Consider the following 70638-nt stretch of genomic DNA (forward strand, 5'->3'; position numbering starts at 1 on the left):
TATGCGCCAACTTGAGGGGGAGTGTTGGCGTGAGTCATACTTACCTTATTTATGTGGATATTCTGTAATATTCTGTGATCTGTAATATCTGTAGTATTATTTGATTTACTACTTACCTTAGAAATAGTACTTGTCTTATTAAGCACAATTGTAATTTGTATATAATTCCTTCTTGTAAGGTGAATGAATGAAGAATTATTCAGCCAAAATTGTCTCTTGTTTCTTGTTATATTTTGACTCAAACGACCCGCCACCAATATTTTTTAGTGGACTCCAGCACCACTGATCCTCCATCGATCTGCACCATACAATGCAAATCCCCTCTCAAAATCCTTCCCTCTCCTCAAAGAGAAACCATCCCTTCCACTAGTGAAGATGAAAACGAGGAGGAGCCCTAAACCAAAACTCAATTTGTCCATAGAAATAGATCAGATGCAAGAGAGTGAAGAGACGCAAAACCGAGGTAGGCATGCCAACAACTCTAGCAGAGCACTACTAGGATTTTTTTTTTTTTTTGAATAACTATTGTACGCGTATGATTATTGTTGGAACTCAAATTTTTAGAAGATACAAAATATAAAAGGAAATAGAGCAGAAATTATTGAAAACTATTATAATTGTAATTGTACACTTGAAATGGAGTAAGGCCTCTCTGTTTATTTAATCATCTAGATATATTTATTCATAATTAAGGTTAGTCATCACTCGTGAAACATGATATTTCCCAGTTGTACTGGTTTTTCTTATTACAAGTGGCCCTTGATTGACATCATTATTACTCCGAGACACTATGAGAGCAGCCTTCAAACCCTGCATGTAATAAAATGTTGAAACAATTAAACTTTCTACCAATTACTTTAATGTTCTATTTAGTTATGGAGGCTGATAGAGTTCAAATCGTTAAACTTGTTAGTTTTCATACACAATCGCGATCGACAAGCTTAATTTGCTATAAAACAAAAGTACAAACTGGTAATAGGTACTTACTGAGTATACTCAATGTTGATTTTTCCAGCATCAGGATTCGCAATGGCAGAAAATGCTTCTTTGGAGAGATCTATAGTTCCATGGCATCCAGGAGGACAATAATCGACAATCTTTACGACAACGCTGTTACCCTTGCAAGGTTGTGGTACACCTTGGTTAGTGCCTCCAATGCATTTCACTCTATACTTTCTTCCACAAGCCGCTCTGTTTCCCCAAATGACATCGCTTGCTGCAGCTATCATCACCCCATCGTTCTGGTATCCATAGCATGACGAAGCTGGACAGATATGAAAATATTCATTTGTCAGTTACAATATTGCCTCGATTGCTAGATTAGTAAGTTATAATTTGTTTTTTGTGTTGTTCACATATTGATTTGCGTATGGAAAAATTCGTATACTTACGAACATAGGGAGGTGTATAGAAGGTGGCAGTTCCCTGGGCAGCAAACGTGACTGAGGGAAGACATATAACCACAGCCACCATCACCACCATGAGAACACGGATTTTGAATCCCATTCTTTCCATAACTGATGGCTAGTAACTTATACTGAAGCAGTACTATGTGGAAGAAAAAGCTTCAATCTCTGTGGAAAAAATTTAAGCGCCTTCCTTCATCTAATATAGGAAAACAAGAAAGTTGACCACGTCATGTTACCTGCGTCATTTTACCGATTTTCTGACTAAATCAACAGTATGGTCCATAGCCTTCATTTTCTTATGTAGAACAATTGCCCAGAATATGCCTTCTCTTCTATGTTTTGGTGGAGGAAACTAAAAAGTCTTTACATATAGTACGTTGTTTGATAATTGCATGCACAAAAGTCTTAAGTCTAATATGTATAGAGGGTTGGCAACAAACCCACTAGACTGTGGCCAAAAAGAAAAAAAGAAAAAAATTAGATTCATCAAGATCATTTCTCAAATATAATGTTAACTATTGATTTAGCCATAAAGCGTGGTATTACTATGTAATTTGAATCATCTACATGCTCTAGATCTTTTTTCTACTTTCATACTTTCCAGAAGGAAGCAAATTCATACACATCAAAGAAAAAGAAAATCCGAAATTCTTGAGTGAAATGATCACTTTCGTCATCATTTTAGGGACTGATAAAAAAAATACTGTTGTCTATTTGTCATTCATTTGTTGGATGACATTTATAGTTAAGTAAATCAGTAGAATTAATACTTTGTGAACCAAAAAAAAAAACTATTTGATCCATCTAGTACGCACATTTTGTGATTACCATCTAGTACGTACATTTATGATTATTGCATACCCAAAAGTCTAGTCTAAAGAGGGTTGGCAGCGGACCCACTAGACTGGTCGATCCACATTTCTTAGATACTAGCATGCATGCCCGCGCGTTGCTGCGGGTTTTGGAACCGACTGTGCAAGTTTTGAAAGATCAAAAATTCAGTTCATATATATAAAACAACTGTTGTTAAAACAGCTTGTCAAAAATATATAGATTCATGCTCCATATTAGGAGCTAACATTACCATTAGTATAGCTGATCTGGTAATCTTCAAATATATATTACAACTGCTGTTAAAACAGCTTCTCCAAAATACAGTGTTCTACTTATAGGCTAACATAGTGATTATATCAAAAGTGACATCAGTTGTCGAGAGGTTGTTAGCCTAGTGATGATTAGCTGTGGAGGTTGTCCAAAAAGTTGCTGCCTCCATTTCTATTTACACAAAAAAGTGACATGATATTTCAGTCCATTTTTTCTTTGTTCATAGTGTCTGTGGATGATGTTGCTGATTCAGTGCTGTCACGCCCCGAATTTTGAATAATAAATTCAAATCCGAAACATGAATTAAACCACTTAATTAAATAAACGTTCTGAATTTTTTTCTCAATATAATCTCACCACAAGGTACACAAACTCCAAATCTCGAAACCTCGAGTTCATTATTACAATTCACTCTCACAAGCAATATTGTAAAGCTCTAAATGAGCATAACACACCTCACAACTTACAATTGCTGTAAAACTCTAACAATTGCTCTAACCGCACGATCACCGTCCTGGTTCTCCCGTCCTGTAGGATTACCCGCTACACAATTTGAATAGTGTACCGGGAGTTGCAACAACACAAAACCCGGTAAGCTTTTGACAGCTAGTATGAGTAAACAAGAAAGAACTGTTGATTTATTAAATTACAAAACCACCACAAACCCACGTTACTTTCTCACTCTCATATATATATATAGACACTTATGAGTTACTCTCAATTTAGCTCATAAGATCACTCACTCTCATATATATATATAGACACTTATGAGTTACTCTCGATTTAGCTCATAAGATCCCTCACTCTCATATATATATATAGACACTTATGAGTTACTCTCAAATTCGCTCATAAGATTTCCCAACATTTGGTAGACAGACTCATATATATATATATAGACCCTTATGAGTTACTCTCAATTTCCCTCATAAGGTTACCATATATATATTGACACTTATGAGTTACTCTCAATTTCACTCATAAGGTCACTCCACATTTGGCAGACAGACTAGAGCTCTAACTGAACGTAACCACTCGTCCGGCCACAGACGTGATTACGATTTAATACTATTAATAACCACCAGCCCGGTACGAGAGCGTGATTCACTAATAGATGCCATGGTCACCTCGTGACCTAGTGATCTCCACAGATCACAACAATTTATTGTTCCTCAACAATAAAACTCGACACCTCTCACAATATATTGTTTCTCAACAATAAACTCAATACCTCTCACAATATATTGTTTCTCAACAATAAACTCAACACAACTCCAACAATACATATTATTTCACGTAATAATATATATACAGACATTCACACAGGAATGTCTAGTAATACCAACAATAGTTCGTATGATTGCAACAAAATAAGCAATTAATTGTATTGGGTTCGTAATATGAACCACGTGAGGTTTACTCACCTCGATAATCCCGCTGCGTCTTAAATTCAGCTCAAAATACGATCCACAATCGTCCACCAACTCAAACCGTCAATCACCTAGTCAGATACGATCTTAACTTAGCAATCATTCATAACCCACACATATACGGAAATCCAACGGTCGGATTCTAATTTAATGATGATCCAACGGTCAGATCGAATTTATACGATGATCCAACGGTCGGATCTGAATTTAATGATGATCCAACGGTCGGATCCTCACGGATCGCCTTTAGGATCATCCTCCAAAATTATCACGAAGACTCAGATCTTCTTGAATCACTCTAACAAACATCTCCATAAAATTATATGAAAATCCGACGGTCAGATTCTCACGAATCGCCTTCCGAATCACTATTTCTCAATTATACGAAGATCCAACGGTCGGATCTTCGCCGGTGACCTCACAAAGTCACCGGGACAGTCATACGATCAACATATCCAAAATTGAAGCAAAACCGATGGTCAGATCTTCACAGATCGTAAACCGAAGATAAACGTAAAAACGTTAAATAGTAACGTCAAAACGAAAATCCACTATTTATCAACTTTTTCTAACATGACCATGTTATATATCAAAACGCTCGTATGGATGCATAGATCATCGCCTAGATAATGAAAACTCGAAATATGGTCTGATGCGCCGCCACAAGCGGTGGTCAGTGGGCGGTCAACGCGGCGGTCAACGCCAGTCAACCACCTCAGATGGCAAAGTGACCAACTACAAACTGGTTCAAAATGAAAGGGTGGTCGACTTTCATACCTGGAGCTAAGCCTGGTTCGGCCTAGATCGTCCTAGATCAAGCGTTGAAGTTGGATTAATCTCGTGCGTCTGATCAGATTCCAGATTGAATCAGGGACGTCGAAATCTTCAACTCGTGATCTTTCACTCCACACTCCAAATCGTCAAGCAAGGCCTATATGGGGATGATCAGGGGGAGGAGGAGATCACGAAAATGGGAACGATCGGCCCATGCAACGCCGGAAAAATGGAATTCCGGTCGGGTCGGATTCCTCTTGGCTGGCTTCTTCGATCTCCATCTGGGGGCAGCGGCGGGGCAAGGCGACACCGGAGGGAGGCCGGGCTTGGAGCGGCGATCACCATGGTGTCCGGGTCGTGGCCGGAGGACGCCGGAGGAGGAAGGAAAATCCGGGTCGGGTCGGCTAAGACCCGTTGGGTCTGACGGTCGAAAGAAGAGAGAGAACGGAGAGAGCTGGGGGACTGTTCAGCAAAAATGAAAATGTTTCGTCCTTAAATGAAAAATCAGATATTTTTCCTATTTATAGAAAATTCCCAATTTTCAAATATTCATAACTTAATCATACGAACTCCGAATATTGCGTTCTACATGTCCACGAACTCGTATCGACGAGCTCTACAACTTTCATGAAGGAAGTTTTCCCAAATTTTGAACGTATAAAAAGTCAACTTTGTTGACCCCCTAAAAACGTTCGTTTTCGAAAATAAAACCGTTCGAACTAATTCCACAACTTCTCCAAGCTTCGTACTCGCTCCTACTATCGTGAAATCATTTCTAAAAATCCACGGAATTTAATTTGGATTTTCCAGGGTATTACAGTCTACCCTCCTTAAAGAAATTTCGTCCCGAAATTTGAGCGTAAGTCAATTCCTCTCGATTAAGGTTGACCTAACCATAGAATCTCCATCTTTTCCAAATCTGTAGTAATCTACAGAGCCTCAACCCTTTGTATAAAAATACATTCCTATGGCCACTAAATCCTTTCATCACAAACGTAAACGCACAACACAACTGTTCAACATCAATCCACATCAATTACACAAAATCATCACATGGATCATCTCATAGATCCTCACATAGATCTTCACATAGATCATCACATAGATCTTCACATAGATCATCACTCTGTACTGGCATACAAGCACAGTAAACACTCTCACAAAGTGTTTCGCTACTCAATTAGCATCACGGTAAATCTCCATAGTAAAACTTAAGATGCATCACTCAAAACAAATCATCCCCAAAAGCACGCCAATAAATTATGTCATCCAATGATGATGACTTGGGCTTGCTCAATCCTTGGGTTAAGCACTAGGGTTGGCCAATTGGGCCTGAAGAAATCGGACCATCCACATTTCGAACCGGCCCAAACCACTTTGGGTTTAACATTTGGGCCTACTATTCGGGCCGAACAATTGGGCTTACCATTTGGGCCTACCATTTGGGCCTACCATTCGGGCTTACTATTTGGGCTTACTATTTGGGCTTACTATTTGGGCCTACCAATCGGCCCACCAACTTCCAGCTCGGCTACGGTATGAAATTGTACATACCGTATATACGTATGCATACCGTACAGATCGTATATACGTATGCATACCGTACAACTGTATATTCGTATGCATACCGTACAGACCGTATATACGTATGTATACCGTATATACGTCGTATATCAAGCATATACGAGATCCAAAAATATTTGTAAGAGGTAAGGTTCGAACTCCCGACCTCAAACACGAAGGTTTTGCTCCCAACCACTGAAGCAAGAGCTGCCTTCATTAATATATGCTCACGTGTTATATTTATTATGTCATAAGCGACATAAATAAAATAACGGGGGAGGCAAGGTTCGAAACCTTAACCTGCTGCACAAGGGCTTTGCCCACCAACCACTGGAGCACAAGCTGTGCTTAATATAATGTGTACAAATGTTTTACTTATTATGTCATAAGCGAACATAATAAAAATAAACGAGAGGCAAGGTTCGAACCTCTGACCTCTTGTACATGAGCCTTGCTCTTCAACCACTAGAGCACCAGCTGCTCTCGTTACTATCCATGCAACTTCTTTTATTTATTCTATCATAAGCGATAGAATAACAACAAACTGTCGGTACACTCCACGTGCCACGACACGTCTCTTCCGTGATTTACGGAAAGCAAATCACTTTCGGCTAAAGCTGTCTGCCACAGCGTCTCGAGGTTCGGCCTGTCCCCTTACACGCTCAACACGCGCCAACAGCTTTTCCGGGTTTCGGGGCGACTTTAATCCAACGCGTGGATTCAAATTCTGAGATCGTTCATCCAACGGTGGAGATCTGCTCACCTTGTTCTATAAATAGGTGCATTCTGGAGAAAAACTGTTCACTCCAAAAGAAAAGAAATTTTTCTTCCGAGCTCAAGTCTTTCTCTCTCAACTCTTCAGCCTTTCTCTTCTCAAATCCTTTCTTCATCAATTTCAATCCTTCTCTTCTGATCTTCTCTCCCATCTAGTTGATTCAATCCCATCTTTCCTCTGAACTTTCAGATCTTCAATATTTTCCTCCAAATCTTCAATCCTTCTTTCTCAGATCTTTTCTTCCATTTGAAGATTCGATCTCATCTTTCCTCTGAGAATCTCAGATCTCCAATCACCAGTTCAACAACTCCAATCCTTCTAACAAAATCTCCCTCAAACACTAAACCATGTATTCCTCGATTTCCACATCCTCTCACCCCATGACCCAAGAGCCACGAACTCTGCAACTAATGGAGCTCCAAACCCCGCAACAAATGGAACCACAACAACAGCAACCAACAGAGGAGGGAGGAAACACCCAAGCAGCTGGAAGTAGTGCCAACATGGATTTCTGGCGAAGCCGTACCAGGTGGATTCCTACTCCAGAACAAATAAGAATCCTCAAGGATCTTTACTATGTCAAGGGATTTAAGTGCCCAACTACAGAGCAGATTCACGAGATCTGTCTCCAGCTGAACCAGTATGGGTATGTTGAGGGTAAGAACATTTACTTTTGGTTCCAGAACGTCAGGGCTCGAGAGAAGCAGATGAATAGGTGTAATCAGGCTGCTCCAGTGCCCATGAGAACTAGTTCTCTTGGTACTGGTAGATCCATTGATCTCAATTTTGGGTCCACTGGTTCTACTGGTGCTGGTGGATCCATCGACATCAATTTTGGGCCAGCTGGTGGATCCATTGACATCAATTTTGGGTCCACTAGTTCTACTGATGATGGTAGATCCATTGATCTCAACTTTGGTTCCACCTATTCTACTGGTAATGAAGGATTTACTTAAATTTTGTTTCGTATTCTTCCTCACACTTCAACACTAATACCAGTACAACTCTTTTGGCACAACAGGAGGACAAACATCCCTGCAACAACGAGGAGGAGATCACCAGGAGGTTCAAACTCTTCCTCTGTTCCCCGTGCACGGCGAGGACGTCTTTGGTAACCTGAAGGCTACTTCCGAGGAAGGTAGCGCTTTTGGTTACTATTCTGGTGGCTCAGGCGGTTACCACAGTGGCTCAAACGTTTCTCTTGAGCTCAGCCTAAATCCATCCGGAGCTGCTGACTAGGCTTAGTATAGCATAGTCCTCGTTTTTTTTTTTTTTTTTTTTTTTGTAATATAAAATCAATAAGATGGTGTGCATGTTTTCTTTTCTTTTTGTTTAACCAACAACAACACCAAGGATCGAACCTTGGTCACCCAATACTATTTTCAAAACCATAAACAACTCTACTGCACACATCTTTCATAATGATGCAATAAAAACAATCACTCAAAAAGAATCCAACAATCAAATAAGTCGCATCGAGGTCTAGCTAGTATCCTCTGAGTCAAACCAAACACAAACAATTTCGTCGTTAGAATTAGGGTTTAATAAAGCTAAACACATCCTGAGTTAGCTAGGAAAAACCCACATCCTTAGAGTTACCCATACAAATCTTATAAAATCTCAACCATTTCCTCTATTAATTGCTCCATTAAACTTACCACAATTCATACCCTATGAATTTACGATTTAGAAACCGAATCAAACTCCATATCACATAGTAATTCACTTGAACCACTATGGATATACCTAACAAAGTCACTAAAATCAATATCCGAAATTGCGTTTAACTATATCACCTAAGATCAATCACCAAAGGCACACACTCTCATCCAACATCCTTCACAAGAACTGATTCTAACTTTCCCAATTAATTACACCAAAATCAACTCCATTTCAAAACTTTAAGTGTCCCGCCTACTTAAACTTAAAACACAAACAACCTCAAATTCACTTCAGTCCAACTCCATACTACGATCCAAAACTTAAGAAAACTAGTTCACAAAATCAATTTCCTTCACTTAAATAAAACTATGTCCACAAGTCATAGTCAGGTCAACAGACCAAGGTGTCCAAATGGAGAATTTCCAATCCAGTTGTCTTTGTGAAACGCAAAATATCAATCAAAAATGATGCTCGCAACATCAACCACGTATATAAAACACGTTCCTCGAACTCGATTCAATTTTAGAATCACTAAAATTACTACTAGTCCCACTTCAATAACCCTTATGATTATAGGTACTTGTAGATAACTTAAATATATAGTCGTTCGTCTCAATCACTCAAACACAAGATCAAACTCCGTTCTCGCACCTCAAACTCTGCTCAACAACTTACAAACACATGGAAGAATTAACCACAATAATTCCTTCCCTAACCGCAACACTACTCACAACTCCACATGAGTCAAGAATCTATTCAAAAACATTAGTATATCCAACTTAAAAAGGCAAAATTACTATCGATTAATACTCGTATCCACATTACAGACGAGCATAGGTCCACACCATGCCTTCAACCAAACACTTCAACAATCAAAAGAACCTCATTTCCATAAAACAATCCTCGTTGACTTAACAGAGTTGAATCAAGAGGTTTCTATTCCTCAAGGATTGTAACTCGCGGCCACTGAACTTATTCCAATACGAACCTACAAGACAACTGTAAGGTTCTAAGTACAACCCCTTCGAATCTCCATCACCTAAGGAGTATAGTATGCTTGGCTAATACATGTATAACACCTAAAACACAGTATAAGTCAAATACAAATTCATATTAACCAAGTCAATACTATAGGGAAGGTATTCACGTTCCTAAAACGACCTAGCGGCCTAAACAACTCCCAACACTCACGCATACCCAATGACTTAGCCAATACCGAAGAGCACACGATGGGGATCCGCTGCAGACGGGCCATCACTCGGAAGGTATTGACACATCACCAAATATGCACCTTACGCTCTGATACCAAACTGTCACGCCCCGAATTTTGAATAATAAATTCAAATCCGAAACATGAATTAAACCACTTAATTAAATAAACGTTCTGAATTTTTTTCTCAATATAATCTCACCACAAGGTACACAAACTCCAAATCTCGAAACCTCGAGTTCATTATTACAATTCACTCTCACAAGCAATATTGTAAAGCTCTAAATGAGCATAACACACCTCACAACTTACAATTGCTGTAAAACTCTAACAATTGCTCTAACCGCACGATCACCGTCCTGGTTCTCCCGTCCTGTAGGATTACCCGCTACACAATTTGAATAGTGTACCGGGAGTTGCAACAACACAAAACCCGGTAAGCTTTTGACAGCTAGTATGAGTAAACAAGAAAGAACTGTTGATTTATTAAATTACAAAACCACCACAAACCCACGTTACTTTATCACTCTCATATATATATATAGACACTTATGAGTTACTCTCAATTTAGCTCATAAGATCACTCACTCTCATATATATATATAGACACTTATGAGTTACTCTCGATTTAGCTCATAAGATCCCTCACTCTCATATATATATATAGACACTTATGAGTTACTCTCAAATTCGCTCATAAGATTTCCCAACATTTGGTAGACAGACTCATATATATATATATAGACCCTTATGAGTTACTCTCAATTTCCCTCATAAGGTTACCATATATATATTGACACTTATGAGTTACTCTCAATTTCACTCATAAGGTCACTCCACATTTGGCAGACAGACTAGAGCTCTAACTGAACGTAACCACTCGTCCGGCCACAGACGTGATTACGATTTAATACTATTAATAACCACCAGCCCGGTACGAGAGCGTGATTCACTAATAGATGCCATGGTCACCTCGTGACCTAGTGATCTCCACAGATCACAACAATTTATTGTTCCTCAACAATAAAACTCGACACCTCTCACAATATATTGTTTCTCAACAATAAACTCAATACCTCTCACAATATATTGTTTCTCAACAATAAACTCAACACAACTCCAACAATACATATTATTTCACGTAATAATATATATACAGACATTCACACAGGAATGTCTAGTAATACCAACAATAGTTCGTATGATTGCAACAAAATAAGCAATTAATTGTATTGGGTTCGTAATATGAACCACGTGAGGTTTACTCACCTCGATAATCCGCTGCGTCTTAAATTCAGCTCAAAATACGATCCACAATCGTCCACCAACTCAAACCGTCAATCACCTAGTCAGATACGATCTTAACTTAGCAATCATTCATAACCCACACATATACGGAAATCCAACGGTCGGATTCTAATTTAATGATGATCCAACGGTCAGATCGAATTTATACGATGATCCAACGGTCGGATCTGAATTTAATGATGATCCAACGGTCGGATCCTCACGGATCGCCTTTAGGATCATCCTCCAAAATTATCACGAAGACTCAGATCTTCTTGAATCACTCTAACAAACATCTCCATAAAATTATATGAAAATCCGACGGTCAGATTCTCACGAATCGCCTTCCGAATCACTATTTCTCAATTATACGAAGATCCAACGGTCGGATCTTCGCCGGTGACCTCACAAAGTCACCGGGACAGTCATACGATCAACATATCCAAAATTGAAGCAAAACCGATGGTCAGATCTTCACAGATCGTAAACCGAAGATAAACGTAAAAACGTTAAATAGTAACGTCAAAACGAAAATCCACTATTTATCAACTTTTTCTAACATGACCATGTTATATATCAAAACGCTCGTATGGATGCATAGATCATCGCCTAGATAATGAAAACTCGAAATATGGTCTGATGCGCCGCCACAAGCGGTGGTCAGTGGGCGGTCAACGCGGCGGTCAACGCCAGTCAACCACCTCAGATGGCAAAGTGACCAACTACAAACTGGTTCAAAATGAAAGGGTGGTCGACTTTCATACCTGGAGCTAAGCCTGGTTCGGCCTAGATCGTCCTAGATCAAGCGTTGAAGTTGGATTAATCTCGTGCGTCTGATCAGATTCCAGATTGAATCAGGGACGTCGAAATCTTCAACTCGTGATCTTTCACTCCACACTCCAAATCGTCAAGCAAGGCCTATATGGGGATGATCAGGGGGAGGAGGAGATCACGAAAATGGGAACGATCGGCCCATGCAACGCCGGAAAAATGGAATTCCGGTCGGGTCGGATTCCTCTTGGCTGGCTTCTTCGATCTCCATCTGGGGGCAGCGGCGGGGCAAGGCGACACCGGAGGGAGGCCGGGCTTGGAGCGGCGATCACCATGGTGTCCGGGTCGTGGCCGGAGGACGCCGGAGGAGGAAGGAAAATCCGGGTCGGGTCGGCTAAGACCCGTTGGGTCTGACGGTCGAAAGAAGAGAGAGAACGGAGAGAGCTGGGGGACTGTTCAGCAAAAATGAAAATGTTTCGTCCTTAAATGAAAAATCAGATATTTTTCCTATTTATAGAAAATTCCCAATTTTCAAATATTCATAACTTAATCATACGAACTCCGAATATTGCGTTCTACATGTCCACGAACTCGTATCGACGAGCTCTACAACTTTCATGAAGGAAGTTTTCCCAAATTTTGAACGTATAAAAAGTCAACTTTGTTGACCCCCTAAAAACGTTCGTTTTCGAAAATAAAACCGTTCGAACTAATTCCACAACTTCTCCAAGCTTCGTACTCGCTCCTACTATCGTGAAATCATTTCTAAAAATCCACGGAATTTAATTTGGATTTTCCAGGGTATTACAAGTGCTTCCTTCCCTGTTATTGTAAAAGTAATAAGTTATAGAAGAAGTTAAAGAAGTGATAGGTAAACAAATAAAATGACGTGCAAGCATGTAGTTGTTACCTGCGGGGTCTTTTGTCTGGATTGGTAGCAAATAGTTGTCTTCTTCCTTTCTCGACAGATCTTTTTTTGTCATACAGTGGATGAGCTGGTGTGCTGGCACTTGGTTGATTCTTTGTGCTTGGAAAGATACCTTTCACTATGAAGTCATTTGCTTCATTGTTTTGGATTTGGAAAATGTGAATTTGCCCTTTTGTTTGCAATATTTCCTGTGGCAATGTTTCCTGTGGACCATAAGGGTACTTGTCTATCTATGAGGTCTCTGCAAGTTATTCCAAACAATTGTTCAGCTGGTTTTCCTCTAAGCTTGACTGTGGCTTCACTGTTTGGATCTTCAATGGTGGCATAGACTCTATAACTGTAAAAGTATGCATCATTATTAGTAAGGAATATATTTGGTTACTAATTTTGGGAGCAGCTTTATGTTTGCATTGTGTTTTCTTCATTCCTACAGCTGAAGATATATATAAAACAACTGCTGTTAAAACAGCTTCTCAAAAATATTTAGATTGATGCTCCATATCAGGAGCTAACATTACCATTAATATAGAATCATGCTCCATACCAGTGATTTAAGAAGTTAAAGGTTAGTGTAAGAGTTGGTGCAAATGTAAAAATTGGAAGGAAGGAGAATAAGTGCATGTCAAACCATGATATATCACCAAACTTGATGCCAACCTATAATATATATACTGGTGAGAATTGCAAACCTTAGCAGGAAAAACATGAACTTGATTGCAGAAAGTGAAACAAACATAGTAATAGCAAAATCCAATATCAAAATGAAGCTAAAGACCCAACATTTCCATAAAAATTTGGGAAAAATGAAAAAGGTTATTGAGACCAATAATCTTAAAAACCAAATAATCCAATTCTTCTATATCTAATTCTAGTAGATTAAGAAATGAATTTGGTGCAAGAAATCATTTTCGTGCTAGTAGGTGTAATTGTTGAGGTTGGTTTCAACTTTCATTCATCAAGTGGTAAAGCAAATGGATAAAGTAAGTAGAATAACATATCTATTTTATTGTCACTTTACTGCAATAGTATACATTTTCATGAATGGTTAACAAAAAAGTGGATATTAGAAATTTGAATTTTACCATGGAAGAGGTATTTGCATGCTGCGGTCTAGACAGACTCGCAGGTCTTCACCCTCAGTTTATATTTGAATTCATAGTCGCAGGTATTTGAATTTTGATGAGGAAACAGAGCCTCATTTACAATCATGGCAGAATGTCCTTGATCATTTGTAATTTGTCTGTCACGGTAGTCAAATATATTGACATTTTGATCACTGCTGCACAAACTTTGGTTATGTTCGATCAACATAGGCTGAGATGCTGTAAATACAATTTGAATAATATTAATTATTTTAAATCTATAAATAGAAAACAGATTTCACAAAAATTACTCAATTGCATCATCATTATAAACCTGAAAATATAGAGTTACCTTCTTTCAACCTTCTTGATTTTCTTTGACAACCTGTGTATATATCAGAAACAATAGCAAAACTTTGATCATTAGTCAATAATAGGAAGAAAACTTGCTACACAATTTCAATGCTTACTTATAACATTTTAACTAACCTGCATATTCATAACGAAAAAACATATATATATATATATATATATATAAAACAGGAAACTAACTAATTGTATATTGGAAAACTGAAGACAAAAGCAGAAAATCAGTAACACAAACTAAAAGAGAAGACACAAATCTCACTAAAAAGGTGTTTCTAATTTCACCAATTTGTACAAATGGAACAAAACGACAATTATCAAGAACAATTCAATATCATTGTACTTACCCATCGAAGTTGTATTGTCAATATTTGAATTTTGATGAGGAAACAGAGCCTCATTTACAATCATGGCAGAATGTCCTTGATCATTTGTAATTTGTCTGTCACAGTAGCCAAATATATTGACATTTTGATCACTGCTGCACAAACTTTGGTTCTGTTCGATCAACATAGGCTGAGATGCTGTAAATACAATTTGAATAATATTAATTATTTTAAATCTATAAATAGAAAACAGATTTCACAAAAATTACTCATTTGCATCATCATTATAAACTTGAAAACATAGAGTTACCTTCTTTCAACCTTCTTGATTTTCTTTGACAACCTGTGTATATATCAGAAACAATAATAAAACTTTGATCATTAGTCAATAATAGGAAAAAAAAAAATGAAAACACTTATAAAACATTGTGGAAAAGGAATATCTCTGACACACTCTGGGAAACTCATATTCTATTCTTTCAACTATGAACTAAGGAAGATGATGATCAACTCTATTTTCATTCAATTCCTAATTGAAAAAAAAAAATCAACTACCATTATTACTATGATGTCTTAATTAAAAAGTTAAGCTTCATTATGTAACAAAACTTAATTGGTTAATCAAACACAATATAATAATATCAAATGGAATGTAAACATATTAATGCATGAACTCTGGTAAAGAAATAAATATAGAATGAAGGATGAAATGCAGTGTAAGTAGTTAATTTGACAGCTCAACAAAAAGCAAGAACAATCAAAACACCGATCTTCAAATGAATATTAGCAGATGCATATTTATCTATGCCTCTGTATTGACAACTTTACAATTGAGACGCAAAATTAACCAAATTTTAACACTACGAACACTGTCATGACTAAAATTCATATCAACCAAATTCTAAATTTGGAGGGTGAAGGTATTGCAACAACTAAAGAAATTTTTAACTCACAAAATTTCAAAGCCATAGTTATTAAATAAAATAATGTAGTCTGCAATTTCTTTTCTCCCAATCCATAAAAACTCAAATTTCTTACTAATACGTTGTTACTTACCTTGTTTCCACTTTCTTGATATAATCTGAGAATGTGTGTCCATATCAATTCTCTCTGCCTGTCTTTGAGTATCTTGATCTTCTGTATTATCATCTCGTAGAAGTCTCATAATCTTTGTCTTTCCAGTTTTTGCTGCCATTACTGTATTCAAAATGAAGAGCAAAATGAGATATAAGCTACAGAACTAAAGCAAAAGCTTGGAATAGAATTGACATGCTCTGTGTGATACTGATTCAATATACTGCAATGCAAAATACGAAATACTAAATTAGAGATATTAATTCACAACTCATATGCTCTATTTTGGTTCCAAGAACAGCAAAAGTAGCACAAATAGGAAATAAGAACTCAAACAACTTTGGAAACTCATTGATATTATTCTAGAGCGCTGCTCCTCTATTTGGTTTAAAGCATTTTAAAACACTACCTAAATTTGTCTGAGTTAGCCGTTAGTAGAACACAAAGTTTATGTCAATTGTTGGCTACATGAAGTGACAGAATGAAACCTGTAACTCATAGAAGTAAAAATATAAGCTGATGAATAAAACAAACACAGCTTACACTCTGTTTCAGCAAGTGACAGAATGTTGGCTACATGGTTTAAAGCATTTTAAAACACTACCTAAATTTGTCTGAGTTAGCCGTTAGTAGAACACAAAGTTTATGTCAATTGTTGGCTACATGAAGTGACAGAATGAAACCTGTAACTCATAGAAGTAAAAATATAAGCTGATGAATAAAACAAACACAGCTTACACTCTGTTTCAGCAAGTGACAGAATGTTGGCTACATGGTTTAAAGCATTTTAAAACACTACCTAAATTTGTCTGAGTTAGCCGTTAGTAGAACACAAAGTTTATGTCAATTGTTGGCTACATGAAGTGACAGAATGAAACCTGTAACTCATAGAAGTAAAAATATAAGCTGATGAATAAAACAAACACAGCTTACACTCTGTTTCAGCAAGTGTAGTTTTTAGATGAGCATCACTTTCAGTTTTTCTATAGTTTTTAGATATCCAAAATACTGGATTTATAAGTATTTATGACCACTCTATTAACAGACCTCTAGGTTTGAGACAGATGAAAGTAGACTTATTCAACTTGAAAGTTTTAGGTAAACTTACTTTGCTTATTCAACTTATGAATCTGCTCCTCCAAGATCTCGGGATTCTTCTTCAAAATCCCCACTTCCCTCACCTTCTTTCTTTCTTCTTGTTCTGTTAAGTATAAATGACATAAACTGAGAAGCGTATAATAAAAACCTAACAATCAAGAACACCAGAAAAGCATTGTAAATGCTCAACGTTTATAATCTAAAACTTTGCTTGAAAAATTGAGAAAGTATAAATTTGAAGAACTGAAAACAATCTATGAACTAAACTATACATCGATAGAAACCAAGTGCCTAAAGTTTACATCAATGTGAAAAAATAAAAATAAAAATAAAAACATTGGAAGAATACCTTCCACAGAATCTCAGATTACAAACAAAACAAAAAAAAGCAAAAAAAAAAACCAACAAATCAGATCCAATACCTTCCACTTCGTTTCTTTCAAGCAAAGAAAAGCTCCTCTCTTCTTCCTTCTCCTTCTTTCAAGTAAGAAAGATTCCTGTCCTCTCTGTTTGACAAATAACAAAACTTCAAGTACAAATAAAAAAAACTTTATAAACCTTAGATCCATAATTAAACCTCAAAATCTCAAGATTATGAACAAATCGAAATAAACCCATCAAAACAATCAATGCCAATCAATAACAAACCCATATAAACTTTCCGACAAAAACCAAAAAAAAAAAATCATAACAATAATAAAATCTCACCCAAAGTCGTATTCTTTGTAGAGCCTCCAAAGAATATCTCTATCCACAAAAAAATATGATGCAGGTCAATTCTTCTTCCATTTCCTCCACAATCACTCTGCCTCTCCTGCCCCAAATCAATTAGTAGATTGCAGAGATCCAACATGCAGAATCAAATCCAATAGCTTACTGCGAAAAGAAACCAAATAACTTCATCACCGTCCTAATCGAACTGAAACACATAAGAGATTTGAACTGATAACTAAAGCCATAAAAAACAAACCTTCACAATCAGAAATTTTCGCACCCGCCCCTCAGTGTCTAGGAAATTTTACCACTCTCTTTCGCTGCAAATTCCTCTCCCATTTCCCATACAATCACCCTCCTTCTCCTCGCCTAAATCAGTCACACACCCAAAAATCTGTCACAAAAACCCAACAAATAAGTTCTGAATCGAAGAGAAATGGACAGAAATACGACATGCAGAACTCATCACCCAACAACTTCATACCTCCAGATGCGCAAAGCCCAGGCAAGAACGAAGAGAGAGAGAGAGAGGAAAGCAAAGAAACGAAAGGAGATCAGGCGGAGGCTAAAGAAGGCTTTTATCCCTAGGGCTGAAACGAAGGGCAAAACAGTCATTTGACAACGTCAGCTCGGCTCGAGCCGGCACTGTTACTAAGCCGATGAACAGTGAACTCAGAATTAGAAGATATTAAATATGCTAGAACTATCCATGCACCCGTGGAGTTGAGGTTACAAAGAGAATGCGGGAGGTTTCTTTTTTTTTTTTCTTTTTTTTTTGGGCAAATTTCATACTTCTCTTACGATTTAATTTTGCATCCCACACTTTAGTGAATCTTCATCCTACAAGAGACTCATTAGAGCCACATTTTTAATTTATAAAATAATTAACGGAAAAACTAATGATTGGACATGATTGATTAAATTTTAGAATACATGGATGCGTGTGATAAAATTATAAATGTAGGGGGTACACACAATTAGGGATGGCAAAAATCCCCAGCGGGGCGGAGCTCCATTGGATACCCGCCCCTAATGGGGGGTGAATTCGGGGACAAATGAGGAATGGGGATGGGGATCTCCAATCCCCGCTATCTAAGATTGGGGATGGGGCGGGGATGGTATTGTGATCCCCATCCCCAAACCTACCCCAATAATATATACATATATTTAACTTATATATATTTTAATTTATTTTTTTGTAATATAAATCACAAATATATATATTTACTACTTTACTTTAATGGCTACATTTTTACTTTAATGATGTTTTGACTTTTGCACTCACTTAATTATGATTTATGAATTTAATCATGTTTTAAATTTATTTGTTGTAGATTTTGATTTTAAAAAATGTAATATGAGAAAAAATTATTTTATTTATTAAATTCTTATTGGGGATTTGGGGCAAGTTTGGAGGCTTAGTCCCCAGTGGGGACGGGGTCGGGGAATCCCCAATATATTTTTATTGGGGATTGGAGAGGGGATGGGGTAGAGAATGACCCCGGGGATGGGGATGATATTGTGATCCCCATCCCCAACCCGCCCCATTGCCATCCCTACACACAATTGATTTAAGATGTAAACGTGAGGAAGGTAAAATGAATTAGCCCTAAAATAAACGAAAACATGACCCAACACCTGTGATCCATATATAGATGGACAATTATATTCACCTTTTAAATTATTGGGAGAGTTTAGAGTTTTAGGAGAGTGAGTTCAAATTTTTGGACTTTTATTCTAAATGACAATTTTCTTTTCAAAAAAAAATTCTAAATGACAATTTTTCAATTTTAATTATGCTCCGAGAGGAAGTCATAGTAACTAAACACTTTCCATGTAATTGCTTTTGAGTATTTCACGCTACTGCAAAATTTTTCTTTACTATAAAATTTCCTCTCAATTTTGATTTCCAAAATCATTCTACAAGACATAAATCTTAGCACTAACGAGGCTACCATCGCCACAAGCTTATGCAACTACTAACAACCCAACTATTCAAAAACCATTTAAGATCATTATATTAAACATCGATCTAGGAACGGGGATAGGAAACAAACTAATTCGTTATTAAAATTTCAGTTTCAATCAGAAGAGCGCTGGAAGGCATTTGCGATGGGGTAGAGAATGACCCCGGGGATGGGGATGATATTGTGATCCCCATCCCCAACCCGCCCCATTGCCATCCCTACACACAATTGATTTAAGATGTAAACGTGAGGAAGGTAAAATGAATTAGCCCTAAAATAAACGCAAACATGACCCAACACCTGTGATCCATATATAGATGGACAATTATATTCACCTTTTAAATTATTGGGAGAGTTTAGAGTTTTAGGAGAGTGAGTTCAAATTTTTGGACTTTTATTCTAAATGACAATTTTCTTTTCAAAAAAAAATTCTAAATGACAATTTTTCAATTTTAATTATGCTCCGAGAGGAAGTCATAGTAACTAAACACTTTCCATGTAATTGCTTTTGAGTATTTCACGCTACTGCAAAATTTTTCTTTACTATAAAATTTCCTCTCAATTTTGATTTCCAAAATCATTCTACAAGACATAAATCTTAGCACTAACGAGGCTACCATCGCCACAAGCTTATGCAACTACTAACAACCCAACTATTCAAAAACCATTTAAGATCATTATATTAAACATCGATCTAGGAACGGGGATAGGAAACAAACTAATTCGTTATTAAAATTTCAGTTTCAATCAGAAGAGCGCTGGAAGGCATTTGTTTGTTCAGGACCTAATCTAAAACTCAAAGTCCCGTTGTACAAGTCGAAGTTGAATTAGCATTGTAGTGTTATATTCTAATTCAATCTGATGCAAATCTATTATGAGGTCACCACTCTCTTGCATATAGTTCAAACTTCTTTTATTGTTATGAACTCAACTTGGTAAAATTTCAAATTTTGTTTCGTTGCTTTATTTCTTTGATTTTTTTTTGGGGGGTGAAATTTGCACCCCCAAATTTACAAACCACACCCCATTTTATTTTTTTAATAATATTTCTTATCATCTCTTTTGCCACTTCCTAAAACACCCTCTCCCCTCTCTCTCTTCCAGACCACCACCAAGGTCCTCTCTCTCTCTCTCTCTCTCTCTCTCTCTCTAAGATGAACTTGGAGAAATGATAGATGGATTTACACTTACGTACATGAAAATCGTCAGAAAACTAGTATCTGCATTTGGCTCAAGTTACAATCTGCTTACCACTGATTATTCATTGAAAAGCAGAGCTTACAATCCTAGACCAAACCACGAAAACAAAAGCTACAACTCGTAAAGGACTCAATATGTTCAAACACCTCAGTAATTCACAAGACCAACCCAACCATCTCTCTAATCAATCTTCACCTCATACACATTCTTCTTCTCCTCCTCTTTCACCTTAGGAACCACCACCTTGAGAACCCCATTCTTCATTTCAGCCTTGATCGAATCGAGCACATAAAGGTTAGGAGGCAGATCCAATCGGCTAGAGAATCTCCTCCCTCCTTCTTCTTCATCCTCAGGGTCCTTTCCTTCTCCTCTCACAGTCAGTGTGTTCTGCTCCACTGACACCTTCACGTCCCCCCTTGTCCAGCCCTGGCATGTCCCTCCTCAGCAGCAATGCGTCGTCGTTTTCTTTCACGTCCCACCCTCTTCTTGATCCAGCTTCACCGACTCCTCGAGACGCAGCCATGTATGGGTTGTCCATGAATTGGTCCATCAAGTTAAGGACCTGGCTCAGACTTCTTGGCACCTGGTTCAGACTTCTTGCAAGACTCCGAGACTCATCGTAAAATGGATCAAACACATCTGCAATCACATAAACCCAATTGAGAATTGCATAATTAACAAGAACCCAAATGAGGTTTCACATAATTAACAAGAACCCATATGAGGGTTCACATAATAAACAGAAACCCTGTTGAGATTTCATAAAATTAACACAAGCCCAGTGAAGCTTTCACACAATTAAAAGAAACCCAATACGATTTTCACATATTAACACAAACCCAGTTGAGGTTTTAACAATATAGAAAGACCCTCAATTAAAGATTGAGAAAAACAAAAAAGAACTGAAAGAGAAACTACCTATAGGGTCACGGCGGCGAGAGGGAGAGCTGGTGGTGGTGCGGTCGACGGAGACGCTCCGGTCATCGTCGTCGTAGCTGGTCCTCTGGGCGTTGGTGTTGAAGGAGCGAGAAACAGAGGGAGCTACTGAAACAGAGCGAAGAGGGTTGAAGAGCTTGGAGAAGAGGCTTGGGGATGAGGCCCTTCTGAGAGCGATTGAGATTGACGAAGCCATGGAGCTATGTTAAGAGAGCAAGAATGCAAGAGCAAAATGGGTTTTGGAAATTGATGCAAAGAGTGGTGATGGGCTCATATGGGTTGTCCATGTATGGTTTCCACGGTCAATGAGCGGTTGTTGTGAGGGGGTGGAGGTTGATAATAGCGGTAGCGACGGAGTCCTTGGTGAAGATCGAGAAGATCGGCTTCAGAATGCCAGCGTTCCTGTTGACGTTTCTCTTGGGCTTGACCGCATCGGCGTCTGCTTTGGGCTTCGCCTTCGCCTTCGATTTTGGTGCGGCGGCGACCTTGACGGCGGTTCCTGCAGTGGATGTGGAGGACTTGGCCGGCAGTGGGAAGAAGAACGGGGACCTTGGTGGTGGTCTGGAAGAGAGAGGGGGAGGGTGTTTTAGGAAGTGGCAAAAGAGAGATAAGAAATATTATTAAAAAAATAAAATGGGGTGTGGTTTGTAAATTTGGGGGTGTAATATTTAGAAACTTAATTTTTAAGCTCAATACAATTTGATCTGGTGGTATAAGTCTTCATTCTATAAGTGGGAAGTCATGAATTTGACTCACAAAAATAGTTATTGATATGATAAAAAAAAAAACAAAAAATTAGAAAAATAACTTTTTTTTTTTTTGAAAAATAACTTTTTTTCAAGCATTAAATTGATTATTAACCTCTTTAAAAAAAATTGAAATCTAACCTTTTTATAATATGAAATGACATGACTAACCCTAAAACCAAAATACAAAGTTTCACTTTTTTTTTTGTATTGAAAAAAAAAAAAACAGAGAAAATTTCACTTCCTCTTTTTTTTTTTGGGTTCTTGACCCAAAGCACCAAAATAGACCAAATTTATCCCACTTACCCCAGCAACAGATTTTTGTTCCCACTAACCCAATTTAAATTGAAATGGCAATTTTACCCTCAATTTAATTAATATATTACATCATGCCACTATCTCTCATCCTGTACACAGGTACACCGACCTCTCTCTCTCTCGCTCTCTCTCTCTGCTACGTACTGACCTCTCTCTCTCTCTCTGCGCCATGGCGGCTCTGAAATTAAAAGCCCACCACCGCCGGACCTTCAGTGCTCCCAGACCCCGCCGGACCTTCACTGAGTGCCGACCCCGATTGGATCAGAAGACGATCCCAGCTTTGCTGCGTTCAGAGCTCGTCGGCGGAAGCATGGCGATCGGATCTTCCAGCCGGAACTCGAACTCTCCTCCAGAAAGCTCCGAATCTGGACCTTCCGTTGATTCTTTGCCGGAGACGAAGACGTAGCTCCTGAAGACTGATTCCCTCTGCAATTTTTTTTTTCTATCTGAGATCGACCGCTTCTTCCTTCTTCTTTTTTGGATGACGTCCTTTTTTTTTTTGGACAACGTTTTTTTTTTTTTAATAGATAACATGGGGGAAAACGCCCATAATCAAAGAAAAAAGAAAAAAAAATGTTTTATTTGGGGGCAATAGACGTCTATTGGGGGGTAATAGACGTTTTGAATTGATATAATCTTTTTTTTTTTCTTTAATCAAAGTTTTGTTTGTCTAAATTTAGGAATATTAGTTCTCATTCCGATGACCTAAAGTTCTATTAGGGGGCAATAGACGTCTATTGGGGGGCAATAAACGTCTATTGAGGCAATAGAAGTCTATTGGGGCAATAGAAGTCTATTGGGGAGCAATAGAGGTCTATTGCCCCTCTATTGGGGGCAATAGATGTCTATTGGGGGTAACAAACCTTTCCGGTGAGGTTTTCATAAAAGTCCGGTGGCCGGTGACCGGAATCCGGCGAAAGTTGGCCGGATACTTTCGCCGGATTCCGGCGGTCGGCGGCCGGGCTCCGGCGAAGTCCCCTATGGTTTCTCTCTCTTCCATTTTCTCTCTCTCTCTCTCTCTCTTTCTCTAAGTTACAAAGGTGAGGGTAAAATGGTATTAAAAATAAATAAAAACAAAAAAAAAAATCTTAATGGAGTATTAGGGAATACCTCCTTAGAGTGTTTTGGGTAAGAGAGAATTAAAAATATATACTTTATGGGGTAAGTGGGAAAAAAATCTCTAGAAATGGGATAAATGGACAAAAACCTTTTTTTTTTTTTTTTCTGTTTTATCTTCTTGGCATGAAAAAAATATCAATTCAATACTCGACTATAAAATGCAGGCTACTAAGTACTAACCCCATCCTAATATTCTTGAAATCTTTTTAGTTCTTGTAAAGAGAATCAACAATGGATTCCATTGCCTTGACACACAAGCCACATGCAGTTTGCATACCATTCCCGGCTCAAGGCCATAAACCCAATTTTCTGTAGCGGACTCCAGCACCTCTGATCCTCCATCAACACCATACAATGCAAATCCCCTCTCAAAATCCTTTCTCTCTCAAGAGACGCCAAACCGAGGTCGGCATCCCAACAACTCTAGCAGAGCACCACTAGGATTTTTTTTTTTTTGAATAACTATTGTATAATTATTGTTGGAACTCAAATTTTTAGAAGATGCAAAATATACAAGGAAATAGAGTAGAAATTATTGAAAACTATTATAATTGTAATTGAACACTTGAAATGGAGTAAGGCCTCTCTGTTTATTTAATCATCTAGATATATTTATTCATAATAACATGATATTTCCCAGGTGTACTGGTTATTCTTATTACAATTGCGGCCCTTGATTGACATCATTATTATTCCGAGACACTATGAGAGTCGCCTTCAAACCCTGCATGTAATAAAATGTTGAAACAATTAAACTTTCTACCAAGTACTTTAATGTTCTATTTAGTTATAGAGGCTGATAGAGTTCAAGTCATTAAACTTGTTAGTTTTCATACATCATCAACAAGTTTAATTTACTATAAAACAGAAGTACAAATTGGTAATAGGTACTTACTGAGTATACTCAATCTTGATTTTTCCAGCATCAGGATTAGCAATGGCAGAAAAGGCTTCTTTGGAGAGATCTATAGTTCCATGGCATCCAGGAGGACAATAATCGACAATCTTTACGACAACGCTGTTACCCTTGCAAGGTTGTGGTACACCTTGGTTAGTGGCTCCAATGCATTTCACTCTATAGTTCCTTCCGCACGCCGCTCTGTTTCCCCAAATGACATCGCTTGCTGCAGCTATCATCACCCCATCGTTCTGGTATCCATTGCATGACGAAGCTGGACAGATATGAAATATTCATTTGTCAGTTACAATATTGCCTCGATTGCTAGATTAGTAAGTTATAATTTGTTTTTTGTTTGGTTCACATATTGATTTGCGTATGGAAAAATTCGTATACTTACGAACATAGGGAGGTGTATAGAAGGTGGCAGTTCCCTCGGCAGCAAACGTGACTGAGGGAAGACATATAACCACAGCCACCATCACCACCATGAGAACACGGATTTTGAATCCCATTCTTTCCATAACTGATGGCTAGTAACTTATACTGAAGCAGTACTATGTGGAAGAAAAAGCTTCAATCTCTGTGGAAAAAATTTAAGCGCCTTCCTCCATCTAATATAGGAAAACAAGAAAGTTGAGTACGTCGTGTTACCTGCGTCATTTTACCGACTTTCTGACTAAATCAACAGTATGGTCCATAGCCTTCATTTTCTTATGTAGAACAATTGCCCAGAATATGCCTTCTCTTTTATGCTTTAGTGGAGGAAACTAAAAAGTCTTTACACATGTAAAGACTTTTCTGCCTTCTCTTTTACGTTGTTTGCATGCAGAAAAGTCTATCTCGAGTCTAATATGTATAGTCGGTTGGTGTTTTAGTGGGAGGAAACTAAAAAGTCTTAGTCTAATATGTATAATGGGTTGGCAACAAACCCACTAGACTCTGGCCCAAAAAAAAAAAAAAAAAATTAGATTTGTCAAGATCATTTCTCATATATAACGTTTTTAACTATTGATTTAGCCCTAAAGTGTGACTATTACTATGTAATTTGAATCATCTACATGCTAGATCTTTTTTTTTACTTTCATACTTCCCAAAAGGAAGCAAATTCATACACATTAAAGAAAAAAAAATTCCGAAATTCTTGAGCCAAATAATTACTTTCGTCACCATTTTAGGGACTGATAAAAAAGACTGTTGTCTATTTGTCATTCATTTGTTGGATGACATTTATAGTTAAGTAAATCAGTAGAATTAATACTTTGTGAACCAAAAAAAAAAACTATTTGATCCATCTAGTACGCACATTTTGTGATTACCATCTAGTACGTACATATTATGATTATTGCATACCCAAAAGTCTAGTCTAAAGAGGGTTGGCAGCGGACCCACTAGACTGGTCGATCCACATTATAACTATACTAAAACCCATTCATTCTAAATATACGAAAGCTAAACTACACTTTCACTGTTCATTTTAGAAAAAACAAAATGTATGAACAGTGTACTTACGGTTTTGCCCCCATCTTTTCTGGGCGTTTTACACTCTTGGCCCTGGCTGCTTTGCTGTCTGTATCGGACACCTGTTATTTCGTTTGTTTGCCACGGACCCTGCCACCGCTTTGACCTGTGTGTTTTGGTAGCTGACCCATCGGCAGAAAGAGAGAGGCGTTGATCTGTCTCCCTTGGTAGTTGATCCATAGACTGAGAGACTGAGAGAGAGAGAGAGAGAGAGAGAGAGGAGTTTGATCCACAGAGAAACAGAGAGATAGAGAGAGGGCGAAGAGTTTGCATGATCGAGCCCGGAGTTCAGTAGCCTGGAGATTTGACGATTTTTGTCTCACGGATATAGGTCGTGGCTTGCTAATCAGTTTTGGTTCTGCTTCTTTAACATCCCTGTTTGATATCTTCAAGATTTATTCACATGTCAATGATTTGCTGTGGATAAGAAGGAAAGAGGGACTGTGATAGAGGTCGAAAGAGACTCTGAGAGCGAAGAGGCTCTTTTGCTTTAACCAAAACACTCCAATAGCTCAAGTGAAACTCGCCTGCAGTCTATTTGTTCTTTTGATTTGACGATGAAGGTGTCACGCCCCGAATTTTGAATAATAAATTCAAATCCGAAACCTGAATAATTACAATTACAAAAAACCAAATCTCGAAACTTCGAGTTCATTATTACAATTCACTCTCACAATATATTATAAAGCTCAAATGAGCATAACACACCTCACAACTTACAATTGTTGTAAAACTCTAACAATTGCTCTAACCGCACGATCACCGTCCTGGTTCTCCTGTCCTGTAGGATTACCCGCTACACAATTTGAATAGTGTACCGGGAGTTGCAACAACACAAAACCCGGTAAGCTTTTTACAGCCAGTATGAGTAAACAAGAAAGAACTGTTGATTTATTAGATTTCAAGACTACCACAAACCCACGTTACTTTCTCACTCTCATATATATATATATAGACACTTATGAGTTACTCTCAATTTAGCTCATAAGATCACTCACTCTCATATATATATATAGACACTTATGAGTTACTCTCAATTTAGCTCATAAGATCACTCACTCTCATATATATATATAGACACTTATGAGTTACTCTCAAATTCGCTCATAAGATTTCCCAACATTTGGTAGACAGACTCATATATATATATAGACCCTTATGAGTTACTCTCAATTTCCCTCATAAGGTTACCATATATATATTGACACTTATGAGTTACTCTCAATTTCACTCATAAGTTCACTCCACATTTGGCAGACAGACTAGAGCTCTAACTGAACGTAACCACTCGTCCGGCCACAGACGTGATTACGATTTAATACTATTAATAACCACCAGCCCGGTACGAGAGCGTGATTCACTAATAGATGCCATGGTCACCTCGTGACCTAGTGATCTCCACAGATCACAACAATTTATTGTTCCTCAACAATAAAACTCAACACCTCTCACAATATATTGTTTCTCAACAATAAACTCAATATCTCTCACAATATATTGTTTCTCAACAATAACTCAACACAACTCCAACAATACATATTATTTCACGTAATAATATATATACAGACATTCACACAGGAATGTCTAGTAACACCAACAATAGTTCATATGATTGCAACAAAATAAAGCAATTAATTGTATTGGGTTCGTAATATGAACCACGTGAGGTTTACTCACCTCGATAATCCCGCTGCGTCTTCAATTCAGCTCAAAATACGATCCACAATCGTCCACCAACTCAAACCGTCAATCACCTAGTCCAATAATGATCTTGACTTAGCCAACAACTCAAATATGTAATTAAACGACGATCCAACGCTCAGATTCAAATTAAACGATGATCCAACGGTCGGATCTGAATTTAATGATGATCCAACGGTCGGATCCTCACGGTAGGATCATCCTTCAAAATTATCACGAAGATCCAACGGTCAGATCTTCCTGAATCGCCTTTACTAACATCTCCACAAAATTATATGAAAATCCGACGGTCAGATTCTCACGAATCGCCTTCCGAATCACTATTTCTCAATTATACGAAGATCCAACGGTCGGATCTTCGCCCGTGACCTCACAAGGTCACCGGGACAGTCATACGATCAACATATCCAAAATTGAAGCAAAACCGATGGTCAGATCTTCACAGATCGTAACCCGAAGATAAACGTAAAAACGTTAAATAGTAACGTCAAAACGTAAATCCACTATTTATCAACTTTTTCTAACATGACCATGTTATATATCAAAACGCTCGTATGGATGCATAGATCATCGCCTAGATAATGAAAACTCGAAATATGGTCTGATGCGCCGCCACAAACGGTGGTCAGTGGGCGGTCAACGCGGCGGTCAACGCCGGTCAACCACCTCAGATGGCAAAGTGACCAACTACAAACTGGTTCAAAATGAAAGGGTGGTCGACTTTCATACCTGGAGCTAAGCCTGGTTCGGCCTAGATCGTCCTAGATCAAGCGTTGAAGTTGGATTAATCTCGTGCGTCTGATCAGATTCCAGATTGAATCAGGGACGTCGAAATCTTCAACTCGTGATCTTTCACTCCACACTCCAAATCGTCAAGCAAGGAGGATATGAGGATGATCAGGGGAAGGAGGAGATCACGAAAATGGGGAGGATCGGCCCGTGCAACGCCGGCGTCGATGAGATCCGGTCGGGTCGGTTACTTCGCCTGGGGTCGCTTCGATCCAGGTTTGGGGGCAACGGCGGTGCAAGACAGTGGCACCAGGCGACTGGGCGGCTTGCGGCGATCACAAGGAGGGCCGGGTCGTGGCCGGAGGACGCCGGAGGCCGGAGATGGGTCCGGGTCGGGTCAGTCGAATAGTTCCGGGTCTGAGGGTTTTCGATCGAGAGAGAGAGAGAACCGGAGGAACTATTTAGCAAAAAGGGAAAAGTTTCGTCCTTAATGAAAGAATTTGGAAAATTTCTCTATTTATAGAAAAAACCCAATTTTAAAATATTCATAACTTAATCATACGAACTCCGAATATTGCGTTCCACATGTCCACGAACTCGTATCGACGAGCTCTACAACTTTCATGAAGGAAGTTTTCCCAAATTTTGAACGTATAAAAAGTCAACTTTGTTGACCCCCTAAAAACGTTCGTTTTCGAAAATAAAATCGTTCGAACTAATTCCACGACTTCTCCAAGCTTCGTACTCGCTCCTACTATCGTGAAATCATTTCTAAAAATCCACGGAATTTAATTTGGATTTTTTCGGGTATTACAGAAGGTCTCTAATCTGACGATCCGTACTATAGCATTTAAAAGGTAATCCCCATCTTAAAGTTTCCTCGCCGATGCTTGATTAGAAACTTGAAAAACAAACACATTCATCAGAAGCTTGGTTGAGACGGAGGGACGAGAAGATCGAGGAGGACGAAGATGGAACTGGGTAATCGATTTTGAAGTCGTGTTTTTTCCAGTTTGTTCTAATCAAATAAAGCTTTAGATTGTTTGTTTTTGTGGTTTAATTCGGAATTTCTTTCAGGTCTTAAGATACTCCAAAATGGTCCAAGTGAGGGATAGAAGAGGGGGGAAGATCTCGGCGAGAATAGACCGGGTGGAAGGTAATTGTGAGAATTGGATTTGTGGTTTTGTTCTTGATTGTTTTGAATAGTTTTGTGTTTTTTTTCTTCTTTTGTTAAATGTTTTGTGGCTTTGATTCCGATCCTGGACTTTGAGGTATGAATTGTGAAGACAATACATATGGTTTGATGGCTGAAATATAGAATTCTAATTCGATTCGAATGCTTTCATCCCATGATCAGTTTATATATGTGACATTTGGTTAGGCCATGCTTTGCTCCTCACACTCTGTTAATGTGAGAAAGTGTATATTGTAAAGTTTAGGTCTTTAGGGTTTTTTATTCGAGTTTGTGATTAGTGGTTTTTGTAGGTATTTATGCTTCTTTGGTGGCTTTGATGTTCAATTGCGTGAAGAAAGATGACATTGATTACTCTCCTTAAGAAGAGGGCGAGTGGAGGTGAGTAATTTGATCCCCAGCTCAAGATATATGATGGAGATTTCAGTTTCAATTTTGATTCAGTATTGAAATAATTGACTTCTTGATTTTGGTTTGTGAATGCCATTGGTGTTGTTAACGTTAGGACTCAGTACACTCCTTATGAACATTTAGATGATTCTATGCTTCAGCAATTGAATGTTAGTGTAAAGTAAACATTCTGTGATTCCTATTTGTGAGATTGAATTAGGTTTATTTATCTGAGGATCGGAGGGTGCATTAAATGTAGGCTTAAAAGATCATCTGACAATACAATACATTCTATTGTATTGTGTGCCAGATATTGAAGGGTTGAGTAGTTTTGATGGGGATGTTCTTCAGTCGACCATATTCAAATCCGGGGTTGACTTCAAGAACAACAATGTTTTGGTGGTTGTCTCTGGGAATTCTGGCATGGAAATTGCTTTGGATCTGGCAAACGATGGTGCAAAGACTTCAATCATTGTTCAAAGCCCGGTAACTGTAAGTAGTCAAAATCTGACTTACCTTTACATAGAAGATTTAGAACATGTTTTTTTTTTTTTCCCTACAAAAACTTATTCACAACTTCTTTTTTAGTACTGTTGGAGTTGGAGTAGCCAAATTATTTGATGCAAGATTTGCTTAAATTTTCCGGAAAGTTTCAGAAATTCAGAATTTGAGCAGATTAGGAGAGAATTTATTTCAGCAGGTAATAATTTAACAAAGTCTGTTGATTCTAAATTATCATATCAATCTCATGTTACCAGAATAAAGACTTGAAGTGAGCATTATTCTATTCTGATTGTCAGAGTCAAGGTTGTTCACTCTTGGGAATACATGATACACCAACATTACAGGCAAAGGAAAGACTTTTTCTTGATTGAAAATGGCAGGTACATATTTAACAGTGTCTTTTGGACCATGAAGTACATAATGACACACCAGTAACTTTTTATTTTCTGAAGTAGATACGCAATTTACAACAGTGAATTATGGAGCAGTAATGTAGCTGGAAAAGAAGAAACTAAATCTACACAAATAAAAATGCAACATTTCTTTTTTTCGGTGTAGCTTACTGAAATCATTCAGGTAAAACTTTTGTTTCTTATCTAATGTTCAAATTACGGCATATATTAAAGAGTGCCCCTTATATATTTAAAGTTCAAGACATCTTTTGTTTCTTCATGACCAGCTATAGACTTATAGCCTCATAATATGAAAGTGAAAAACTTTAGAACAGAAGGATTGCTGCATTCGTTTGTTTACAGCATTTCATTGCTTATTCTTCCTGCTGATATATTAGGTTTCTCGGTTTGATTTGGAGTAACATAGGACATTTGTATCTGCTTTTGGATATTATCACTTATTTCCTCTCTTTCCCAACCACATTGTATTCAGATTTTAAACATGTCAAAGGTTACATCACAGTGGAAGTTTACAAGGATGATTCTCCAAAGGTTGTGGATAGATTTCTCGATTTATGGTAGGTATTCAATAGTGAGATGCGTACTGATAGTTATTTCTCTGTTGTACTTATGTATTCTTTGGTTTTCTGCTGAGTTTCTGAACCAGTCAAGTTCTTAAGTAATCATCTTACTATTTTGCGGACTAGCATTTCAAACTTATTTCTTTTACTGCTTTTCTGACGACTTAGGTTTCCCTGAAACACTTTCATTCTGTTGTATTTGTTGCAGGTTTTATTCGGAATCTTATCAAGAGGAAGCAACTAATTGATGCTGTTAGATGCATTTGCATCTTGCAGTTAATTGACAAGTTCTGCCAAAAAAAGAAGAAGAATTTATCCAACCTCTGTAAGATTAAAAGCACAGAACTCAGGATATTAACAAAAGAACAAAAAAACTAAACTTTCAGTCTATAATATTCTGTTTCTATGACTAACTATTGTTACCAATTCTTGAAATGTTTTGCAGGGCTGCATATATGGCTCCATGCACTCTGAACAAAAAAGGTCAGTTAAATGCTCTTCATCTTTGTTTACACTGTATCCCAACTGCCTCATTATACTTCTTTCATAACTTTTCATTAAATGGTTTTATCGCTCTAATCTCTAGCAGATTGCATATAGATATCCATCATACTTGCCAAATAAATTTTTGATATAGATCAGTGACATGTAGAAAAAATGTAATACCCCGAAAAATCCAAATTAATTTCCGTGGATTTTTAGAAATGATTTCACGATAGTAGGAGCGAGTACGAAGCTTGGAGAAGTTGTGGAATTAGTTCGAACGATTTTATTTTCGAAAACGAACGTTTTTAGGGGGTCAACAAAGTTGACTTTTTATTCGTTCAAAATTTGGGAAAACTTCCTTCATGAAAGTTGTAGAGCTCGTCGATACGAGTTCGTGGACATGTGGAACGCATTATTCGGAGTTCGTATGATTAAGTTATGAATATTTGAAAATTGGGAATTTTCTATAAATAGGAAAAATTTCTGATTTATTCATTAAGGACAAAAAAATGGAGATTTTGCGGAATAGTCCCCCGAAACCCTCCGTCCTCTCTCCTCTCCCACGCGGCCGAACCGCTCGACCCGACCCGGCCGAACGGCCCTCCTCCGGCCTCCTCTGGCCACGGACCCGGCCTTCCCCGAGCTCGCCGTCGCACGCCCAGCCGCTCCCTGCCACCGTCTTGCCCCGCCGCTGCCCCCAGATGGAGATCGAAGACGCCCCAGCCATGTGAACCCGACCCGACCGGAAAACGACTTTTCCGGCGTTGCATGGGCCGATCGTCCCCATTTTCGTGATCTCCTCCTCATGCTGATCATCCCCATGTAAGCCTTTCATCACGATTTTGTGTATAGAACGCTAGATCATGGTTTGACTTTTTCGACGTCCCTGATTTAATCTGAATCTGATCAGACGCACGAGATTAATCCAACTTCAACGCTTGATCTAGGACGATCTAGGCCAAACCAGACTTAGCTCCAGGTATGGAAGTCGATCACCCTTTCATTTTGAACCAGTTTGTAGTTGGTCACTTTGCCATCTGAGGTGGTTGACCGGCGTTGACCGCCGCGTTGACCGCCCACTGACCACCGCTTGTGGCGGCGCATCAGACCATATTTCGAGTTTTCATTATCTAGGCGATGATCTATGCATCCATACGAGCGTTTTGATATATAACATGGTCATGTTAGAAAAAGTTGATAAATAGTGGATTTACGTTTTGACGTTACTATTTAACGTTTTTACGTTTATCTTCGGTTTACGATCTGTGAAGATCTGACCATCGGTTTTGCTTCAATTTTGGATATGTTGATCGTATGACTGTCCCGGTGACCTTGTGAGGTCACGGGCGAAGATCCGACCGTTGGATCTTCGTATAATTGAGAAATAGTGATTCGGAAGGCGATTCGTGAGAATCTGACCGTCGGATTTTCATATAATTTTGTGGAGATGTTAGTAAAGGCGATTCAGGAAGATCTGACCGTTGGATCTTCGTGATAATTTTGGAGGATGATCCTAAAGGCGATCCGTGAGGATCCGACCGTTGGATCATCATTAAATTCAGATCCGACCGTTGGATCATCGTTTAATTTGAATCTGAGCGTTGGATCGTCGTTTAATTACATATTTGAGTTGTTGGCTAAGTCAAGATCATTATTGGACTAGGTGATTGACGGTTTGAGTTGGTGGACGATTGTGGATCGTATTTTGAGCTGAATTGAAGACGCAGCGGGATTATCGAGGTGAGTAAACCTCACGTGGTTCATATTACGAACCCAATACAATTAATTGCTTATTTTGTTGCAATCATATGAACTATTGTTGGTATTACTAGACATTCCTGTGTGAATGTCTGTATATATATTATTACGTGAAATAATATGTATTGTTGGAGTTGTGTTGAGTTTATTGTTGAGAAACAATATATTGTGAGAGATATTGAGTTTATTGTTGAGAAACAATATATTGTGAGAGGTGTTGAGTTTTATTGTTGAGGAACAATAAATTGTTGTGATCTGTGGAGATCACTAGGTCACGAGGTGACCATGGCATCTATTAGTGAATCACGCTCTCGTACCGGGCTGGTGGTTATTAATAGTATTAAATCGTAATCACGTCTGTGGCCGGACGAGTGGTTACGTTCAGTTAGAGCTCTAGTCTGTCTGCCAAATGTGGAGTGACCTTATGAGTGAAATTGAGAGTAACTCATAAGTGTCAATATATATATGGTAACCTTATGAGGGAAATTGAGAGTAACTCATAAGGGTCTATATATATATATATGAGTCTGTCTACCAAATGTTGGGAAATCTTATGAGCGAATTTGAGAGTAACTCATAAGTGTCTATATATATATATGAGAGTGAGGGATCTTATGAGCTAAATTGAGAGTAACTCATAAGTGTCTACATATATATATGAGAGTGAGTGATCTTATGAGCTAAATTGAGAGTAACTCATAAGTGTCTATATATATATATGAGAGTGAGAAAGTAACGTGGGTTTGTGGTAGTCTTGAAATCTAATAAATCAACAGTTCTTTCTTGTTTACTCATACTGGCTGTAAAAAGCTTACCGGGTTTGTGTTGTTGCAACTCCCGGTACACTATTCAAATTGTGTAGCGGGTAATCCTACAGGACAGGAGAACCAGGACGGTGATCGTGCGGTTAGAGCAATTGTTAGAGTTTTACAACAATTGTAAGTTGTGAGGTGTGTTATGCTCATTTGAGCTTTATAATATATTGTGAGAGTGAATTGTAATAATGAACTCGAAGTTTCGAGATTTGGTTTTTTTGTAATTGTAATTATTCAGGTTTCGGATTTGAATTTATCATTCAAAATCCGGGGCGTGACAGTTTGGTATCAGAGCGTAAGGTGCATATTTGGTGATGTGTCAATACCTTCCGAGTGATGGCCCGTCTGCAGCGGATCCCCATCGTGTGCTCTTCGGTATTGGCTAAGTCATTGGGTATGCGTGAGTGTTGGGAGTTGTTTAGGCCGCTAGGTCGTTTAGGGAACGTGAATACCTTCCCTATAGTATTGACTTGGTTAATATGAATTTGTATTTGACTTATACTGTGTTTTAAGTGTTATACATGTCTTAGCCAAGCATACTATACTCCTTAGGTGATGGAGATTCGAAGGGGTTGTACTTAGAACCTTACAGTTGTCTTGTAGGTTCGTATTGGAATAAGTTCAGTGGCCGCGAGTTACAATCCTTGAGGAATAGGAACCTCTTGATTCAACTCTGTTAAGTCAACGAGGATTGTTTTATGGAAATGAGGTTCTTTTGATTGTTGAAGTGTTTGGTTGAGGACATGGTGTGGACCTATGCACGTACCTAGTGTGGATACGAGTATGAATTGTTATAAATTTTGTCTTCTTAAGTTGGACGTACAGATGTTTAGATGAGGTGTACGTATCAAGGATTAGATATCTTGTTTTATAAAGAGACGTCTTAGTGGAGTTTTGGTAATTGACATGTGATACGTGATTAAAGTGACTCTGAGGCAATTATGCTGACCTTGTGTGAGATTGAATTCTTAGTGTAGACTAAGAAGGTTGTGTGGTGATTTTATATACACTACGTGATGAACTTTTAGAAGGAAAAGTTATGAGTAAAAGTATGGGTTTTTTCCCTGATGTCTATAGCAGACTTGTGCATATGGCAGCCTTGTGGTGGTGCCAGTAGTGTTTATTTTATAACAGTTTTTATGGCAGTGCTTGTAGTGCTTTAGTGGTAGTTGTGTGATGTAACCATTTGATAGAACTCACCTTGGTTAAGGTGTTAGCCATTGAACAGGATTCTTGACTCTGTGGTTTGGGAAGAGATTGATATAAATTTTTGAGTGTAGTGAGGTAATTTGGAGATACTTAGGTTATCTATAAGGAGGGTGGTGGAGTTTGTTATCGAGGTGATACCAGGTTAGATACCTATATTAATGTCGCCTTATTGGATGAAACTGAACTTAAGGAGTTGAAAGTTCAAGGTGAGAGTTTACTTGAGTAGAGATTCATTAGAGCTAGTATTTTTCCATGATGGTACTGTATTGAGAAAGAAGAAGAATGTGGCTATGTTCCTTCTTTAAGGTGAAACATGACCATGATTAGATTTGGTACTAAGGATATGAATTATCGATAATGACTTGGAGCGAATTTGTAGCATTCTTTTGAGACATGTACTTTCCTGCCCAGTGAAGGATATGTTAGTGTTCTAGTTCTAAAGATCACGAGCGTAAGAGGTGTTAAGTTTGGTGCTCTATAGGTGTTTCTGAATGGGAAGTGTTTAGCTTTATTAATCCCTGAATTCTAGCGACGAAATTGTTTGTGTTTGGTTTGACTCAGAGGATGCTAGCTAGACCTCTGTGCAACTTAATTGATTGTTGGATTCTTTTTGAGTGATTGTTTTTATTGCATCATTATGAAAGATGTGTGCAGTAGAGTTGTTTATGGTTTTGAAAATAGTATTGGGTGACCAAGGTTCGATCCTTGGTGTTGTTGTTGGTTAAACAAAAAGAAGAAACAACATGCACACCATCTTATTGATTTATTATTACAAAAAGGAAATTGGAACTACGCTATACTAAGCCTAATCAGTAGCTCCGGATGGGTTGAGGCTGAGCTCAAGAGAAACTGGAGATCCACGGTTGTAACCGCCTGAGCCACCGAAATAGTAATCATGTGCACTACCTTCCTCGGAAGTAGTCTTCAGGTTACCAAAGACGTCCTCGCCGTGCACGGGGAACAGAGGAAGAGTTTGAACCTCCTGGTGATCTCCTCCTCGTTGTTGCAGGGATGTTTGTCCTCCTGTTGTGCCAAAAGAGTTGGACTGGTATTAGTGTTGAAGTGTGAGGAAGAATATGAAACAAAATTTAAGTAAATAAATCCTTCATTACCAGTAGAATAGGTGGAACCAAAGTTGAGATCAATGGATCTACCATCATCAGTAGAACTAGTGGACCCAAAATTGATGTCAATGGATCCACCAGCTGGCCCAAAATTGATGTCGATGGATCCACCAGCACCAGTAGAACCAGTGGACCCAAAATTGAGATCAATGGATCTACCAGTACCAAGAGAACTAGTTCTCATGGGCACTGGAGCAGCCTGATTACACCTATTCATCTGCTTCTCTCGAGCCCTGACGTTCTGGAACCAAAAGTAAATGTTCTTACCCTCAACATACCCATACTGGTTCAGCTGGAGACAGATCTCGTGAATCTGCTCTGTAGTTGGGCACTTAAATCCCTTGACGTAGTAAAGATCCTTGAGGATTCTTATTTGTTCTGGAGTAGGAATCCACCTGGTACGGCTTCGCCAGAAATCCATGTTGGCACTACTTCCAGCTGCTTGGGTGTTTCCTCCCTCCTCTGTTGGTTGCTGTTGTTGTGGTTCCATTTGTTGCGGGGTTTGGAGCTCCATTAGTTGCAGAGTTCGTGGCTCTTGGGTCATGGGGTGAGAGGATGTGGAAATCGAGGAATACATGGTTTAGTGTTTGAGGGAGATTTTGTTAGAAGGATTGGAGTTGTTGAACTGGTGATTGGAGATCTGAGATTCTCAGAGGAAAGATGAGATCGAATCTTCAAATGGAAGAAAAGATCTGAGAAAGAAGGATTGAAGATTTGGAGGAAAATATTGAAGATCTGAAAGTTCAGAGGAAAGATGGGATTGAATCAACTAGATGGGAGAGAAGATCAGAAGAGAAGGATTGAAATTGATGAAGAAAGGATTTGAGAAGAGAAAGGCTGAAGAGTTGAGAGAGAAAGACTTGAGCTCGGAAGAAAAATTTCTTTTCTTTTGGAGTGAACAGTTTTTCTCCAGAATGCACCTATTTATAGAACAAGGTGAGCAGATCTCCACCGTTGGATGAACGATCTCAGAATTTGAATCCACGCGTTGGATTAAAGTCGCCCCGAAACCCGGAAAAGCTGTTGGCGCGTGTTGAGCGTGTAAGGGGACAGGCCGAACCTCGAGACGCTGTGGCAGACAGCTTTAGCCGAAAGTGATTTGCTTTCCGTAAATCACGGAAGAGACGTGTCGTGGCACGTGGAGTGTACCGACAGTTTGTTGTTATTCTATCGCTTATGATAGAATAAATAAAAGAAGTTGCATGGATAGTAACGAGAGCAGCTGGTGCTCTAGTGGTTGAAGAGCAAGGCTCATGTACAAGAGGTCAGAGGTTCGAACCTTGCCTCTCGTTTATTTTTATTATGTTCGCTTATGACATAATAAGTAAAACATTTGTACACATTATATTAAGCACAGCTTGTGCTCCAGTGGTTGGTGGGCAAAGCCCTTGTGCAGCAGGTTAAGGTTTCGAACCTTGCCTCCCCCGTTATTTTATTTATGTCGCTTATGACATAATAAATATAACACGTGAGCATATATTAATGAAGGCAGCTCTTGCTTCAGTGGTTGAGAGCAAAACCTTCGTGTTTGAGGTCGGGAGTTCGAACCTTACCTCTTACAAATATTTTTGGATCTCGTATATGCTTGATATACGGACGTATATACGGTATGTACGGTATACATATGTATATACGGTCTGTATGGTATGTATACTTATATCCAGTTGTACAGTATGCATACGTATATACGGTCTGTACGGTATGCATACGAATATACAGTTGTACGGTATGCATACGTATATACGATCTGTACGGTATGCATACGTATATACGGTATGTACAATTTCATACCGTAGCCGAGCTGGAAGTTGGTGGGCCGATTGGTAGGCCCAAATAGTAAGCCCAAATAGTAAGCCCAAATGGTAGGCCCAAATGGTAAGCCCAATTGTTCGGCCCGAATAGTAGGCCCAAATGTTAAACCCAAAGTGGTTTGGGCCGGTTCGAAATGTGGATGGTCCGATTTCTTCAGGCCCAATTGGCCAGCCCTAATGCTTAGCCCAAGGATTGAACAAGCCCAAGTCATCGTCACTGGGTGACATATTTTATTGGCGTGCTTTTGGGGATGATTTGTTTTGAGTGATGCATCTCTATTGTTGTGAAGAAAGGTGCATGCTTGAGTTTTACTATAGAGATTTACCGTGATGCTAATTGAGTAGCGAAACACTTTGTGGGAGTGTTTACTGTGCTTGTATGCCAGTACAGAGTGATGATCTATGTGAAGATCTATGTGAGGATCTATGAGATGATCCATGTGACGATTTTGTGTATGTGATGTGGAGTGTTGTTGAGCAGTTGTTTTGTGAATTTACATTGTGATGAAAGGATTTAGTGGCCCTAGGAATGTATTTTTATACAAAGGATTGTGGCTTTGTAGATTACTACAGATTTGGAAAAGATGGAGATTCTATGATTAGGTCAACCTTAATCGAGAGGAATTGACTTACGCTCAAATTTCGGGACGAAATTTCTTTAAGGAGGGTAGATTGTAATACCCCGAAAAATCCAAATTAATTTCCGTGGATTTTTAGAAATGATTTCACGATAGTAGGAGCGAGTACGAAGCTTGGAGAAGTTGTGGAATTAGTTCGAACGATTTTATTTTCGAAAACGAACGTTTTTAGGGGGTCAACAAAGTTGACTTTTTATTCGTTCAAAATTTGGGAAAACTTCCTTCATGAAAGTTGTAGAGCTCGTCGATACGAGTTCGTGGACATGTGGAACGCATTATTCGGAGTTCGTATGATTAAGTTATGAATATTTGAAAATTGGGAATTTTCTATAAATAGGAAAAATTTCTGATTTATTCATTAAGGACAAAAAAATGGAGATTTTGCGGAATAGTCCCCCGAAACCCTCCGTCCTCTCTCCTCTCCCACGCGGCCGAACCGCTCGACCCGACCCGGCCGAACGGCCCTCCTCCGGCCTCCTCTGGCCACGGACCCGGCCTTCCCCGAGCTCGCCGTCGCACGCCCAGCCGCTCCCTGCCACCGTCTTGCCCCGCCGCTGCCCCCAGATGGAGATCGAAGACGCCCCAGCCATGTGAACCCGACCCGACCGGAAAACGACTTTTCCGGCGTTGCATGGGCCGATCGTCCCCATTTTCGTGATCTCCTCCTCATGCTGATCATCCCCATGTAAGCCTTTCATCACGATTTTGTGTATAGAACGCTAGATCATGGTTTGACTTTTTCGACGTCCCTGATTTAATCTGAATCTGATCAGACGCACGAGATTAATCCAACTTCAACGCTTGATCTAGGACGATCTAGGCCAAACCAGACTTAGCTCCAGGTATGGAAGTCGATCACCCTTTCATTTTGAACCAGTTTGTAGTTGGTCACTTTGCCATCTGAGGTGGTTGACCGGCGTTGACCGCCGCGTTGACCGCCCACTGACCACCGCTTGTGGCGGCGCATCAGACCATATTTCGAGTTTTCATTATCTAGGCGATGATCTATGCATCCATACGAGCGTTTTGATATATAACATGGTCATGTTAGAAAAAGTTGATAAATAGTGGATTTACGTTTTGACGTTACTATTTAACGTTTTTACGTTTATCTTCGGTTTACGATCTGTGAAGATCTGACCATCGGTTTTGCTTCAATTTTGGATATGTTGATCGTATGACTGTCCCGGTGACCTTGTGAGGTCACGGGCGAAGATCCGACCGTTGGATCTTCGTATAATTGAGAAATAGTGATTCGGAAGGCGATTCGTGAGAATCTGACCGTCGGATTTTCATATAATTTTGTGGAGATGTTAGTAAAGGCGATTCAGGAAGATCTGACCGTTGGATCTTCGTGATAATTTTGGAGGATGATCCTAAAGGCGATCCGTGAGGATCCGACCGTTGGATCATCATTAAATTCAGATCCGACCGTTGGATCATCGTTTAATTTGAATCTGAGCGTTGGATCGTCGTTTAATTACATATTTGAGTTGTTGGCTAAGTCAAGATCATTATTGGACTAGGTGATTGACGGTTTGAGTTGGTGGACGATTGTGGATCGTATTTTGAGCTGAATTGAAGACGCAGCGGGATTATCGAGGTGAGTAAACCTCACGTGGTTCATATTACGAACCCAATACAATTAATTGCTTATTTTGTTGCAATCATATGAACTATTGTTGGTATTACTAGACATTCCTGTGTGAATGTCTGTATATATATTATTACGTGAAATAATATGTATTGTTGGAGTTGTGTTGAGTTTATTGTTGAGAAACAATATATTGTGAGAGATATTGAGTTTATTGTTGAGAAACAATATATTGTGAGAGGTGTTGAGTTTTATTGTTGAGGAACAATAAATTGTTGTGATCTGTGGAGATCACTAGGTCACGAGGTGACCATGGCATCTATTAGTGAATCACGCTCTCGTACCGGGCTGGTGGTTATTAATAGTATTAAATCGTAATCACGTCTGTGGCCGGACGAGTGGTTACGTTCAGTTAGAGCTCTAGTCTGTCTGCCAAATGTGGAGTGACCTTATGAGTGAAATTGAGAGTAACTCATAAGTGTCAATATATATATGGTAACCTTATGAGGGAAATTGAGAGTAACTCATAAGGGTCTATATATATATATATGAGTCTGTCTACCAAATGTTGGGAAATCTTATGAGCGAATTTGAGAGTAACTCATAAGTGTCTATATATATATATGAGAGTGAGGGATCTTATGAGCTAAATTGAGAGTAACTCATAAGTGTCTACATATATATATGAGAGTGAGTGATCTTATGAGCTAAATTGAGAGTAACTCATAAGTGTCTATATATATATATGAGAGTGAGAAAGTAACGTGGGTTTGTGGTAGTCTTGAAATCTAATAAATCAACAGTTCTTTCTTGTTTACTCATACTGGCTGTAAAAAGCTTACCGGGTTTGTGTTGTTGCAACTCCCGGTACACTATTCAAATTGTGTAGCGGGTAATCCTACAGGACAGGAGAACCAGGACGGTGATCGTGCGGTTAGAGCAATTGTTAGAGTTTTACAACAATTGTAAGTTGTGAGGTGTGTTATGCTCATTTGAGCTTTATAATATATTGTGAGAGTGAATTGTAATAATGAACTCGAAGTTTCGAGATTTGGTTTTTTTGTAATTGTAATTATTCAGGTTTCGGATTTGAATTTATCATTCAAAATCCGGGGCGTGACAAAAAAAGTGGTTGTTCTAATGAAAGTTGGCTACCTCTGCCTTTAGAGACTATGAGTAAATGTAAATTTTCAGAAATTCATGGTTTCCATTATAATCCAAATACTTTAACGTTAAAAAAAAAAAAAAATTAGATGGTGGATACTAATTTTGTATGCAACACTACTGGAAAAGAACTCAGAAAGATTTCTTAAAAACTTCAAGAAAAAAGAGTAACAAGTTAATGGTTGGTTCCTGAAGAACCAAAAACAAACCAGCTCAACGAATTGTATTTTCCTTTCATGAAGGGTGCACTTTCTGCTCCATTGAATTTGTTTTAATCTTTCTTTTCTTTTCTTTTTTCTCAGTAATTACACTATTGGTTCATCACAGCCTCAACCAACCATTACAAAGTTCATTCAGCACAAACTGGAAGAAAAAGAGGAGGAAAGAAATGAAAACATAGGACAAAATGATCTTCTTGCACGATGCAGAATAATTTGCTATGCAGAATAATTTGCTATCTCCAATACAAAAACAGCATCACAGGCTACATTCATTGACAAGAGTCACCACAACATTCATATCGGTAAGTCTGATTCTATGTTAAGAAAACAAGAGTAGTATTTTCTTCAGTAAACCTTTTCAATTTTTATTACCTAATTCAAATGATCTGACCTATAATTCAGGTCAGGTTGAAGAAATACTTGGAGATGAGGCATGTTGATGGAAAGCTGGCCTTCGAGAAGCTTATCTGCTTTGCTTGCATTTGGGTAATAAGCTAAGCTAATTGATTCATTTCTTATCAATTACACTTGCTTTCAACATTTCTTTCTAATGGAAATACAAACATGAAACAAATATTCGTATAATTTTGAATCAAAACTACTCAACATGAGTGGCAAATGATTAACTATCAATAACTCTGATTCATGCAAAATTCAATAGCATGTTGTTACTGTTTTTGCATTTTCATTGTGTTTAAGTGCAACTTCCGATGAATCAGCCTCTGTAATTCCACATCATAGACTGAAAATTTAGTCAACCTGTTTTCAGCTCTCTGCATTTGTTTTATTTTACTCAGATATTGTCAAATTTTATCTATCCATTCATTAATATTGTTGTTACCATTTCTTTTTTCTTTATCTCACTTCAGCCACTGAAAATCTAATCTATTGTTTTCTGCGTATTTAGCCCTTGAAAAATGGATATATTCAAGAAATTCAGAAGACCAGATTTTAAAAACTCCTAGAGACACAGATTTCGAAACTTAAAGAAGTTGTGCTCCAAGGTTAGCATAATCATTCACTATACAAATCAATCACCATCATGCCTCACTTCATAAATTGCAGTCATATCATAGATAACCCTTCATGCGTAATAAAATTTGTCAAATGTACATTGCAGGGACTGAACCATAATCTGGATCAATTTTCAGTGAGATTAGTGGAACAACAAGCCACAAAACCTCAAATTTTCAGGCCAACATTTATGAAACACTTCTCATTATTGTGTTCTATTTATAGCTTCATTAAACTATACTTACCAAGTTTGATTTGAAGTTATTAATTCCAGTGAGAACTTCGTGTAACTTGTTTTAATAATGCAGCTAAAAAATTCAAAAGCTGTACCAACCTCAAAGGCTGCGTACATCTTCTGAATTCTTTAACTGCATGATTAAAACAGGTTACACGAATTTCTCCACCGGAATCAATAAATTCAAACCAAACCAAATCTGTAAATTTCAACAAAACATTTAAACTTCAGTTATTCCAATAACATATAACAATAATTCCCGCAGCAAAGCGCGGGCACTCTTTCTCGTTATAACTATACTAAAACCCATTCAGCAAAAGGACAAACAAAATGAATAGTTAATTGACTATTCTGCCCCTGCCCCTGCCCCTGCATTCTTTTTCCAGTTTTGCCATTCCTCTTTTACGCGTCTCCATCATCATTTCAAGCTGAGCTGCTGTGCTTCTGCCCCTGTTTCGACGACAACTACCACCCCTGGAGTTCCCACGACGAGGACCTCGACCTGGAGCCGGTCCTGCTCATCTCCGAAATTTGAGGTTCCACTCTAACTTCTAATAGGAAAAAGTCGGGTTTCGACACTCGGGTCTGGGTACGGATCTTATTGGCTGACTTGGAATTCAAGAAGAAACTTTGGTCTCTCTATAATCCCACTATATTCATTTTCATATACAACATTCTCTCTAGCCTTTGTTTTTTTGGTTGGTCACAATTGTAGACTGTTGGTTTAGTATCTATCATTCAAAGAAAAATGCGAATGATCAATCAGCACTACATATATGCACTGACATTATTATGATCAAAGCTCATCTATGTTATAACCAACTCATTCAAAATTGAATTGCTAATTCGTAAAGTTTGAATCTTTCAAAACTTATCAAGTACAAGGCTAATGAATTAGCCACAACTCTCTATTTGCCTAATTTCCAGGTTATACAGAAACTTTAGACAAAGACAATGAAAATGTTGTCCCAGATGGATGATTGTGGCCTCTATGCAATTATATTCTAAACTCTCCGGTAAGAATATTACTTATGTTTCTCTCTGTGGAGTGTTATTGTTTCGTTATGATTCCAAAAAAGTTTCCATTTTTTTTTTCTGCAAAACCATGAAAACACCTTTTGACTCTTCAACTTCTCTGTCTTGATGAAAAGCATAGGTGCAACTGTAATTCAACTGTAAGAAATTTCTAGCTACAACTTTTTTGGAATATGTAAATTTGCTCCAATTTGTGGTGAAATTGTATGGCTCCAATAAGGGAAGCTGATTTGGTCAAGTAGGCTTTCTAATTTCTGGGATACGATTACCAAGCAATGGTCTGGATCTTGGGTTAAAATTTGTTTTGTATCTAATATCTATAAATGCAGTACTATTAAACTGAACCATTTCAATGATAAACCCGCAGCATCGCGCGGGCTTTATTCCTAGTTTCTTAGATATATGCTAGAACTATCTGTACACCCCGTGGAGTTGAGGTTACAAAGAGAATGTGGGAGGTTTCCCTTTTCTTTTTTTTTTCTTTTTTTTGAGCAAATTTCATACTAATCTCTTATAATTTAATTTTGCATCTCACGTTAGTGAATCTTCATCCTATAAGAAACCCATTAGAGCCACGTTTTTAATTTATAAAATAATTGACGGAAAAACTAATGATTGGACATGATTGATTAAATTTGAGAGTACATGGATGCATGTGATAAAATTATAAGTGTAGGGGTATGTACAATTGATTTAAGATGTAAACGTGAGGGAGGTAAAATGAAATTAGCCCTAAAATAAACGAAAAACATGACGAAAAACATGACCCAACACTTGTGATCCATATACCATATATAGATGGACAATTATATTCACCTTTTAAATTATTGGGAGAGTTTAGATTTTTAGGAGAGTTCAAATTTTTGGACTTTTATTCTAAATGATGTTGTAGAGAAACTGAAATTGAGAGAAATTTTGCTGTGTATTCTCATTGATAATAGGGGCCTCTTTATATAGAGGATTACAATGCATAGAATCTCAATCATACAAGGAAAGTAATCGTACATTGAATAGGAATCTAGATCATTCTAATTTAACCTTATTACCACTAGGTCAAGTAACCTAGAGTTTGGGCCAAACACAAATTAGGGTTTATTTGAACACTCCCCCTTGTGTTGCCCCAACGCGGTGCTTCTCTCGTTGCCTCGTTAAAAACCTTGCCGAGTAACAAAAACCCAGTGGGACAAAAATAACCTCGGTCGAAGGGGAAAAAGAGCACAACACACCCTTCACGTTTCGAGACCATACATGTAGACATCTCCCCCTGATGTCTGCATGTCCCCCTGATGACTACGGTCATGGGAGTTTGGATAACTTCCGCAAATGATGCTACCAACATGTTTCTCGAAAGTGGAATTTAGGCAATGACTTAGAGAGCAAGTCTGCCACACTGTCCTCAGATTGAACCTAGTTCACTTTGATCTTGAGGAGAGTCTGTTGTTGCTGATTATGCTTGGCGTTGTCGCTTTTGATGTAGCCTTGCTTCATTTGTTCAAAACAAGCACCATTATCCTAAATGCTCGTAGGCTCATCTGTGGTAGACTTCAAACCACAATTGTTCGAACATGCGTAACTATGGATCCAATCCATATACATTCACGAATCACTTCATGAAGAGCAATGATCTCTGCATTGTTCGAAGATATAGCGACTAGGGTCTATTTCTGTAGACCTCCAAGATATCACGGTCTTTACCCATGGTGAACACTTAACCAGTTTGGGAAGACTTTTGTGTGGGTCAGAGAGATACCCAGCATCAGCAAAACCTTCCAAAACGCTAACTTCGTTTTGGGATGGGGAGAGGGGACGCAGACCGGTGTTGGCGGCGTTCCTGGTGTGTGATGGGTCCGAATCCATCATCTCTCTGTAAGGATAAAGCATGCCCATATCAATCGTACATCTCAAGTCCGAAAGATACCTTTTACACCAATCCAATGGCATCGCGTTGGCGCACAGCTATACCTTAGCTAACAAGTTTACAACATATGAGATGTCCGGTCTTGTACATTGGGATAAGTACAATAATGCGCCAATTGTACTAAGTAAGGCACTTCTGCCTCTAGCACATCTTCGTCATCATCCTTTCGACGAAGAGGATCCTTTTCAGGATCAAGACTACGGACGATCATGGGGGTGCTTGATGGTTTGACCTTGTCAAAATGCCTAAGCATCTATCAACACGATGCTCAAGTTTCAAACCGAGACATAAACGTGTTCTCCCAAAATCCTTCATCTCAAACTCGGATTTCTAGTGTTCAGCGGTTTCCCTTAACTCTTTAAGGGCTTCTAATGAAGATCATGTCCAACATGAACCGCGATAGAATCCGAAACTTGTTATGGAAACGCGTGGGCATATCCCTTCCCAATCAAGTAGTCATCTTAGTGAAGGTTTCAACCTCTTTGTAAAACGCGCTTCGTGGTCTAGAGCCACTTGACTTGGGTAAATGAAGTTCACCATGAACCTTCATGTACATTCCGTATCTAGATCCCCTAAGATACGTAGTGACCACATTTGTAAGCTGCATGTTCAGTTATTCGGAAACTACCAAACTGATAGGGTAGTGGAGTGCAATGACATCCATTATGAGAGAATATGACTCATCGTATATGACTCATCGTAGTCGATTCCAGGGCGTTTTGTGAGAAGCCTTGCGCCATAAGTCGAGATTACCATCTCTTTTTCTCACCACGCTTTCTAACGAAGACCCATTAGTCAATAGGTTTTATGTTAGGAGGTGTTGCCATCACTAGCTCGAAAACCTTCCTCTTCGTTAGAGAATCCATCTTAACCTGGATCGCATCTTTTCCATTTAGGCCAAATTTCTCTACGTCGGCATTCATTCATCAACGGAACGTGGTTCGATATCATCAGCAGAGGCGGAGCCACGTTGGGGCATGGTGGGTCCCGTGCCCCAGTCAGATCTTCATTATATATGCATCTGGTTTCATATTTTCGTGAAAAGCTGTTGTGATGCAGTGGTAAAGGTATTAAAGTACCAGAGCATGGTCCAAGGTTCGACTCTTGGTACCGTCCACAATATGTAAACTTTTTTTATTTATTTCTTCCTTTTAATAACATTAGTACTATTCTACCTTCTCAACACAAAAACATTAACACTATCCTTTCATGTAGTTGAATGTTTGATTAATAAAATATGTAATTTTAAAAAAAATATTGATCTTTCTAATTTTTTATTTTTATTAAAATTTTAATATATTCTAAGTTTCAAATTTTTTTTTTTTTTTGTAACTTTAGAGTGCCCCAGTAAAGACCAATTTCTGGCTCCGCCACTGATCATCAGACTCAACAAACTCATGCGCAACTACATCATCAATTATGATGGAGTTTCTATCCCACATCTCATGTACACTAGTGTAATTTTCATAGAGCTCTAAATTCTCAGGAATAGGTTCTGACGTTGAGGCGTCCCCCAACGATAACCATAACCCGGAAGATACTCATGAGACGGATTTTGAGTGTCGATGATCCGAGGATTGGTTTGTGCCAAGGTATCCTTCGAACCCACGGGCCTCCCATGCATCCTAGCTGGGGCCATGGCCTGTAACGCCAGAGTGCCACACTCTTTGGCGTTGGCGCCATGCCTACCTCCGTGTAGGGTGACGCTACGTCCTCTCGTAGGGACGTCCTTCCTTGCAGGCATGTTTGCAGCATATTTGTGTGATCTCGTCACTTTAGTAGGGATTAAGATGAGACATAGTGGGGACAGGCCACGACAATTCCTGTCGTTCCTGCTGAACATCTGTGTTCTTATCTCCCCCTAACGACGGGAAGACTGTCTCAACAAAGTGACATCCGCAAATCTAGCGGTAAGGAGATCGCCATGCAAGGGCATTAAGTGGTGGACGATTGTTGGAGTCTCAAATCCAACTGAGTTGCTCATTCGTCTGTAAGGACCCATCACAGAGCGCTATGGCGGCGCGATTGGCACATAAGTGGCACACTCAAAGATGCATAAGTACGATACTTGTACCCAGTCACTAGCTGTAACGCAGAGGTAGATTGAGTGGCGGTGGGTCTTAGTCGAATTAGCATAGCTGCATGCGATATTACATTACCCCAAGCGGATATAAGGAGATTGGTGCGCATTACCAATGTCCGGACTACCATCGTAGTCGTTTCCGCGAGACCATTTGGGTGTGTTCATGGGAATATAATGTTCAACATTAGTTCCAATGCAATAACCATCGAAAGTCTTCGATGTAAACTCTCTAGCATCGTCAAGTCCAATTGACGGAATAGGATGATCCGGGGAGTGAGCCCGTTGTTGTATGATATGTGCTAGGAGTGTAGCATAAGCAGCATTACAGGTGGACAATGGCACAACACGGGACCAGCGTGTTGGCATATCAACCAACATCATGAGATTTTTAAACGTCCGCAAGTTGGTGGAATCAGTCCACAGAATCCCTACGGATTCCATGTAAGAACATAATGAGTATTTTCATATCCTTTGCATAGGATGGTCTCAGTCCTAATTTTCCTAAGGAAGAGGCTTTGTAAAAAGAGCGAGAGGCCTTAGAAGCAACCAATGAGAGTTTTGGTTGGGCCTGAGCGTTTGAAACACATATTGAAGCAAAGTTTGTGACTACATCACCCATCATGGTGTCATGACCATGGGAAGTGGCATCCATGGCGTTATAACCATGGGGATTGACATCCATGGCGTCACTACTAGGATAAAGTTCATAGACATCAGTTCACAACTGATGTTAAAAAAAAAAAATCCGATGTCTTAGTGGCCGATGTTAAAGATCGCCAAAACTAAGACATCGGTTCACAACTGATGTCTAATGTTCAACGAGACATCAGTTTAAGGTTCAGAATCGATGTACAAACGTTAATGTGATCACCATTTTGGTGTGTTTAGCTATTGTCAAACCTTCATATTTTGGCATTAGATGCTTAATGAAATATAGGTCTAACAACACAATTATCCATTTTAACATCGTTTCTGATTTAGAAACGATGTCTGATAATATTTTACACATCGGTTCTCATAAATTTTTGCTTGTGGTTCATAAGCTTTTCGTGTGTTTGGTACATAATATTTCACTAGACATTCAATCTATATTCTGTAGTATAGTTTGAACTGATGTCCATATTTATGATAAACATCGGTTTTCTTTATTTATCGATGTCCATAGTTATTCTAGACATCGGTTTTTGTTTATATCTCGATGTCCATATTTATCCTAGACATCGGTTTTTGTTTATATATTGATGTCCATGGAGAGAGAAAGAAGAGACGGCGACTGCAATATGTGTTTTGGGGGTGATAAGGATGGTCTGTGTCTTCGGATCTCGTCCTTGCTGATTGGGAGCTTCGGCTTCGGCTTCAAACTGGAGAACGGTCAGAGGCGGACAAGGAGGAGAAGAAGGAGGGGGACGGTCGGAGGCGGAGAAGGAGGAAGAGGATGTTGGTTGCTGGACGGCTGTCGCGGTGGTTAGGTTTTGAGAATGAAAATTGACGGAGGGTAGGAAAACATAGTCGTGGGAAAACTGACTAAGCCTTAGGGGGAATGAAATTTTGGTTCCGCGCTTCCAAAATTTTGTACTTAGTTATTTCCGCATTTTTTCAAAATTTTGAAAAAACATGTAGACATCGGTTGAAAATAAAAAACGATGTTAATTGTATTAATAGAAATCGGTTTTTCAAGAACTGATGTTAGAAAAATAATTTACATCGGGTGAGATCTTAACTGATGTAAATGATATGATGTCTATTAACATTATTCTAGTAGTGCGTCATGGCCATGGGTAGCGCCATATATGGCGTTGTCACAAGGGACTTGGGCAGCCATATGGCGCCCCAAGATAGCTGCAGCGCCAGATGCTGCAATTGTTGCGGTCTTGCTAAGTCCAGGAACCAATTTTTGATTCTTGCTTCATTTCGCTCGAGGGTGTCCATGTGAAGTCTTTAGTAGACGGATCATCATATCATGACCAGGGTGACTTATCCTGTCGAGACAAAGCCAATATGTGTCTAAATCCAAGAGATCTTCTCTCATAACTTTATTGGATTTAATAGCCCGAATAGTGACATATAGTCCACTAGAGACACATAAACTTCTCTAAGATGCGCCTTCGTTCGCAATCATTAGAGGCATTGCAAAGGAACTCATTTCTGTTCTCTACATGCGTTTTCGCATGGAATCCGTTGGCTATCCATAGGTGCGAGTTGCCCTAGGAGCGTAGAGAATTTCTGTGACATTAATCAAGGTGCCATTTGGCAAAGAGAACTTGGGCTATTCCATGTCCTTGAATTAATACTGATGGCCCAGCCATCGTAGTCACAAAGTAACATGCTCATGAATTAAAATGGAGTCAAAAAGAACTCAAAATTTTATTCATAAGCCAACGGAGTACATCATTGTCTCTTAACCATTAGGAGAATCTAATCCAAATGCTTAGCTAATGCAAAACAATGGTAGTCATCTAACTTCTTTCGGTAATTCCAACGCAAATGTGACCAGGTGAGTAGGGAGATGTCGGTGGAGCAAAGCTCGCTTAATTATCACTTATCTCAAAACCTTCCTAGACATCACATTTACATTGAGTACGCCTACTTTGAAGAAAGACTAAACCATAGGCATCTACTACAAAAATAATATGGCAATTGCCTACATCTCTTGGAAAATAAAGACTTAAACAGAATTGGCGATCTATTGATCTCAGCCAGATTCGTAGTCTTCAACCCTTCACTCTAGATCATCTTCTTGATCTTCTTGTTCTACATAGTGAGCTTCTCTTGCTTCACAAATATGCTTTGTAGGCGGTGACAAGTTCTTCACGAGCTCTACAAATGTGTGCCCAATGATCAGACACTCCACATTGAGAACATACATCTCTTTGCTCAAACTCCATTGATTGAGGCGCTTTGAAAGCATCATTAAGATGGCTCTTAGTGTTGGTGGAGCCACCAACATGGCCAGAGGCGTTGCCTCCCTCTCTCTTTCCACATTGACCTCTTCGGTTCCGTGTTCGCCTATTTTGGCGATTACCTTCCCAAGTAGAGGGATTATATGGACCAGAAAGTCCAGAAGTATCCCTAATGTTAAGGTTTTGCTCTTGGCGCCTTCTCTTAGGGGCGCGACTATAATTGGATTCCGGAATATGCTCTATTTCCACGGATCTCGAATTATAGTTCTTCAGAAGGATGTTGTCATACTTTTCAGCGACATTCATAGCTCCAATGAGCTCATGAAACCTTGTGATCCGTCCTGCAGTAACATCAATTCGATAGTTCTTAGCAACCATCAATGCAGAAACGGGGAAGGTAGAGAGAGTCTTCTCAATCAACATCGCATTTGTGATCTCTTTACCACAGAATTCCATTAAGGATTTAATGCGAAGTGCTTCCGAGTTGTAGTCAAGAACTGACTTGAAATCATAGAAGCGGAGGCTATGCCATCTCACTTCTAGGTCAGGAAGCAAGGAGTCACAAACGTTGCCAAATCTTTCTTCGAGTGAGACCCACAGCCTTCTGGGGTCTTCTTCATTCATACACTCGGACTGGAGCGAATCATCCATATGACGAATCATTAGGATGATGGCTTTCGCCTTATTTGCCTCTAAGGCTGCTCTATTTGCTTCCAAAGCTTGAGCTTGCTCAACAGTTAGCACGTCCTGGCTAGGCTCGAGAATCGTATCCAGGATTCCATCGGCCTTGAGATGCTGGTGGACATCACGAACCCACCTGTGATATTCAGAGCCAGTTGTTCCCAATGGAGCAAAGTCCAATTTGTTCAGGTTACTCATCCTGAAAGAGAACAAGAAATTAGGGTTAGTTTCGGAGCATGAAAGGCTACCACGAAAACATATAAAATTTCTGAGCGTAGTCGCTTCCAAGAAATTAGGAATTTCCGAGCGTAGTCGCTTCCAAGAAATTCAATTCCAAGAGGGGTTGGATTAGATCGAAACAATGATGTGTTTGTGGTCGATCATAACTTCTCAACAAACTCTAAGTTTGGAGGACTCTACAAGCTCTAAGCTTGGAGTGAGCACGAACCCCCATAGTTCGGCTTAATTTGGTCTCCCCTATGATAAAGAAAGGGGGATAGAAGAAGGGATGTTGGAAGTCCCCGAGAAAAAGAAGAGAAAAGTAATAAAAACTTCAAAAACGGGAACCTTTAGAAAAGTTTACCTTGAAAAATTGCCGGAAATCTTGACCCGAAAAGTTGGCCGGAAAAATGTCGCCGGAAAAGTCACCGGAAAAAGGTTGACCGGTCGTTGACAGGAGGGTTGACCGGCGTTGACCGGGGAGCTGACGTGGTACTGGTGCTGACATGGCTGCTGAATGGTGCTGACTGGGCGTTGACGTGGCTGTGCTGACGTGGACGGGCTCTGGGCTGATGTGATTTGGGCCTAGGGCAGCGACTATGGGCCTGAGGTCTGCTTCTGGGCCTAGGCAGATCTGCTAGGTTGGGCTTCTGCTTCTGCCTCCTTTTTTTTTTTTTTCTTTCTTTTCTGCCGGTCCGGTTGCAGTCTTTTCTGGTGGCCGGTTCAAGGACTTTTAGGCCAGTTCCGGTGGTGAAATTTCCGGTTCTAGGTGTCTGGGATCGAGTTCCTGCAGGTGGTGGAGTATGGATGCAGGTGGCCGTGAGGAAGCCGTTGAACCGGGCAGAGATGTTTGCGTCACTTCCGGTGGCCGGTTTGGTGTATTTCCGGCCGGTTCTGGTGGTGGCACCGCCGGTTCTGGACTCCTGGAGTTGAGAGCTTCAAGGTGGGCGGCGGTGGTTTCTGGGATTTGAAGGCTACGAATTTAGGGTTTTAGGATTAGGGCTTCGTGCTGATAACGTATTGTAGAGAAACTGAAATTGAGAGGAATTTTGCTGTGTATTCTCATTGATAATAGGGGCCTCTTTATATAGAGGATTACAATGCATAGAATCTCAATCATACAAGGAAAGTAATCGTACATTGAATAGGAATCTAGATCCTTCTAATTTAACCATATTACCACTAGGTCAAGTAACCTAGAGTTTGGGCCAAACACAAATTAGGGTTTACTTGAACAAATGACAATTTTTCAATTTTAATTATGCTTCGAGAGGAATTCATAGTAACTAAACACTTTCCATGTAATTGTTTTTTTGAGTATTTCACGCTGCTGCAAAAATTTTCTTTACTATAAAATTTCCTCTCAATTTTGATTTCCAAAATCATTCTACAAGATATAAATCTTAGCACTAACGAGGCTACCATCGCCACAAGCTTATGCAACTATTAACAACCCAACTATTCAAAAACCATTTAAGATCATTATATTAAACAGCGATCTAGGAACAGGGATAGGAAACAAACTAATTCGTCATTAAAATTTCAGTTTCAATCAGAAGAGCGCTGGAAGGCATTGGTTTGTTCAGGACCTAATCTAAAACTCAAAGTCTCATTGTACAAGTCGAAGTTGAGTTAGCATTGTAGTGTTATATATAAATATATATATATATATATATATTTAATATTTAGAAATGTAAGTTTTAAGCTCAATACAATTTGATACGGTGGTATAAGTCTTCATTTTGTAAGTAGGAGGTCATGAGTTTGACTCACGAAAATAGTTGTTATATGATAAAAAACAAAAAAAATTAGAAATTAGAAAAATAACCTTTTTTCAAGCATGAAATTGATTAAACCTCTTTTTAAAAAAATTTGAAATCTAACCTTTTTATAGTGTGAAAAGACATGACTAACCCTAAACCCAAAATACAAAGTTTCACTTCTTTTTTTTGTAAAAAAAAAACAGAGAGAGAGAAAGTTTCACTTCCTTTTTTTTTTTTTTTTTTCAGGGAAAAAACATATGTTTTATCTTCTTGGCATGAAAAAATATCAATTCAATGTGGATGGGGCTTTTAGAGTGGATAATGGTTGTGGAGGCATTGGTGTAGTGGTCAGGAACGACCCTGGTATGGGTATTGCTGCTCTGGCTAGACCTTTTCTACATGCTCACTCAGTCCTAAATATGGAAGCTGAGGCATGTAGAGCGGGTCTTCTACTTGGTATTCACCAAGGTTGGTCTGAAATTGACATTGAAAGCGACTCTGCCATTCTGATTGCTGCGCTCAATAGTTCGAAGCAGGATTTCTCTGAGGTAAGTCGGATTTTAGATGATTGTAAAGATTATTTTAATGCTTTTTAGTCAGTTAGAATTCGTCATATTTATCGTGAAGCAAATGGTGTTGCTGATAGACTTGCGCACCTTGCTAGTTTGTTTGCTATTGATGATGTTTGGTTAGATGAGACTCCTGCTATTATTCAGGATGTTCTCTACGAGGATTATTGTAAGTGTTTTCCTATAGCACAGGTTTCAGGTTTTATGTCCCCCCGTTGCAAAATCATACTATTAATATAATAAATGAAACCGGGCGTGAGGCTAAGCCTCCCAGCTAGGCTGGGTTCCAAACCCCTTTCAAAAAGAAAAAAAAAAATATCAATTGAATACTCGACTATAAAATGCAGGCTACTAAGTACTAACCCCATCCTAATATTCTTGAAATCTTTTTAGTTCTTGAATTAGATTATCATATGTACCTCGTTTCCTCGTCAATCCTAGAGTCTAAATCCAATCATATATATTCCAGTCTAAGTTTGAAGGGACTGAATAGCTTTAAGACAACTCAGTAAATTTATGAGTTCTTTATTGATTTAAAGAAATAGAGGACTCTACCAAGAAGATTATTATTGATTAATAATATAAATTAAAAAGCTATGAATATTGGCATATTTCTAAATAGTGATCTAGTCAGTTTAGGACTTGATAACCTTTCGAGCAAAACTTAAGACATCTAGTAGTATGACAAGATTTTCAACAACACTTATCAATCTGGGTTGCAAAAAACCATCCTTGCTATAGCAACTGTCAGTCTTTTTTAGTAATTCCAAAATAAAGAAATCATCAATGGATGATTGAATTTCTTAGCATGCATGGATTTTAGTTTTTGTTAATTGATAATATCTCATAGATGAGAATAACAACAGCAACCATCGACTGAGATCTAAGAAACTCTATGGAGCACTCAGGCCTAGGTTTAGTATTGAGCACCATGGCCGAGAGGTAGGTAGCTTTCATATATTAAACAAAATTGGCCATATGACACCATCAGTTAATGGTGCTTAATGATGATATAGGCCATTGTTGTCTTCATTAGCCACCATGCAGCCACCTATGCAATGTCAGTCTGACAGGACTCGCCTCAGATTTATCCTGAGATTCGAGGTGGTCATGTGGGACCCACCTTAGGAATGACTCTACCAAAAATCCGGCAGAATTACCTATAAAGATGGACTACCCAAAACCTGTAGAAGACCCAGTATACACTTCTAAACAAAAACCGCCCTTATTCTCTTGGAGCCACATTGCTCCCCAAATCACTACTAACTTCACAATATTCAACTAAATATCTGAAATTTAACATATCTCTAAATACATAGATATAACTCCCAAACTTTAAAACATTAATCCCACAGATGATAAGAGAAATCTAAAGAAGGAAAATGAAATCAGATTACATGTAGGTTAAATAAGTAACCTACAATCAAATAAAACCGCAGCTAATGCTATGCCTCAACTTCTACCTATGCAGAACCAGCTAATTTTTACTGACTAGGCATTTGAAACTGAAGGGCCCAGGGGAAAGTAATTAAAAAAAAAAAGTTAGTATGAATCGAAATAAAAGGAAATAAAGAGTTTATTACTTTCCTTGAGTATACTTTTGTTTAAAATCCAGTGCATGCAACGATTCAATTAAACTTTGTGAAAACCGAAAACTTGTAAATTGGACCAACATCACCTCATTGGTCAAGTAGTGAAAGAAAACCGAGAATTCTGATAACTCATAAGTCGGGACCAGCCCTACTGGTCAAATAGGAAAGTAAACTAAGGGAAAGGAAAAATCCACCATTCAAAGAAATTGACAACACGTAAAATAGGACTAGCCCCGCTGATCAAGTAAATTCGAACTAGCCCCGCTAGTCAAGTAAAAAAGTAAAACAAGAGGAAGAAGTATTAGTGTAATGACCTGGACTTTCTTGTTAATTTCGGGTAAATTTCTTGAAATTAATAAAAAGTCCCAGTTAGTGCGAATTATTGGACTGATGCCTTGATCTTATGTTAATTGTGAAATAGAAATTATTTCGGACAATTACTTGCTCAGAATGCTTCGATTCAAGGGTTGACTTTTTATACGTTACGATTCTGTGAAATCTTCTTTCACGGTAATTATAGAGCGCATCGATACAAGTCCGTGGACATGCGTAACGCAAAAATCTGAGTTTGTATGATGAAGTTATGATCAGCGGAAGAAGTTTTCAAATTTAGAAATTTTCTATAAATAGAAAAATTTGGAAAAAAAAATATCATAAAAACCCTACTTTCCTTTTTCGGAAACCAGATCCAATTTTTCTCTCCCAAGCCGCCACCTACCCGTTTTCTTTTTCCGGTTGTAACTTCGTCGTCCGGCCACCAATCCGGCTGCCACCGGTCTCATTCGAACCTCCTCTTATTCCTCTTCAAGTCTGTGGGGTGGTGCACGACGAATCGCCATCTCGATGATGCACCAAGGGTGGGGCGCTTTTCAGTCCGCCGTGATTTCTCCGTCCTCCGGCCACCTCTGGCCACGCCACCGGCTGCGTTTTGAAGCCCAGGGGACGTACATAAATCCCTCCAAGTGGCTTGAACCGATTTGCAGCAAGGAAGGAGAATCGATCAAAAATTTGATTTCGGGGTCTTTCTGGATTCTTGAATTTTCGAGGTAAATTTTGGCAAATCCTTTAGTTTCTGGACTTCAGTGTAGTTATGAAAGTTGTTGTACATGTTGTTGGGAAGATTTTGGTGTGGGTATCAACACCCAATTTAGGGGTTGTCGGTGACGCGTGGCGGCGTGTCTAGCTAGTTTTTGGGGTTCTGTTTTCATAGTTGTCACCTACTCGTCGATACGGGCATGTTGATATATTATGAGGTCATGTTGTGATCATTTGAAGCATGCGAAGTTTACGTAGCTTCGATTTTCTCAGTTGTGATCCGTAAGGATCCGACCGTTAGATCGCCGTATAATTTTGTTAAAGTGATACTAGAAGAGCAAAAAAATCTTGAATAATTTATCCCAAAAAAAAAAAAAAAGTTGTGTTGCCAGTGTAGATGTCAAATAATGTAATCTTCCAAAATAATGTACTTTCCCATTTAAAGAAGTCAAGTTCTCTTTGATGGAAAAAGTAAAGAAAAAGTTCTCATTTGATAAGGCAATGTTCTCCATTATTACATTGTAAATGCAGATTATTGTACATTTTCTTTGTCCTATTTCAAAAATGATCATATATTGAATTGAAGGTGCACAAAAAATAAGTTCTTATTGATGATTATAATTTATATTCTGATCCCTAAAAATGAATTTGCTCTTCACTCTAATTCCAGCTCATGAATGTCATGAAATAACGGATCCGTAACTATAGATCATCTCAGAAATGTGTGTCACAGTGTTAAGATTGCAACTAGTTATTTAAATGCTTTGTAATCGTTTTGTTTATTAATGAAACTTTCTCTTTCTCAAAAAAATAAAATAAATAAAAGTAATAAACAAACTCACCAAGTAATGAAGTGATAATCACCTTGTGATGAAGCAATACTCATCATGATTTTTGTATTCTTACCAAATCCACTCATGAGGATGAGTGGATGACTAAACGCTCATCGATTCTTTTAAAAGTGGCAATTATTTGTTAATTACAAATTTGGTGAAAAAGGCGTAAATCTTCAGATTCTTTGAAAGAATACCAAAGATTATAATATGGGGGGTGAAATTTGCACCCCCAAAATTGCAAACCACACCCCTTTTTATTTTTTTAATAATATTTCATCCCAAATCTTTTACACTTCCTAAAATACCCTCAAAAGTCATATTTTCTTTTTCTTCTTTTGGGTCTGTTCTTCCCTCTCTCTCTCTCTCTCTCTCTCTCTCGTTCTCTTCTCTCTTTCTTCTCCAGACAACGATCCCCTTCGTCTCTCCAAAATCACGACAACCCCTTCGTCTTTCCAAACCAGGTCAAAATCCCAACTTTTCATTACATGACCTTAATTTAGCTCTCACCATTACAGAACGAGGGTTCAGAGTCTTCAGACCAAGCTATCAATCCGGGCAAGAAGAAGAAGCAAACCAGATCAGAAAATGACCTGAGATCTTTTTCTCTTCACCTCACCACAAGAAGCGGAGGAGCCTTCTCTCTCTCTCTCTCACAACCATGTCGAGCCCAAGACCCTCACCGACGCCGTCCACCGTCCAAGACTGCTGGGACTGCATGCTCCCTGGCCCACCCAGCCTCAACAACTTCGGATCCGCCGACGTCAGCCCCTCCGGCCTCCTCGCATTCCCGGGCGGCAGCTCCATCTCCGTCATCGACACCCGCTCAATGAAGCTCGTCGTCTCCCTCCCCATGCCTCCCCCCTCCCCCTCCCAATCCTCCTTCGCCACCGTCACGTCATCACTATCCCCCTTCGTCATCTCCGTCCTGTCACGCCCCGAATTTTGAATAATCAATTCAAATCCGAAACATGAATAATAACAATTACAAATAACGTCCTGAATTTTTTTCTCACAAACAACCACACTTCACACCTCTCAATATTACAATAAACCAAATCCTCAATTTATTTATTACAACACACTCTCACCAAATCAAATTGTAAGGCTCAAATGAGCTTAACTCACCTCACTATTACAATTGCTGTAAATCTATGACAAATACTCTAACCCGTACGATTACCGCCCTGATTCTCCTGACCTGCAGGATTACCCGCTACACAATTTGAATAGTGTACCGGGATTGCAACAACACCAAACCCAGTAAGCTTTTGACAGCTCGTATGAGTAAACAAGAAATGAACGGTTGATTTATTAAATCATATTTCTTTTAACTCAAGCAAAACTACCAACAATCACAACAACCACAAAGCAATCCACAATCCCCAAAATCAGTCACTAAAATCACCACTCTAAATCACCACTCTAAATCACCAAAGATTAATACGGGATCTAAACTCACATCTTTCTTCCCAAAACCCCGAAAGCGTATTTATACAAATACGGTGACTGACAGACTAGAGCTCTAACTGAATCGTAGCCCATCACCTGGCCTAGGTTATGGCATCCGACATGATTGTCAATATCATAGTTCGTCAACATAGGTTAGAACATCCGATACACATACTCAATATAATCGTAGCCCGTCATCCACCTAGGATTAGAGCATCCGATACACATACTCAATATAATCGTAGCCCGTCATCCACCTAGGATTAGAGCATCCGATTCACATACCCAACTTAGCCCGTCACCCGATAAGGGTCGTGGCATCTATCATACTCAACCAATCGTAGCCCGTCATCCACCCAGGATTAGAGCATCAGACTCCCTCATACCAGTCACTACGTCGACCCTAAATCCAAAATAGGACATATAGAATAGCTTTCACAACACATGATCAACATTTCATTATTCAACAATTAAATGCGAGAATAATAGCTTGAATAATAACCATTCCATTCTCAATCATGTCATCACACCAATCACACATCAATCAATATACATATCCCACGTAAATATATATATACGTAATCATTCACTCAGGAATGATCACTAATACCAACTATAAACCACACATAGTGAAAACCGAGAAATTCACTTTTATAGTTTCAAATACATTTTACTTACCTATGGACCGTAGAAGATCAAGCCCATGTATTTTAAAGCAATGTTCATTTCCGTAAAAACATTTTCAATCCATTACGATATAAGGAAAGTAATTTTGGTTCGTAATATGAACCATGTGAGGTTTACTCACCTCGATATTCCCGCTGCGTCTTCAATTCAACACAATACACACCGAAATCGTTCACCCAAGGGAGACCGTCAATCACCTAATCACACATGACCTTATCTTAGCCAATAGCTCAAAAACATACTCAAACGACAATCCAACGGTCGGATCGAAATTAAATGATGATCCAACGGTCGGATCCTCACGGATCGCCTTTAGGATCACCCTCCAAAAATCATCACGAAGATCCAACGGTCGGATCTTCCTGAATCGTCCTTACTAACATCTTCACCAATTTATACGAAAATCCGACGGACGGATTCTCACGAATCGCCTCCCTAATCACTGTTTTGCATTTATACGAAGATCCAACGGTCGGATCTTCGCCCATGACCACACAAAGCCACTGGGACAGTCATAAGATCATCCTATCAAAACTACAAGTCCATCTGACGGTCCTAACTTCCCAGATCACAAATCTAACGATCGAAATCGATCGAAACGTAAAAATTCATAACTTAATCATACGATACCAAAAATTGCGTATAATATATCAAAATGATCGTATTGAAATATAGAATCTGAAAATGTACAGAACTATATTTTTGATCCCCGGAGGTGGCCGGAAAGGGCCGCCGGAGTTAGTGGCAGAGCCGCCGCCGACCACCACCAATGGTGTCGGGGCCGGGCTGCTCTTCTTCCTCTCATCATGCTTAACAACTTTCATAACTACCATGTAAGCTGAAAATGACCGGAAGTGGTTGAAATTACCTAAAACAGTCGAGGTGGCCGGAAAATTTCCAGAATCCGGCGAAAATTTGCAGAATCCGGCAAGGCTTGATTTCGACGTCAAAAATTCAATTTCAGGCTTCGATTCCTTCTAGAGAGTTGTTCAGAACTTCAAGGCGAACAGAGTGGTTCAAGAATCACAAAGAAATATGGTCTGTAGCTCAAGATATACCGATTAAAAGCTTCGGTGGTCGGAAAAATTCCAGAATCCGGCGAGCTCCTAGTTCGACGTAAAAACTGCAACCTCAGGCCTCGATCCCTTCTGGAAAGTTGTTCAGATCCTCACTCGGAGTTCACTAGTCCAAGAAACACTCAAAACGACGTTCTGTAGCTCAAGATATTTGGATCTTTTGCTCCGTTTCGATCCGATCGGGGTTGAGCTCTAGCCGCCTCCATAGATAGCGCCGCCGTGCAAGGGTTCTTCTGAGAGTTTCAGATGGTTGAAGTGAACCTGTGGATGGAGTTTGAGAAGGTTTCGTGATCGGTAACTCGAGCTACCAAGCTTGGAACCAAATCGGGGCTGGACGAACCCGGTCTCTTCGCCGTCTTTTCCGGCTGTGCCGTGACCCAAGATCGCCGCAGGTAGCTTTGCAAGGCTGAGACGAAGCCACTGAAGGTTGTCCGGCGTCGATTGATGGCCGGTGGAGGAAGGGAGAGAACGGAGAGCGTTGCTCTGTTTCTTTCTGTGTTTTCAGACGAGAGAGAGAGAATGAGAGAGAGTGAGAGAGCTCGTGACAGAGAAAAAGAAAAGAGAAGCAATTATGCTTGGGACGAAAGAGAGAGACCGAGACAGCCAAAAGGGAGAGTGAAAAGCTAAAGGAAAAGGTGAAATGTTCGTATTATTCCTCCAACGAGGTTCGTATTATTCTCCCAACGAGGTTCGTATTATTCCTCTAACGAGGTTATTACACGTCCTGTGGACCCCACTCCCTCTCGGCCTCGACCTCCTCTCCACTGAGCCTTCCAGCTCCCATCTCCTCGCCGCCGGTGACCGCCAGGGCGGCATCGCCCTCCTCGACCTCCGCCTCAAGTCGCGGGTCCTATATTGAGTAATGGGTTTGTGTAATGTGGGTTTTCAATGAATTGAGTTTTGAATAATTAGTGATTGAGTAATGGGTTTGCAATAGTTTTCCCCAAATTGAAGTACTGTTGTTCTATATTGAACTGGATTTTCAGTTAATCATGTTTTACCTAATTAGTAATTGAGTAATGGGTTTGTGTAATGTGACACGTACTAGGTAGGGGAGGCTGCAGATGGGTTTCCTTTTGAAATAGTAGACAATGCCGGAGAGCTGACCATAATGCTCAAAAGAGAATTTGATGGAGAAATCATCAAAGTGGCTGTCGATATTCCTAATATTTCTACCGCTGAGGACAATGATGATGAGGAGGAGAATGAAGACACTGGGATTCCAATGGTTGTGAGTGTTTCAATGGAGAAGAGACTGTTGTAATCTGGAGAAGAAAGAGAGAAGAGGAAGAGTTGTCTTGATTTTGGAGAAGAGAACGAGAGAGAAGGAAGAACAGACCCAAAAAGAAGAAAAAGAAAATCTGACTTTTGAGGGTATTTTAGAAAGTGCAAAAAGACTTGGGATGAAATATTATTAAAGTGGTTTGCAATTTTAGGGGTGCAAATTAATATATGTACAAACGTTAAAGGTATATAAAACACATGCTATGCTTCTGTCGTTCCACGCCGTTGTTTGAGGTGGGCTTTTCACACCGTTCAATAGCACTTTCCATGTTATTATGTTAATATATTTTGTTGGGAACCCAACGTCCTCGCCATGCAATCTTCATCTTAACATTTCTCTGGGTCAAAGTTGTACAATGAGGATTTAAACCAAACGATAAAGAACATTACTATACCCAAAAAACATTTCAGAAAAAGAACAGTACGTAATTGCATGCAATAGTGGATATATACAAGAGAGAGAGAATAGTCACTTTGTCACTCAACTATGACTCATTCGATACTTTGGTCACTCAAGTTTCAAATATATCACTTTGGTCACTCAAGTATTACACTGTCATTCACAAAAGTCACTTTGTTGTGAGAAAAAATGCCCCTTGGGTGACTTTTGTGAATGACAGTGTAATACTTGAGTGACCAAAGTGATATATTTGAAACTTGAGTGATCAAAGTGTCGAATGAGTCATAGTTGAGTGACCATTTGTGGAATTCACCCTACAAGAAAATTAATTAGAAAGATGGCGCAGTCTTTGAACGACCAACTCGTATCGCACCCATCGATGACAACCATGATCAGTTCAAATATAATTCTATATAGCATTCTGCATAGCCACCGTTAGTTTTTCTCTCGAGAGTCATTGACTTGGCTACGTACCCATAACCTGCCCTTTCAATCGGCCTACAAAACTGGTACCATGATAAGACTTCATCATCTCCACAGCACATCCCAGTTTTCTTAGCTTTTGTCTATCTTGTAAATTTCGTGAGAGCTAAAGAGAATCAAGTCAATCAACAATGGATTCCATTGCCTTGACACACAAGCCACATGCAGTTTGCATACCATTCCCTGCTCAAGGTCACATAAACCCAGTGCTGAAACTAGCCAAACTCCTTCACCACAAAGGGTTTTATTTAACTTTTGTCAACACAGAGTACAACCATAAGCGCCTGCTGAAATTTCGAGGTCTCATCTCCCTTGATGGCCTTCCGTCCTTTACGTTCAAGACAATTCCCGATGGTCTCCCTCCCACTGATGCCGATGCCACGCAAGACATAGCATCCCTTTGCGTATCCACAAGGACAAAGTGCCTATCTTACTTCAAGGAGCTTCTCTCAAAGCTGAACTCTACACCAAATATTCCTCCGGTCAGTTGCATTATTGTTTCGGATGGTGTCATGAACTTCACTGTTGAGGCAGCCCAAGAACTGGGCCTTCCCGAAATTCTTTTCTGGACAACTAGTGCTTGTGGCTTCATGGCCTACATGCAGTATCAGAATCTCATTGATGAGGGTCTTATTCCTCTTAAAGGTATATATTAATTTATCAATAAAAATGAAAATCCAACTAGCTACTTGTTTGTTCATTTTCATATTTCTCTTTTTTTCGTCATTAAACTGCTTTATAATATGATTACCAAAAGGTCCAAAACAATGCATATTAGGTCTAGTATAAGTTTTTATTTTTTATTTTTTTTATCATGTATATATATAAGACTGTAGCTAATACTATTTTTTGTGATCCGCAGATGCCTCTTGTTTGACAAATGGCTATTTGGAAACTGAGATAGACTGGCTATCGGGCATGAGAGGTATTCGTTCGAGGGATCAGCATTAAGGACTTTTGAATTCCCCTTGCTGGGAGCAGCATTTGGCAAAGATTCAACCTAGTCCATAAGCTTATGCTGCACAGATTTCCACAGTTGCAAAAATCTCAGGTTGACAGCTCAAGTTTACACCAGAATTCTTCCCATCCACATCTAAAACCTCAAATCTAGAAGCAGATTCGGTATGCTTTACCTAACAGTAGCTTCTGGACTTGGACTATCCCTAGTTACTTTGCATCCTTAGAGAGAGAAACTATTGCAGTACCCTTAGCATCCTGTACAGAAACACGTTTACGAATCTCATTCCCTCATTTATTATTGGACACAACATTCCAAGGACCCATAGGAGCAGATGTCTTAACCATATCATGCTTATTGGATCTTAATAACCCCAGACTCAACGACATCCAAATGGATCTGAATAATGCCAAAAGCAAGTGTTAAGACTAGTAATTAATATTTGAAACAAAACACAGGCAGGTTCTCATATATACTCTTAGTAGTATCAAAGATTTTGCAGACACGGTTCAGATCACAAAAGGTTTGGCTAATTATACGTCAACAAAGATTCTAGCATGTTTGCCTCGCCATTGTGAAGCAGTGTACATTTTCACTTTATATGTCACACCAAGCAGAGTGCCAATCTGAGTTAAAGCATCCACCTTCAAATGTTCGATCAAATATAAACAGACGACCATCAATATTCTACTTATATAAACAGAATATGTCGCAAAATGACAGAGTAAAAGGGAGTAACAACCTAATAATAAATTGGATGAGGCCAATCAGAGTTTCAGGAGACTGTACCTTTTAAAAATTGCAATAAAAAGGAAAATAAAAGAAACAGAAGCATATTTTTATTGCCAAAGGATTAAACCACGGAGAGGTCTGAGAAAGAGCCCGAAGATGGGAGATAAGGCACAGCATTGCAAATGCAAAAATATTCCAGAGAGCAGTGATGATCCAACCAGTAATCGTCCTTTGAGTGATCTGTTGCTTTAAAGTACACCTACAGGTGTAAGATTGTCAAAATTGGTTGTATATGGAAAGGAAGAAGTACAAGTACACAAAGGAGATAGAACAATGACATATGAGTCTATACTCTATAGCATGGGCCAACCAAAGGTGCTCTCTACTTATTTGGACACTAAAATCTGTCGTCAGAAGTAGAGTAAATGGTGTAAAGTAGGAACCAAGAAGGAACAGTAGAGAGCACATGCGCCATCCTATATGCTGAGCACTCCAATGGGGCTACAGTTGTATACTTGATAAAAGTAACTGTTGCTTTATACTGTAGAAGAAAACATTTAGAATCCTCATTGCTAGCTGGTCCAGAAAGTTTTATGCAGGTTTGAGACATGAAACATTTAATGGGTGGAATGGAAAAAACAAGTTTCTATTGCAATCTATTTAGACTTTCGTAGGAGTTCAAGTCAGTGACACCCAACTCACCCATGTATGGTGAAAAACTATGAGCCAAAGCTGAGAAAATAACCATTTATAGAACTGAAATGGAATAAAGTTGGTGAAGACCAAATGACTTGACAAATTTTGTTGATATGATTCTGTGATAGTTGTTTTTGGCATAATGCATAGGTGATGCAAACGAGTATTTGAAAGAAATGACTAAGCACAGGATTCTGATCGAATTAAAGAGAATTTTAGTTTCTTCAAATAGCTCAATCAAAGAATCATAGCCTTATACAGGAGTTGATTATCCCTAAACCTAGCTTCCTATAAAAATTTCCTTGTAGATCATGGATTCAACTCCTCCGCAAAGCATACCTTAATTCATGTCTAAGTAAACTATTCATAGTCCACATAAGTTAGTTTCCATAACTTGCAAAGAGTATAATCAAAATTCCTTATTTGCAAGTAATCCGGATATATTTTGTAATCTTTTATTCTTGTTTCTTTATTTAATCTGATATTGTGACTAATAAAGATTCGTATTCTATGATAGTCCAACTTAGGGCATCTCCAACAGACTAGTTAAATTCAAATTATAGCTATATATAACTATTTTTAAAGTAAAATTCAACTCCAACAGACTAGCTATAACTAAGTTAAATTTAGCTTTAGCTAAATTGGCTAGCTATATTTAGCTAGAGAATCATGCATAGCTAAAACAAAAGTTATATTTCTCTCTCATCTTTTGTCCACATGTCAGTTTATGATTCGATAAAATATAGTATATTATTTATAAATAGCTACTACTGCTGGAGCAACATTGTTAAATCAATAGCTATTTTTCACAATTCTAGCTAAATTTAACTAAAAAATAATTCCTACTGTTGGAGATGCTCTTAGGTTTTACAATCCCTAGGCACTAACCCTATTTTGGTTGGGATCCCCAAGCAACTGCGCGCGCTTTATAATAGGGGTCTCTCTCTTTGAACTTCAGAGTTCAAAGTTGGAGTCTTGTCTCCGAAGAAAGATCCTTGAGACCTTGACCCTTGTTTTCTTTTTATCTCAGCCTCCGTCCAAGTTTCATCAAGTAGTAAGGACGAAAGTCAGAGTTATATAATCGTTATCATCGGTCGATTATATAATCATTATCATCGGTCGATCATGGCTACGGCCGTTTTGACTCTACCTTCAACAAATACTGTTATGGTTGGTGGGCTAGTTAGGGGTGGCCAATATAAAGAATCAGGTACAAGAAAGAGGAGTAGTCTGAAGATGATCCCTACTGCTTCCGCTGCTGCAGGGGGAGCAGCAGCTCTTGCTTTGAGAATGAGGTGCAAGAGTACTAGTAGCACTAGTAGTTTTTCTAGTTTCTCCGGACTCCATAGGTTTAATGCCCTAGATATGGTGGCCAGACCTAGCAGCCAAGATGACGAGGACTACTATTCTGGAACAGCAATCCCTTGGGGTTCCGAAAGTCAAAAGGGGGCTAGAATGAGTGGAAGTGCTAGCAGATGTGTACCTAAATCCATGTTTGAGCGGTTCACAGCCTTTTTCCCTTGGGGTTCCGAAAGTCAAAATGGGAATACAAGTGAAAGAGAGGATGATGAAACTAAAATTCAAAATGGGGATACAAGTGGAAGAGGGCATGATGAGACTAAAACGCCAACTCTAGAGGAGTGTGGGACTAATTTAACGAAGCTAGCAGAAGAGGGCAAGCTGGATCCTGTTTTTGGAAGAGAACAACAAATATCACGTGTCATCCAAATTTTGAGTAGGCGGACTAAGAATAATGCCTGCATTAACCTGGCGTTGGGAAGACTGCAATTGTAGAAGGTCTTGCTCAACGTATTGCAAGTGGCGACATTCCAAATTCAATAGCCAACAAGAAGGTTATAAGTCTTGATATGGCTAAACTTGTCTCTGGTACCAAGTACCGTGGAGAGTTTGAGGGAAAATTGAAGATGCTAATGGAGGAAATAGAAAAAAGTGATGGTCAAGTTATTCTGTTTATCGATGAGATGCACAATTTAATGGGAGCAGGAGCAGCAGAAGGAGGAATTGATGCTTCAAATTTATTGAAGCCGGCTCTTGCAAGAGGTAAACTGCAGTGCATTGGAGCCACAACAGTAGATGAATACAGAAAGCATGTTGAAAAAGACCCAGCATTCGAAAGAAGATTCCAACCGGTCAAAGTTCCTGTGCCAACTGTGGATGAAGCCATACAGATTTTGAGAGGGCTTCGAGAACGATATGAGATCCACCACAAAGTCCAGTATACTGATGAGGCCCTGAAAGCAGCTGCACAGCTATCTCACCGATACATCAGGTAGGTAGCCCTTTTATAGATTCTATATTCTGTCAGATGAATTGATATCTAAGCTGAGACGTATAGATTTATATGTATGGTTACTAAATTGCAGTCAGATGGTGCACATTTTGATTTGATTTGCACAAACATGTCGTGTAGCTGGAATATTGGAGTCCATGAACGTTAGTGTCATAAATACTTGTTTTGCAAGATATATCTCTCTTCCCCCTGTGAATATAAATTTACATTTTTCTGTTATGTTTCATAATTGTGTGTATTTCAGCGATCGCTTTCTTCCTGATAAAGCAATTGACTTGATCGATGAAGCTGGTTCTGCAGTAAGGCTGCGTCCTGCACAGGTAAAACCTCACTTTTTGGTTCAAGGTTCCTTTTAAAACAATGGGATCTTTTTAGTTAGTGGGACATTTTTATTTTTATTTATTTATATTTTTTTTTTGGTTTTGTGGTTCTAATTTGCAGGTTCCTAAAGAAGCTCAAGAGCTTGACAATATTCTGAGGCAGATAATAAAAGAGAAGAATGAAGCTATTCGTAGCCATGAGTTTGAGAAGGTACATAGTTTTTGTTGCTGGAATTCTGTATGATAACTATGCATGTTGCAGTAAATATCAACAGATGGTGATACTAGAAATAGTTGCAGTAAATATTATTGACCTCAGCGGTCAAATATTGTGTAATTTTGTCAACTGAACTGACAAAACAAGATCTTGGACAGGCTGCGCAATTAGGTGACAGAGAATTGGACCTTAAGACACAGATCTCAGAAGTAATAGAGAAAGGCAAGGAGATAAGTGAGGCATTGGATTATGTTAATGGTGGCCGTATTGTTACTGAATTGGATATTCAACAAGTTGTGTCCTGTATGACTCGTATTCCAGTTGAGGAAGTGTCAACAAATGAAGCCAATCGCCTCCTCAAGATGGAAGAGACCCTCCATAAGCGGGTTATTGGTCAGGATGAAGCAGTCTGCGCTATTAGCAGAGCTATTCGTCGAGCTCGTGTTGGACTGAGGAATCCTAATCGGCCAATTGCCAGTTTCATCTTTTGTGGTCCAACAGGTGTTGGAAAATCTGAGCTCGTAAAAACTTTGGCGACTAGCTATTTTGGCTCTGAAGAATCAATGGTAAGGCTCGATATGAGTGAGTTCATGGAAGAGCACTCTGTTTCCAAGCTCATTGGTTCTCCCCCTGGTTATGTTGGTTACACAGAAGGCGGTCAGCTGGTTGAAGCCGTTCGTCGCCGTCCTTACACTCTGGTGCTTTTTTATGAGATTGAGAAGGCTCATCCTAAAATTTTCAACTTGATGCTTCAAATACTTGAGGATGGAAGATTGACTGACAGCAAAGGCAGAACTGTAGATTTCAAGAATACACTAGTCATTATGACGTCTAATGTTGGAAGCAGTGAGATTGAGAGAGGAGGCCGCAAAACGGGATTTGACCTGGCCATGGATGAAGACAAGGATGGCAGTTACAAACAAATTAAGGGCTTGGTGACAGAGAAATTGAAACACCACTTTCGACCAGAGTTCTTAAATAGGTTGGATGAAATCATTGTTTTTCGGCAGCTGACTAAGTTGGACGTAAAGGAAATTGCAGATATAATGCTGAACGAGTATTATGGAATGCTCAAGTCCAAAGAGATAGAGCTTAGGGTAGGGTGACAGAGAGGTTCAAAGACAAAGTGGTTGACGAAGGATACAACCCAACCTATGGAGCAAGGCCTTTAAGAAGAACCATAATGAGACTTTTGGTGGACACCATGGCTGACAAGATGCTGGCAAAGGAGATCAAAGAGGGCGACTCAGTTATTCTAGATGTCGATTCTGTTGGGAATGTGATTACGTTCATCAATGGCAGCACCAAGACAGAGATAAAGAAATAGGTGATTGAAAAATGTATAGTGTTGGAAAATCTGTTTTTGATTTATGGTTTTGTGAAAGAGTTTAATGCTTCAAGGCACGTTGTAGCAACGCTCTCTTTTAGACTTTATAGTGGGGTACATATACATTAATTCATTCACAAGCTTGTAAAATGAAACTCACAAGAAAATGATTTAGTCACGACATATAAAGTTCAGACAAGATTTTATCATATTCTCAAGAATTAGCTTCTA

General features: G+C 39.0%; 6 protein-coding genes, 2 long non-coding RNA genes and 2 pseudogenes across 19 annotated transcripts; 5 read left to right on the forward strand and 5 right to left on the reverse strand.

The window, feature by feature from the left end:
• Positions 1-577: 577 nt before the first annotated feature.
• LOC133745331 (EG45-like domain containing protein) lies at positions 578-1590 on the reverse strand. The gene is made up of 3 exons (XM_062173388.1): positions 1392-1590; positions 988-1264; positions 578-810 (listed from the first exon to the last, which is right to left on the reverse strand). Exons 1-3 carry the CDS (start codon positions 1513-1515, stop codon positions 804-806), a joined length of 408 nt encoding a protein of 135 aa, XP_062029372.1. The 5' UTR covers positions 1516-1590; the 3' UTR covers positions 578-803.
• Positions 1591-2786: 1196 nt separating this feature from the next.
• LOC133707330 (uncharacterized) lies at positions 2787-5527 on the reverse strand. The gene is made up of 3 exons (XR_009845057.1): positions 4721-5527; positions 3938-4014; positions 2787-3056 (listed from the first exon to the last, which is right to left on the reverse strand). It is a non-coding gene; the product is annotated as an uncharacterized LOC133707330 (long non-coding RNA).
• Positions 5528-12545: 7018 nt separating this feature from the next.
• On the reverse strand, positions 12546-17313 carry LOC133707328 (uncharacterized). Its single transcript, XM_062132884.1, has 9 exons — positions 17282-17313; positions 16870-16962; positions 15744-15884; positions 14998-15030; positions 14709-14885; positions 14348-14380; positions 13996-14235; positions 12896-13250; positions 12546-12807 (listed from the first exon to the last, which is right to left on the reverse strand). The coding sequence occupies exons 3-7, from the start codon at positions 15880-15882 to the stop codon at positions 14024-14026; spliced, it is 594 nt and encodes a 197-aa protein (XP_061988868.1). The 5' UTR covers positions 15883-15884; positions 16870-16962; positions 17282-17313; the 3' UTR covers positions 12546-12807; positions 12896-13250; positions 13996-14023.
• Positions 17314-20734: 3421 nt separating this feature from the next.
• LOC133743617 (heat shock 22 kDa protein, mitochondrial-like) lies at positions 20735-22325 on the reverse strand (annotated as a pseudogene).
• A 2045-nt stretch (positions 22326-24370) lies between these two features.
• On the reverse strand, positions 24371-25374 carry LOC133742064 (EG45-like domain containing protein). Its single transcript, XM_062169759.1, has 3 exons — positions 25158-25374; positions 24755-25031; positions 24371-24583 (listed from the first exon to the last, which is right to left on the reverse strand). Exons 1-3 carry the CDS (start codon positions 25279-25281, stop codon positions 24577-24579), a joined length of 408 nt encoding a protein of 135 aa, XP_062025743.1. The 5' UTR covers positions 25282-25374; the 3' UTR covers positions 24371-24576.
• Positions 25375-26320: 946 nt separating this feature from the next.
• LOC133742065 (uncharacterized) lies at positions 26321-29963 on the forward strand. The gene is made up of 3 exons (XR_009862341.1): positions 26321-26841; positions 29528-29689; positions 29786-29963. It is a non-coding gene; the product is annotated as an uncharacterized LOC133742065 (long non-coding RNA).
• Positions 29964-30200: 237 nt separating this feature from the next.
• On the forward strand, positions 30201-32250 carry LOC133707171 (probable indole-3-pyruvate monooxygenase YUCCA10). Of its 10 annotated transcripts, none has more exons than XR_009844966.1 (5): positions 30305-30782; positions 30879-30990; positions 31091-31174; positions 31976-32092; positions 32213-32250. XR_009844966.1 is itself a non-coding variant. In XM_062132734.1 (3 exons), the coding sequence occupies exons 1-3, from the start codon at positions 30242-30244 to the stop codon at positions 31064-31066; spliced, it is 291 nt and encodes a 96-aa protein (XP_061988718.1). In that variant the 5' UTR covers positions 30202-30241; the 3' UTR covers positions 31067-31670. The 10 variants fall into 10 exon arrangements, 1 of the variants encoding a protein (XP_061988718.1); XR_009844971.1 differs by lacking the exons at positions 31976-32092; positions 32213-32250 and adding exons at positions 31247-31370; positions 31680-31701; XR_009844969.1 differs by lacking the exons at positions 31976-32092; positions 32213-32250 and adding exons at positions 31250-31370; positions 31680-31701.
• Positions 32251-42646: 10396 nt separating this feature from the next.
• LOC133741785 (uncharacterized) lies at positions 42647-44160 on the forward strand. Of its 3 annotated transcripts, none has more exons than XR_009862140.1 (4): positions 42648-42889; positions 42990-43073; positions 43495-43591; positions 43708-44160. XR_009862140.1 is itself a non-coding variant. In XM_062169505.1 (3 exons), the coding sequence occupies exons 1-3, from the start codon at positions 42806-42808 to the stop codon at positions 43858-43860; spliced, it is 321 nt and encodes a 106-aa protein (XP_062025489.1). In that variant the 5' UTR covers positions 42647-42805; the 3' UTR covers positions 43861-44160. The 3 variants fall into 3 exon arrangements, 1 of the variants encoding a protein (XP_062025489.1); XR_009862141.1 differs by having other exon boundaries at positions 42995-43073; XM_062169505.1 differs by lacking the exon at positions 43495-43591 and having other exon boundaries at positions 42647-42889.
• A 19817-nt stretch (positions 44161-63977) lies between these two features.
• On the forward strand, positions 63978-66483 carry LOC133744465 (7-deoxyloganetin glucosyltransferase-like). The gene is made up of 5 exons (XM_062172571.1): positions 63978-64491; positions 64709-64771; positions 65802-65911; positions 66084-66135; positions 66383-66483. The coding sequence occupies exons 1-5, from the start codon at positions 63978-63980 to the stop codon at positions 66481-66483; spliced, it is 840 nt and encodes a 279-aa protein (XP_062028555.1).
• An 874-nt stretch (positions 66484-67357) lies between these two features.
• Positions 67358-70516, forward strand: LOC133744467 (ATP-dependent Clp protease ATP-binding subunit ClpA homolog CD4B, chloroplastic-like; annotated as a pseudogene).
• The last annotated feature ends 122 nt before the right edge of the window (positions 70517-70638 follow it).

Source organism: Rosa rugosa, chromosome 4 (assembly GCF_958449725.1).
Source record: "Rosa rugosa chromosome 4, drRosRugo1.1, whole genome shotgun sequence".
Taxonomy (NCBI): Eukaryota; Viridiplantae; Streptophyta; class Magnoliopsida; order Rosales; family Rosaceae; genus Rosa; species Rosa rugosa.

Excerpts from the sequence above, each read along its gene's own strand:
- LOC133745331 (XM_062173388.1), bottom strand. The coding sequence starts at position 1,515 with ATGGAAAGAATGGGATTCAAAATCCGTGTTCTCATGGTGGTGATGGTG. Across the intron at positions 1,265-1,391 it reads CTATACACCTCCCTATGTTC|CTTCGTCATGCTATGGATAC; the intron begins GTAAGTATACGA and ends ATATCTGTCCAG.
- LOC133707328 (XM_062132884.1), bottom strand. The coding sequence starts at position 15,882 with ATGGCAGCAAAAACTGGAAAGACAAAGATTATGAGACTTCTACGAGAT. Across the intron at positions 15,031-15,743 it reads ATCAAGAAAGTGGAAACAAG|GTTGTCAAAGAAAATCAAGA; the intron begins GTAAGTAACAAC and ends ATATATACACAG. Across the intron at positions 14,886-14,997 it reads ATCAAGAAGGTTGAAAGAAG|CATCTCAGCCTATGTTGATC; the intron begins GTAACTCTATGT and ends TTGTATTTACAG.
- LOC133742064 (XM_062169759.1), bottom strand. The coding sequence starts at position 25,281 with ATGGAAAGAATGGGATTCAAAATCCGTGTTCTCATGGTGGTGATGGTG. Across the intron at positions 25,032-25,157 it reads CTATACACCTCCCTATGTTC|CTTCGTCATGCAATGGATAC; the intron begins GTAAGTATACGA and ends ATATCTGTCCAG.
- LOC133707171 (XM_062132734.1), top strand. The coding sequence starts at position 30,242 with ATGACATTGATTACTCTCCTTAAGAAGAGGGCGAGTGGAG. Across the intron at positions 30,282-30,549 it reads TAAGAAGAGGGCGAGTGGAG|GCTTAAAAGATCATCTGACA; the intron begins GTGAGTAATTTG and ends CATTAAATGTAG.
- LOC133741785 (XM_062169505.1), top strand. The coding sequence starts at position 42,806 with ATGCAGAATAATTTGCTATCTCCAATACAAAAACAGCATCACAGGCTA. Across the intron at positions 42,890-42,989 it reads TCACCACAACATTCATATCG|GTCAGGTTGAAGAAATACTT; the intron begins GTAAGTCTGATT and ends CCTATAATTCAG. Across the intron at positions 43,074-43,707 it reads TCTGCTTTGCTTGCATTTGG|GGACTGAACCATAATCTGGA; the intron begins GTAATAAGCTAA and ends TGTACATTGCAG.
- LOC133744465 (XM_062172571.1), top strand. The coding sequence starts at position 63,978 with ATGGATTCCATTGCCTTGACACACAAGCCACATGCAGTTTGCATACCA. Across the intron at positions 64,492-64,708 it reads GGGTCTTATTCCTCTTAAAG|ATGCCTCTTGTTTGACAAAT; the intron begins GTATATATTAAT and ends TGTGATCCGCAG. Across the intron at positions 65,912-66,083 it reads ATAGCATGGGCCAACCAAAG|AAGAAAACATTTAGAATCCT; the intron begins GTGCTCTCTACT and ends TTTATACTGTAG.